Below are 72089 nucleotides of genomic sequence, written 5' to 3'. Positions count from 1 at the left end.
CATTAGATATGTTTTGAGATGAAAAAGAAGAGTTAGATGGTTTTGGTTCAATGATGATAATTTCTATTTTCAAGGAATTTGATTCGGTATATTATACTAAAATGTGATTTCATAACTAACATTTCAACTTCTATATAACTAGTTCTATAGCCTGATTTTCTTGCCTATGAAGAAAGACCATGTCAGACAATATCAACGAACAACAAAATAAGGAGACAATTGCTAGATTGTGGTCTAACTTGAAAAGAAAGGGTGATGGAAAATCTTATTGTCCGTGCAAAATTTGTAAGGGGTTAACAACTATAAGTCTTCTAATCAAAACAATGAAGAAACATTGTAGGCTGCATGGTCACATTGAAGGTGGACATGATTATCATCCATTGGTAAGTTTTTCATTATATCATTTTAACAATTTATATACATAATAAATCATGTGATGATGAGATCATGATCACAGTTTATTTATGTTTATCAATTTTATATAGGTCGAGCACCCCAGAGCACATGGTATGGATCAACACAACCTTGAGAATATGGTTTTTGAAGTGGACAAACATGGAGGTGTGAATATCGAAGCTGAAGATAATGATCCCATGGAAGATGATGATCATGAGCCAGAAAACACAATTGAAGATGATGGTACAAATACATTGATCCATGACTCATTTAGTACTCGTGTAGCTGATCATGATGATGAAGATGACCTTGATGTTGTTCATGATGTCCCTCTACTTGAGAAGGCATCTGAGGCCCTTTACGAAGGCTCAGAGGCAACTCATCTCTCTGTTGTATTGTTGTTGGTGAACTTGAAGGTTATGAATAGTTTATCCAACATAACAATGTCACGTATGTTAAGGTATGTCATATATGTCATAATAAACTGTGAATCATGCTATACCATTAATATTCTTTATATAAACAAATTATATTTCTTTGTTGTAGATTGATAGGTGATTTTTTGTTACCACCATCAAATATTCTACCTCGCTCATACCGAGAATTATCTACCATTATGAAAGATATTGGAATGGAGTATCAAGCAATAGATGCTTGTCCCAATGATCATATTATATATCACAAACAACATAAATTTTGAACTGAATGCCTTGAATTTCATATTAGTACATATCGAACAGATCAAATAACAAAAAGGGTTCCTCGCAAGGTTCTTTGCTATATTCCCATTATTCCACGTAGGCAACGATTATTCAAGTGCACTAGCTTGGCACAATTTATGGATTACCATGCACACAATAGAAGTCAAGATGACATTATTTGAATGCCTACGGATGGTTCAACATTTATGGACATAGAGGAAAAGTGGCCACACTTTAAAGAAGAACCTCATAATCTCAGGCTTTCATTGGCAGCGGACGGTGTCAATCCATTTGGAGAGATGAGATCTGTTTACTTAGTGTGGCCTATTTTTGTTATCAACAATAACATTCCTCCATGGATGTCAATAAAGAGGGAGCACATAATGTTGGCGATGATTGTTCTAGGTATTTTATCATTTAAATATAGTCATCTAAATTTAATTATAAATATTGCAGTAAAATGGTCATAATAATTATGTAATATTTTTGTTCTTTCGATTAGGTAAGTACCAAGTTAAAGATATGAATGTATATATCAAGCCTCTTATTGACGAGTTGTTGGAGTTATGGAATGGTGTCACTATGTATGACGTACTATGTATGACGTCTCTAGACCAATAGGACAAAGATAATTTCAATTCTATGCGATGCTTCTATGGACAATACACGATGCCCCGGGGCTCACACATTTTTCTGGTATGTCATAGTGTTTAAGTTGTGCATGAGCATTATAATTCAAAAAATTATCATATTTAATCCAATTATACATTATCTTGTAGGTTTTCAAACAAAGGGAAAATTTGCATGTCCTGCTTGTGGTCCAAAGATGAAATCTCATCATTCAAAAAGTTTAGGAAAGTAGGTGTTTGATGAGTATAGGCACTTTCTCCATAAAAATCATAAGTATCAAAATATTGAAAAACATCTTTTCAATGGGAAAGAAGAGAATACATAAAAGCCATGGAGAATGACACCTCACCTGTGGAAGTTGGAATATAATAGAATTAATCATCAAGGTAATGCCATTCCATCTATTGGTTTGTCATAAAACATCTTTTCTATTTAGTTTTGTTTACTGATGATGTGATTAATGAACATGAAGGTCATGAAGGCATAAATGACCACCTTCCCAAGGGACTAAAAAGTTATCCCTGACAATTTAGTAGGTTTCCCTACTACGAGTAGTTACAAATTGTTCATTTGTTTGATAGTATGCATATTGGAAAGAATATAATAGAGACAGTATGGAAAATAATGGATGGAAGGCATGACAAAGAAAAAATTGTCAAAATATGTAGTGACATTCAGGATTCCAATCATGCAATGATAAATGTCACTCAATCAAATAGCCATGGAGACCAGATTAATATAAGTGAGCTTCCTTGGTTATTAATAGACCAGTAAAGCAATGCTATTAAAGAAGTCATACGAAAAATTCGATTTCCCACAGGATTTGTTGTGACCATAAACAATCTCATATCAAAGAAAAGTGAATTTGGGCTAGGGATGAAAATGCATTATTGGCATACCTTCATTAAGGTAATTCATGTTCTTGTGTTTTTAGTATGTATTTAAGTACTGCGCGTATGTGTACTTTTCATTGTATTATGTTACAAAAAAATGAAAACATAATTTTATAATTGTTGCAGTATGTTCTACCTCTATCTCTCCCAAACGACTTTGACAATAATGTCAAGAAAGTCATATATGATCTTGGAAAATACATGATGTAAGTAGTGATATTTGTTCAGTTCGTTGTATAGATATTATATTTGATATTTGTTTTACTTGTTATGTAATATATTTTTTTGCATCGTAAATATCTTGTAGGTGGTTGTCATGTAAAGAAATCCATAAAGATGATATAAAATATTGGAAGAGAGAAATTCCTCATTTAATGTGTGAAATGCAAAAGTCTCTACCTCCATCTTTTTTCAATGCACAAGAACACTACCTCATACACCAAGTTGAGGAGATTGAATTGTGTGGACCTATACACACTTGGTCAATGTGGATGGTTGAGAGGCACTTGAAAGTTTTGAAGGCTTTGGTTTGACAAAGAGCACATCCTAAGGGTTCTATGGTGGAGGGATATATGGTATACTAGACTATGGTGTACATTTCTGAATATCTTCCTAAGTTTGCAGCAAAGATCCACGTGGATCACATTTTGGATCCCAACACCATTAAAAAATTTGAAGGGGAATACTTGATGGGGAAAGGTAGATTGAGGAAAGTGAGAGGTAATTATAAGATGTTATTGTAGTTAATTAATTCTTAATCTTCAAAATAAATCGATTGTAAGACATCTATTTATTTTTTGTACAGTTGGTCGAGAGTGGGATGCACTACATTTGTATATTGCAAACAATCTTAATTGGATGATGGTATGGATTGAACATTGTCAACGTTCTGGATGCACGTTAACAAGGGAAGGTGTGGCTTCATTGGTTAAAGAAGCTCATCATAATAGAGATTCCAATGTTATGCAAAGGGAAATTGATTTAGCATATGGTTTAAGAGATAAACAGGTACGTATACATTTATTAATCACCCATATGTTTATCAACTCACAATGAAATAAATTTTACATGTTTGACATATCGTAGGTTAAACACCACAACGCTATGTGCTGTAATGGTCATAAATTTCGCATAAAAAAGTTGGATGACATGAAGAAAACTTGTGATTCTAGCATCACTGTAGTCTTTGAGGTGACAAATATTTCATCGAGAAATGACATACATCCTCAACAGTCTCAAAATCGATACTATGGCATTTTGGATGATATACTTGAGTGTGACTTTAATTCCTTCAAATTAGTTTTTTTCATCATCAAATGGTACAGGCTATGATTGAATAAAAATGATCCTGATAGAACTGTTATTGAACATGATAATGGTTTTATAATTCTAAATACAAGGTCATTTGAACCAGTTGAGGATGAGCCCTATGTTCTTCCAAGCCAATGTGAGAAAGTATTTTACTCACAGGTTCCACATAAACCGGGTTGGTCATTTGTTGTTAGACATGATCTAAGAGGAAGGCTGATAAAGTATAATGTGATGGAAGAAGAAGATACCAAAGAAGAAGATACTGAAGAAGATACCAAAGAAGTAGAAGATGAAGTGGATGATGATCACGATCGACAATTTCTTAATGATGATGAAGAAGAACAAGAAGAAGAAGATGATAAAGAAGAAGAAGAAGATGATGATGATGATGATGATGATGAAGATGATGATGGTGATGGTGATGGTGATGGTGATGATGGTGATGGTGATGGTGATGGTGATGATGGTGATGATGATGGCGAAGACGTTGATGGTGATGATGATGATGATGATGATGATGATGATGATGACCTTGATGTTCATGATGATGAAGATTGAAATGTATGAGGTATGTGATTAGTATATTATCTATTTAATATTGACTTCTTGATAGAATTTTTTTTACATAATTAATTCATTATGTTTTGAATTATAATTCCATTACATAATTAATTCATGATGCACCTTTTAATATGGAGATGGAGATAGGGAGAGTGACTATTTATGTGACATTTTTTAAACTGTGTTTATTTATGTAAATTGGATTGTTTATTAGCTATGTGATGGATGTTGATTTAAAATACATATGTGATGGATCACATGTTTTTGATGATGCATGTGACATTTTTTGAACTTTGTGTTTATTTATAGAACATGGATTGTTTATTACCTATGTGATGGATGGTGATTTATGATACATATGTGATGGATTACATGTTTATGATGACACATATGTGATGCTAATTGTGATGCTCAATTACATATATGATGACACATCATGTGATGCTTCTGATGCTTATGATACATATGTATTTATTGTTTATCAACTTACAAATGTAGTAATGCTTATGATGCTCAATTGATGGTGTTGATTTCAGGTATAGTCCCCATGTGATGTTGTCACCCTTGGTGGTAATAGGTCATTGACTATAGACATCATCAACAATTTAGTTGAGGATCATGCATAGTCTACATAAAGTAAAGGTAAGGAATTAAAAAATTTACAATGATTTTGATGACAACATCTTTTTATTATTTAATATTCTTTTTGTCTACAAAGTTCATGTTGTTCATGTTGTGTACTATGTAATTTTTAGCTAACATAAGATAATTGAATTACATTGTACAGGACCCTGAACCCCTTTGACGAGGATCCTGCACAGTCTCATGGATGGATAGGTATAACTAGTCAATACACCCTATAGAAACAATTTATTTTTTAAAAATTACTTGGAAAATAAACTTTGTCATTTTTTCAAACCTCGACATTAGCAGCAAATCTAATACAGTTATCAACTCTTGAGGCCCCGGTTGGACTTATTCCAATTTTAATCCCAAAATCAACTTTAGGGCTAACTTCATCATAACATTACCCTCATTTGCAAAATTTCTCTCTCATTACCAATTAACTCTCTCATTTCATGGAGTGCAAGTACCCCCAAAAAGGTATTTGTTAGATCTATCTTTGTCGAGTGAGGGAAATGTAGGAATAGAAAATGAAAGTGACACATGTAGTAGGTGTACAATGGGGAGATCAACAAGAGGTCAAAAGATTAGAAGAAAATTCAATAAACGCATGAAATTTTTTCTTTCTCAAGGGGGGTCATGTTATTATGATGATGAGACCAAAGGCGACATTGAGGTACCACTGAGGTACAAACATCTACAGAAACAATGGGTGCCCAAGGAACTTCTTCCAAGAAACACCGATTTTTGTGTTAATGATGGGATATATCGCATAGCACCTTCTCCGTTACATGGTTTAGGCTTATTTTCCATGGATGGCATAAAGGTCTGTTACAATAGAGTTGCTGAATTGATGGAGTTTGTTGGACCTTGTTACAATTACAATAATTGGATGCAAATTGTTAAATATAAAAAAAGTATGTGTAGGTATGCATTGTCAGAAAATTATATACAATAGAAAGATAATGATCAAAGTAAATGAGTGGTTGTATACATTGATGGTCAGCCAAAAGAAATAGGGAATATTGTTGGTTTTATAAATAGTATGTGACTTGGGTCAACTAATAAACAACCCAATTGCATATTTGAGGCATGTGAGGAAAATCATGTATTTGTATGTGCGATAAAATAAATAAGTGTAGGCGAAGAGCTTCTAATCGATTATAGTTTGAATCGTATAGATACAAACAAAGTTAATATCATGGGGGTGGTACATACTATATACCATTTAAATTAACCAATCTCCAATTAATGAATCCAATATATCATTTTATTATGAAGTTTTTTTGCTAAGTCTATTGGTTTAATTTCACTAACATTTTTTATATTTGTTCTTTGTCACAGGGCGACATGGATCCATCACATATCATAGACAAGGATGTAGCTTGCAACACTTCTAATGAGCAGGTAAACCTCATTGTAATTGTACAAATTAGATAGAAGCAAACTGTTACATTATTATGTTCTTTTTTTTAGTGATTTATACTAATTTTCTAATTGTTAATGATATTCTTGACACAGATAGATGTTCAGGGAAAGGGAAAGGGAGTTGCAGTACCTAAGCACCTTTCTATGGATGTGGAATCATTAGGGTTAAGCGATGATGACCCTGAAGATTCCACACACCTTATGAAATTCTTTAAAATGCCTCTTAGAAAAATTAGAAAAGAGATTGTTGCTTTGGCAGCCGTGCATCCTATTACTGATGAGATATGAGAGAGGGTGGAATTATTGCTTCAGACAGTAGAAAACTTGCAAGTAAGCAGTAATGAAAGATTTAATTATAACAAAAGTTCAATAATGGTTTATATTTTATTATCTTCTATGTCATTAACTAAAATATGTACGTATTGTTTTTACAGCAGTTTATGCGCCCTCATGAAAGTCGTTCCCATGATCAGGGTGTTGCAGGATCTTCAGGTGATGATGATTTTATTATATTATCACTTGCTTGGCTTATCACTCTGAGTACACAAAACACATCATACCCGATACTGTCAATTTTCAAAATAAAGGTTCATCCTTGTTTACAATTCTTGCACTTTTCATATATTTAATGTTTGATATATTTAATTTATTATTCTTTAGGTGTTGTCAATGTTACTATGCAAATATCGTCACCACCTCATCAGAGGTTACCCTCACCTATATTGCCGACTGCAATGTTGGCAACACATAGCATGCAGACATCCTCTACTACACATCATATTGGCCCACCCACTATTGGTAGATCCCTCTTCTGCTCTATCTTTTGTCATGTGTTTATTTCCCTTCAAGCGTTCTTTCTTGAATTCTAATGCCATTTCATAGTGGATTCATTTTTTGTAGGAGGAGATGCACATGAGGACGTGCCAAAGGTGACTACTGCTGATAACATACCATCATTTCTTGGATCTTCTCATATTGCTAGTACGGGAACGTTGTAGGCCACATTGGTGTTGAGTGATGAAGGAATGATTCCCTTAAAGATACAAAAGGTTCCAAGTACTTTAAAATTATTATTACATATACTCTAATTGTAATTTACTTTATGATCACTTGTTTTGGATTAATGATCCCATGAATTTTTTGCAGGCAATGATATTTTCTATAAATATCTTATTTACATTGCATTGCATATATTTGGGCCCACCATACATAAAAGGTGGTACATCATATGTGAACTAACCCTAATCCATTATTTTGATTTCATATCATTTCTAGAATAGTTTTCCTTTGATCCATTTCTTGAAGTGTAATAAATATAGCTTCAGTTCATTTCTGAATCTAACAAGTTTGTTTTTGCTTTAAAAGGTGGAATGACCAAGAAAAATAGTTAAAAGATGAATTGACAAACCAAATGGTTGAGTGGTTTGGAAATGACACCTTTGCCAAAACCAAGCTCCTTGAAAAAGTTGGCACATATCTAAAGTATGTGAGGGACCAATACAGGACCAATTTAGAGAGGAACCTAAAGTACGAGCGTCCCCCAATGATTCCAGAGAGGGAGTGGAAGGACCTGATTTTGGATGCGAAGGGGAGAATTGAAAGGAAAAAAGGAAATACACCACTAGATGCCAGAAGAAGGTATGGGATACTGTTAGGGATCCCACAGATATTGAGAGCGGGGGGTGAATCAGTATCTGACTAGTTGATGGAATTTCTTAACTTAAAACATGCAGAACATAATATAACAGTGTACCAGTATGTAAGAAATAATGAAATAAATAGAATCAAGAACATCCACATGAAAAGCACACCATAACACAAGATTCTAACAAGGAAACCCGGTGTGGGAAAAACCTCGATGGGATTTGTGACCCACAATGTTCACTCACTAGCCAATAAGAGAATATTACTTACAATAGGGGCCTGCACATGCAGGAAGGCCAACTGCCTAGAGCTCACTGCTCAATGGGAAGTCTCACTGACTTACAATGAGGATTATACAAACCCAATATCTTGTACTACTTTACAATAGCATCTTCAATGCCAGATTTAGTATCGGTTCTTGCTCTATTCTTTACACATACCCTTTAACCTATATTTTGCATAATAGGTCTGCCTAATATTTTCCTTTTCTTTTGCTTACATCTCCTATATCAAATGTCTACAATGATATCTCTTATATATAAGAGTCATTTTACAATTCGCCAAGTTGGCTTACACATTTTTACAATAATAAACAAAATATAATATAACAAAATCCTGTCGGCCTCTGTGTCGGTATACTTCCTTTCTTCTATGTCGGTGTCAGTGTAGAGTATGATCTTCTGATGCTGGTATAATGCCTTTGCCGGTGCCATAAGATTGCAAGGTTTCCATCAATGACAAAACCTTTAATCACATACAATGTCTCATTGGAGTGTGCATATGCCAACAATCTCCCCCTTTGGCATTGATGGCAACACTCATGAGAAATTTAAAAAATGATCAAAAATGTGAAGTCCAAAAATGTTACCAAAAATATGTGAGCTCCCCCTGAGCATATGATTCCTGTGATTTGAATTTTTTCATACCACTACTCCCCCTTTGGCATCAATGACAAAGGTTGTCAAGATGTTAGTAGAGTTTGTAGTTTCAACCTTGTAACTGGGTGGTTACAATTTGAAAAAGATCTCCCAAAATCAAGTTTATACTGTCCATAAAATTTTTGCTATCCTTTATTGTTGTCTTTGTTCTCTTCACTGTACCGGTGAGATGCTGCAAATGCTCTGCCGATGTTTTCATTCCCTATATTAGTGCCTCGGATACTTCCTTCCGTAGTGATGCTAGATAGTCCAATCTTGGACTTAGTTTTGATCTCAAATGTTTTTCCTTATTCACTATTCTTTCTTTCTCTCTTTCCAATTTGAGTAATTCTTCCTCAAAATTTGTTATCTTCTCCTCAAAAACTGATAGTGTATCAGGTGAGTTGACAAAATTGTCTACGAGTTTATTGATCTCATCCTGTACCTTGCTCATTTTCTTGTCTATATCTACAATCAAAAAGTTTGTTTTATAGGTATCTTTGTATAGATTTTTGTACTCTTTCAACAAATTACATAATTTCAGTAGAAGTGTGTCAAAATCTCTGTTACACTTATTTATTTGCTCATCAAAGAATTTATATTTCCCACCTTCTACTTTATCCTTCAATGACTCTTCTTTTATTTTCTCAATGTCTTCTGAGATATATTTACATAGTGTATCAAGTTGTCCTAAATAATCTTTGTTGTCTATATTACAGTTGGGAGCAATTACCTTCAAAATTGGTATGGTATCATCAATTACTTTGTAAGCTTGTGAGCTACAGTCGGTTATTTTCTTGATAGAATCTAGTAGTACCTCAGTCACATTAGTTGATTTGAAGCTTGATGATGAATCAACAATCTGAGTACTGATGGAAGTAACCAAGCTTGTATTGACCTCAGGTAGGTCTGTTTGTATTTGCATTTCTTTAAGCAATGGTTTTTCTACTTCACTAGTTGTTAGTGGTACTGTTTCCTTATGTACTTGTTCCTATTGCTATTGTTCCTGTTTTGGAGCCTTTTGCTTTGTTTGTTCCTCTATTTGTTGCATTGCCTCAGTCTGAGTTTGAGTCTCTACCTTTTTCTCTTTGTCTTCTGCCAGTTTCTCCTGTGTGTTATCAGTTTCCTCAGCTACTAGAGGCTCACTAGCCATATCAGTCTTATCAGTTGTATCTTTGTCTACCACTATGTTGATCTTTTGAGTATCAACATCCACAATATATTAAACTTCAGGATTAGGATTATCATCCTCTACATCCATACTCTCAGCTACTGGTTGATCTTCAGTAGTTGTTTTTACCGGTGAAGTAATCAAAGGAGGTGGGGTTAAGTTGTCTCTAACCTTGATACTAGGTGGTCCACCAACTTTACCTTTCCCCTTGTCTCTATCTTTCTGATAAACTTTTATGGGTTTGGGGTTCCTGTACTCTTCTTATTTTTCTTTCTCAACTAGGAATATATCCCATCCATTTTTTGTCTCCTCTGTTACCTCATTAACTCTTCCTACCATTAAAGCAATGTGCCAGTGTGCAGTAGAAAATACTGTCCGGTTGGCTTGAGCAATTAGGTCATCAATTTCTTGGGAGGAGTTTATTGGATATACAGAAAGTAGATTTTCAACCTTTATTTTCTTATCTAGTTCTATTACTGCTTGTCTTCTTGCTTCTAGTCTTTTGAATAGTTCATCAGGAATTTCATTTACTACTTCCATCAAAAATTTCTTGTACATATCCATATGTAATATAACACTATTTTCAACTTTCTCTTTTTCATCAACTGTTAAGGTGTCATATATTTTCTCTATGTTCTTGAAGTTACCTTCCTCTATGATTTCATTTAGTAGTATATCAAGAGCAGCCAAGTTTTTGTTTGTCCTCTTCTTCTTCTTGGGTGTCAGTTTCTTCTTTGGTGTGGCCTTTCTTACCGGAGATCTCACTACTTGTTGTTTTTGCCTTGTCCTCCTGGGTGAGGGTGTGGTTGCCAGTGAGGGATCTCTTTTTCTTACATCTCTTTTGAAAGTTGCAGGCATGTCACTCCCTGAAGAAGTACCTACTAGTGATAGGTGAGTTTTAGGTTGTGGAGCTGCTAACTCATCCTCTGTTATACCGGTTTTCTTCAATACATCTTCTTTGATGGCTTTTGCTTGTCTGGAACCTTTCCTTACAACTGCCTCAACCTTTTTCACTCTTTTCTTTGATTGTATTTGGCTTTCAATTCTTTTTGCACTACCAAATACTTCTTCCTTAGGTTCTCTAGGGGCTTCCAGAAGTGCTTTAGCATACGTTTCAACTATGTGATCATCTATTTCATAGCTCATCTCAGTTACCCAAACTGTCCTTGGGATGACTTCTTCCATCCAAATTTCATCTTTCTTGATGACAAAGGATATTTCATCTTTGTATTTGTCTACAATCTTTTGCGATAACCTTATTCTTTTCTTCATTTTGGCCTTTAATTCTTGAAAGAAGTCATGAATATTGTTTTCCTTGTTCTCACCCATGTTATTTAATAGTTATGTTAATTGTTTGCCTACCGGTATATCATATCCATGTTCTTTGTAACCTATACTGGGAACCTATTTTGTTATATGTAGCATCAAACATACTAACAGATTTCCAAACCTAAAAGTTCCTTTCTTGTCCTTCTTGATATTTCCAAGGTTGTCAATTAATTCATCTTTTAACCACTCACATACATCAATTTTTGCATTGTTTGTGACCATATCATAAGCACTCTTAATGCATAAACTTGAAACTAAATTGAGTCTATTTCCATGAGTAGCTTTATATCCTAATATCATGCTGATGAATCTCACATTGATATCTGTTACATCATTAACTCTTAGGGACCTCTTGTCAAATGTTGCACTAGTTAGGTTTGTAACTAGGTCATTGGATACCTTCTCAGTTTTATCTAGTCTTTTTACCGGTGGTCGGTAACCCTATGACAACTTTTACAACTTCCTTGGTGATTTTGTGGACTACATCCAACCAGAAAAACTCACCATGTACCCTACTTAAGACTATCCTAATCACATCCTTGGGAAAATCAGGAATGCAAAGGATCTATGTAAATCCTAGGGTCTCAATGATTTTGTATTCATCTTTTACATTGCCAGTTTTATCACATATCACAATTTTAAACATGGTTTTAATTTCTACATCTCCTAGTTCCTAAATGTTGTAGTGGATGTACATTTTGGGGTCTTCAGCATAAACAACTCCCTTAGGATTTTGAGAAAAAGCACCTAAGGTATCATCTTTCTTTGCTACCTCGGGAACTAACTGAAATATGGGCCTAGGTCTTTTTATCACTTCAACAATAGTAGGGTTTGCTATATATTCAATTGTAAAGGTGGATGGCATGATTAAATACCTTTTACTACCTTAGGATGGATGATTGCTTGGAGTGTTCTTGCTTCTTGCTTGAAATGCCTTAGCTCAGAATCTTCACACTCTTCGTAAATTTGAAATCTCGATGAAATGAAATGGAGCCAAAACCTTAATTTTATAGTGTCTATTCACCATCTACCATATTGATTGCATGTCGGTTAAGTATTCACTTAACATTGTTTGCTGGTAATAAGTAATTTCCAACTTCTTATCTCTAACCAAGGGAATAATAGCACATGTGTCATTAGATTTCCAAACCCTCAAGGAAATTTTCTTCAATTTGATGAAGAATTTCCTGTCAGTGGAGCACTACTCTATCCTTCTGGTGAAGCATCACTCTATTTTGCCAATGAAGCATTGGTTTGTTCTACCGGTGGAGGAGTATTCCCAATAGTTAGATCAGTTTTTCTAATCTATTGTTTTGAGAATTCTTGCTTAACCTCTTCAAATTTTTCTTTACCTTTCAAGCTAGAACTGTTGTTGTCTACCGGTGTTCCTTTACTTCTATAGAATTTAGCAATATGCCCAATCTTGTTACATGCATAACAAGTTACATTATTCTTCTGAATAGCTTTTCCATAACCTATGTTGGTTTGTGTTCTGCATTGATTAGATAAATGTCCAAATCTTCATAACATCTCACATTCATTCTACAGTTTTCAGAATTGTGACCAACTTTGTTGCATTTAGAACATTGACTGGTGGGTGTGTTGATATTTTGATAATTTCTAGATCTACATTCATTTGCTCTATGACCATACTTATTGTAGTTAAAACATTTTCCATTGAATTTATAAGCATTAGGTTGTCTTACCGGTTTGCTGTGATCCTGAGTATTTGCAGTACTGGAGCTTTCACCAACTTCAAAGACAATTCCAGAAGTGTCACCTTTAGGTTTTTGATTCTTCAGAAAGGTGCCAAGTTCCTCTAAGGTTTTCTTGAATTTTTCTTTATGTTGATTTGTAGTTTCTTGTTCTCTTTCTAAGACTTCTTTTTGTCTCATCAATTCATTTGAGTCACTTTGAGTATGCATCAGATCTGTCTTCAACATGTCATTTTCATAGCTAAGTCTTGTGTTCTGATTTGCTACATCACTTAGTCTTCTAGTCAATTCTTCTTCATTCTTCTTCCTATCCTCAATCTCTTTGCAAAATCTCATAGTCATATCCTACATCTCATTCTTTGTTGTCATCATCTCTTGTTTCAACTTGCTTATCATATCATTAAGTGATTCCTTTTCATCATTCTCATTTTGCAATTTTTCACAAAGTTCTCTTATTTCTTGCAACAGTAAAATTTTCTTGAAGTGCCTGAATGATATCCTGAGCTGCCCTTAAATCATCTTCTAGTTTGATATTTTTCAATTTTTTTGCATCATAGTCTGTAAGAGCTCCTTCCAGTTGCTTCATCAGATTTTCCATCTTTACCGGTGTCAAGATCTTCCTCAAGCTATTAGGCTTTTGAAAATAGAGGACCAAGCTTTGATACCAATTGTTAGGGATCCCACAGATACTGAGAGGGGGGGTGAATTAGTATCTGACCGGTGAATGGAATTTCTTAACTTAAAACATGCAGAACATAATATAACAGTGTATTGATATGCAAGAAATAATGCAATAAATAGAATCAAGAACATCCACATGAAAAGCACACCATAACACAAGATTTTAATGAGGAAACCCAATGTGGGAAAAACCTCAGTGGGATTTGTGACCCACAATATTCACTCACTAGCCAATAAGAGAATATTACTTACAATAGGGGCCTGCACATACAGGAAGGCCAACTGCCTAGAGCTCACTACTCAATGGGAAGTCTCACTGACTTACAATGAGGATTATACAAATCCAATATCTTGTACTGCTTTACAATAGCATCTTCAATGCTAGATTCAGTACCAGTTCCTACTCTGTTCTTTACATATACCCTTTAACCTATATTTCACATAATAGGTCTACCTAATATTTTCCTTTTTTTTTGCTTACATCTCCTATATAAAATGTCTACAATGATCTCTCTTATATATAAGAGTCATTTTACAATATTCCAAGTCGGCTTACACATTTTTACAATAATAAACAAAATATAATATAACAAAATCCTGTTAGCCTTTGTGCCAGTATACTTCCTGTCTTTTGTGCTGGTGTCGGTGTCCTGAGTGCCGGTGTAAAGTATGATCTACTGATGCCAGTATAATGCCTTTGCTGGTGCCATAAGATTGCAAGGTTGCCATCAATGACAAAACCTTCAATCACATACAATGTCTCATTGGAGTGTGCATACGCCAACAGATACTATTAAGAATGTAATTATGTACTAATTAATTACTCTTTATATTTATATAATCTAACATATTTCAAACTTTTTATAGACTGAGTGACAAGTCAAAGGCAACCAAAGCAAGGCAAGAAAAGCACAGGCAACACAAACTCGGCTCTGGTGGTTACATGAAACTTGCTACATGAATTGTAAGTATCTCATGTAAACGAAATATTGCATCAAAATATTAATAAATTGCAAACGTTTTTTTTTATCAAACAATGCAAGAAAAATTCACGGTACCAAGCAAAAATGTAGGGCTCTGAATTCAATAGAGTGCCCATAGAAGATGACAAGAGAATTGCCTACTAGCAAGGCTATTCAGTCATGGCTGATCGGCTATGAGAATTGAGTGGGCATACACAACATTTGAGTGCATCTGTCACACAGGTAAATATGCTAAATGGAAATTGTTTCAAATTGAATACTTTACCAATAATCTAATTGATGTTGAGCTCCAACATAAAGTGACTATATTTGTTTTAAATAAGAAAGCAATGATAACAATGTACATGTCACTGGAATGTAGCCTACTAATCATGAAACACCACCTGCACATGAAGGTTTGGATGTGCATCCCAGTAGTGGAGGTATTCATTTGTTATTCAAATTTATTTATTTAGCTATTAATATAATTAAACATCTTAATTTGAAATTAGAGTAGTAATTAATCTAACATTTTTTGTTAATATTTTAGAGCATGTAGTCAGTGGTGAGCAAGTGGAGCATGATCTGTGTACATAACATCAAGAACGTGATGTTCCCCACTCAAGTAAAGAGGACCACTGTTATTGTTTTAAACAAATATAATTGCAATTGGCGTTCAACATTAATGTAACCTTTTAGTATTTCAACTCCAGATGATCTCGAGGGTGTTAAGCATGTTGAGGTTGAGGCTACACAAAATGATGTGGCCCCATCAGGTAAAGAGCACAACAATTATGTTCTCTAAATTAATAAAATACTTGTAACAATTATAATTTTATTTTTTGAGTTTAACCCATTTCTTTGTTATTGCAGAGGACCCCCCTTCGCTTCACTGTCCTCATCCTCAGTATAGGACTAGGCATACATTGAGATCATGAGCAGTTGGCAGAACATCTGCAGAGGGAGGAAATGATGAAGAAACCGATGTTCCACTTAGTATTTTCATAGCTTCAAAGAAAAAAATTAAAAAAAATGATTGTAATCTAATTTATTTGATAATGACTAATTTTTTTGTGTTAGTGAATGTAATTATGTGCTAATTAATGGTTATGGATGATATGTGTTAATTAATGTTGATGAATGTTGTGTGTTAATTAATGTTAATCAATGTTATGTGTTAATGAATGTTATGTGATATTAATGAATGAATGATATATTTTATTAGTGGTATAAAGAATGAATGAATGAATGTTATAAGATGTTAACGGAGAGTTTAGAGTGATGTTAGGCGGGGTGGAGTGGCCAAATAAGCTTCCACCTTCATGTGGTTGGCCTTGTTAAGTAGATAATATTAAACTATTCTTGAAACCAAGCGAAGCTCAACAAGATAACACACTTTTCAATATTTCATTATGTTGCACAGTTAATCTTATTGAATAATGTATATTGAATCTTAATTGTAGGGTCCAACAGAGCCAAAATGAACAACAACACCACAAGTTGCTGGGTATAATGAACTCCCATATTGTCTTGTCTGTACATGAACAATATGAGTTGCTTCTAGTGTTGATATCCAAGGCGGGACTGCAAAAGTTATGAATATGCCTCATCCTTGTAATTTTTATTATTACTTGTAAGTAATGAATATGCCTCATCCTTGTAAGTTTTTTTATTACTTGTAAGTCATGAATATTGCTCTTTAGCTGATTAAAATCATTTCAGTGAATGCAAATCTTGATTATTATAAAGTGATATCTACACTATCAATTCCAAATTGAAACCCTTTCAGTGCATGCATGTTGTTTGCCAAAACGCCATCTCAAAAGTATCAACAAACAATCATTGGAATTCACAAAATCAAGAAAGACAAACTAAAAATTAGCAGTAGAGCATTCAAGTAAACTGTTTGTCAAGAAGCATAGTTGAAAAGGTACAAAAGAAATTGGTTTCAAAAAAGGGGTAGACCATTACAAATTGGCAACTTGGCATCAACTTCTCCTCAACCCTCTTTCTTTGCACTCTCACTTTTTCACTTGGCACCTACAACTCTCACTCTCACATTGACAGTTATCAGCTTCTTGCTCTTTGTTTTTGTGACTTGAAACAAAAATAGGAGGCAGTTTTATAAAGTTGGTGGGGTTTGGGTGTGTTAGGTCCTGGAGACAACTGAGAGGGGGGGGGGGGGGGGGGTGAATAAGTTGTCTAATAAATTTAAACCCAAAACAACTTAACCAACTTAATGCTTAATACTGGTAAACCAATTCAATATGCTGGTAGAAATTTTTAACAGTTAATTGTTGTACCGGTAAGGATTAGTGCATGAAACATAAACACAAAGTCATCCACAACATATAACACTAATATTTGTATGTAGAAACCCTATAAGGGGAAAAACCACAATGGGAAACCTTACCCACAATCAGATGATACTACTGTAGATAGTAAGTGTACATAAATGGGGTCTGCACATGCAAAAAGGCCAACTGCCTAGAGTTCACTGCTCAATCATAAAATGGGAGTCACACTGACTACACTTGGATGGTTAGATCCAATAAGAATGTACTGCACAAAATAGCATCCTCATATGTTGATTTAGTACTGGTGTAATGCTAATATTCTTTCACAAAAACCTAGCTTCACCTTCAAATGATATCTACATGTATAGCTCTACTTAATCTCGCATATACCTTCACAAAAACCTTCTTCGCATTCCACATTTGATCTTACAAATAAGATCTTACATTTATACCATAACCTAAGACCAATTTTAGTAGGTTGGCTCTACAAGATATTACAATAAAAACATTTTACAAACAATATAATATCCGATGCAATAACCGATTGAACATGTCAGCTTAATGCATTTACAACACTAATTAATCATCTCCATAATGTGCCATGTTGATCTGGAAAAGATAAACCTGCCGATGTAACCCTAGACCTATTTGCTAGTAACAACAAATATGCAACTATGAATATACCAATGAACAAAACTCCAGGACAAGATGTCCAAACAATGTCTTCGACATAACCATGTGTTTTCCATATCATTCCAAGTGTCAGTTATCATTATATCTTGCCGATGTACCAGATATCGGTGACTGTGCATGAGTCACTTGCTTGTCGGTGAATGTTGTTGATTCTCCAAAGTGCTAGAGTTGATGAGAGTTTAGTAGGTGTTGACATCAATGAAAAAACCATACCAAAATACCAACAATATCTACCTTTTGCATTGATGGCAACACAAGATGGAAAAACCATCAAAGTGCCAAAATAGAAATACTAAGTACAAAAAACTAACAATCTCCAAAAAGATCATAAACAGAAATCAAAATATAGATACAGAGAGTAATAATCTCTCCTAAACAACAATCTCTCCCCCTCGGAGTAAAATGTGTTTTCCTTGTGTTTTTCAAAGTTTTTTCATACCAATCTCTCCCCCTTTGACATCAAATGCCAAAGTTACAATAAAAACCAAGTTCATATACAAAATACCAATCAATTCAATATACCAACTACTCCCCCTGAGAAGTAGCTTCTCATCAAAGACCGGAAAAAGATTTCTCTATTAATTCCGTCGGTTGATGACAATCATCAACCTATTAAGTCTCTATCGGTGGTGGTATGACTCCAAGTTGATCTCTAAGATATTCAAAAGTCTCCTTAGGTAAAGGATTAGTGAAAATATCTGCAATTTGCTCCTTAGTATTCACATAAACTAGTTTTAGCTCCTTTGCTTCAACATTTTCCCTTAGAAAATTTAGTTTGATAGAAACATGTTTGGTTTTAGAATGTAATACCGGATTCTTAGATATATCAATTGCTACAGTGTTATCACAATACATAGTAATAGGTTCCTTGACTTTTACCTTTATGTCTTTCAACATTTGCTCAAGCCATAGTACATATGTATAGTTAGTTGTTGCTGCAACATATTCTGATTCTGCTGTTGATAAAGATGTACAACATTGTTTCTTACTCAACCAAGAAACTAGTCTGTTTCCTAGAAATAATGCTCCGCCGGTGGTGCTTTTTCTATCATCCACATCTCCTACCCAATTTGCATCTGTGTATGCACATAATTCAAAGTTTTCATCTCTAGGATACCATAATCCAAGATTTATAGTGCCTTGTAAGTACTGGAAAATCCTTTTTACTGCTGATTCATGATTTTCTCTAGGATTACTTTGAAATCTTGAAACAATACATACTGCATTCATAATATCAGGTCTAGTTTGTGTCAAATACAGTAAACCTCCTATCATAAGATTGTATCTAGTTGGATCAACAGGTGTAGATTCATCCCTTTGTGATAATTTGTCATTTGTTGTCATAGGTGTTCTTACCGGTTAGAGTTCTCCATCCCAAATTTCTTTAGTAACTCTTTTAAGTATTTGGATTGACTCAAGAATATACCTTTATCAGTCTTACATAATCCTTACATAATCCATCTTCTCCGTCAAAGATTATATAATCAACAAATACTTCTATAATCAAGATGTCATCATTATTTACTTTATAATATAAATTGTTGTCTACATTTCATTTAGTAAAACCAATCTTTAAAAGATACTTATCCAATCTTGCATACCAAGCTCTTGGAGCTTGTTTTAGTCCATACAGAGCTTTTCTTAGCTTGCAAACCATATCATTGTCATCTGTCAAAGAAAATCCATTAGGCTGTTCAATGTATACTTCCTCTTCAAGATCTCCATTCAAAAATGCACATTTAATATCCATTTGATAAACTTTGTAGTTCTTATGTGCTGCAAAAGCCAAAAATAATCTAACTGCCTCAATTCTAGCTACCGGTGCAAAGGTTTCATTATAATGAACTCCTTCTTTCTAAGAATATCCCTTACACACTAGTCTTTCTTTATTTCTGACAACCTTACCATCTTTGTTAAGTTTGTTTCTAAATACCCATTTGGTTCCAATTACATTTTTATCTTTAGGCTAGGGAACTAATGTCCAAGTGTTGTTATTCTCAATTTGTTCTAATTCTTCTTACATAGCTTTAATCCAAAATTTATCTTCACATGCCTCATTAACAGATGATGGTTCAATTTGAGAAATAAGACACACCCCTTCATTTGCCAATCTTCCTCTTGTCATAAATCCTTTAAAATTGTTTCTAATTATCTGATCTTCAGAATGATTCAGTCTTACATACCGGGGTGTCTTGGTTTGCTGTTGTTCCTCAATTATTGTGGAATCCTCAGATGATACTAGGGTAACTAGATCTTCATTCTGTACTAGTGGATTCAGAGTAGGTTCATTTGTCAAAATTTCTGTTACTGGTTTAGAGTCTATATACCTTGAAGTTCCTCTGAATTGTTCATCAATCTTTACATTTGTACTTTCAACAATTTTCTGCAATCTTTTGTTAAAACATCTATATGCCTTGCTCTTAGATGAATAACCAAGAAATATTCCTTCATCACTTCTAGGATCAAATTTGCCAATATACTCATCTCTTCTGATATAACATTTATTTCCAAAAATTCTGAAATACTTAAGAGTAGGAGTATTACCAAACCATAGTTCATGACGAGTCTTACCAATTTCACCTTTGATGTGAACTGTGTTAAATGTATAAACCATTGTACTAACTGCTTCTCTCCAGTATACATGTGGTAGGTTTGCTTCTGATAACATACTTCTTGTTGCATCCAAGATAGTTTTGTTTTTCCTTTCAACAACTCCATTCTGTTGTGGTGTCTAAGGTGCTGATAGTTGTCTTTCGATTCCATTCACTTCACAGAATGTATTAAATTCCTTAGATGTAAATTCACATCCTTGATCTGATCTTAAACATTTGATTTTCTTACCGGTTTCATTTTCTACCATTACTTTGAACAGTTTGAACTTTCCAAGTGCTTTTGATTTTTCTTTGAGAAAAGTAACCCATTGCATTCTAGAATAGTCATCAATGATTAGCATGAAATATCTATCTCCTTGTAAGCTTTTAGTTCTAGCTGGACCACATAAATCAGTGTGAATCAAATCAAGAGCATTATTTGATTTTTCTGGAATACTTTTGAAACTAGCTCTAACTTGTTTTCCAAATTGACATTCCTTACATACTGTATTCTAAGATTTGACAATTTTAAGTAAATCTCTAACTGCCTTAGTATTACTAATCTTTATGGGTATGTGCAAGCTAATAAGTCACAAATTTGTGGAAGTCTGTGCGTTGGAAAACACACTTTGCAAAACGGGGGCCTGTTCTAAAAAATGGGGCCCATTAATGGTTCGGCCTCCCGAGCTAAAAGGTGATGGGGCACCAAAGCTAAATAAAATGGGCCTTCATTTTTTTACAAAACGGGCCCCCGTTTCTAAACAAAATGGGCCCCAGTTTTTAAAAAATGGGCCCCTGTTTTGAAAAAATGAGCGCTTGTTTTGAAATTCTATTTTAACCATTTTAGGCTTAGGTTTATGCCATGTCATGGCATAAAGGTCCTATTATGGTCCTATTATGTCATGTGATGGTATAAAAGGATCAATTATGGACACATTATGTCATGTCATGGCATAATAGGTCACATTATGCCATGATGGCATAATAGGACACATTATGACATGATGGCATAATATGTCCTATTATGCCATGACATTGCATAATGGGTTCATAGTTGGTCCTATTATATCATGTCATGGCATAATAGGACCTATTATGCCATCATGGCATAATAGGTCCTATTATGCCATGACATTGCATAATAGTCCACCTATTATGCCATCATGGCATAATAGGTCCATAATAGGACCTATTAAGCCACAACATGACATGATTTTCTCAAAAATTGCCAACTTCATCATCTAATTCATCTCCAACACTGAAACTATGCTAATTCAACATGTTTACTTAGTATGATAGAACCAATTATGGACCTATTATGCCATGATGGCATAATATGTCCTATTATGCCATGACATTGCATAATGGATCCATAGTTGGTCCTATTATGTCATGTAATGGCATAATAGGACCTATTATGCCATCATGACATAATAGGTCCTATTATGCCATGACATTGCATAATAGTCCACCTATTATGCCATCATGGCATAACAGGTCCATAATAGGACATATTAAGCCACAACATGACATGATTTTCTCAAAAATTGCCAACTTCATCATCTAATTCATCTCCAACACTGAAACTATGCTAATTCAACATGTTTACTTAGTATGATAGGACCAATTATGGACCTATTATGCCATGATGACATAATATGTCCTATTATGCCATGACAATGCATAATGGATTCATAGTTGGTCATATTATGTCATGTCATGGCATAATAGGACCTATTATGCCATCATGGCATAATAGGTCCTATTATACCATGACATTGTATAATAGTACACCTATTATGCCATAATAGGACCTACTAAGCCACAACATGACATGATTTTCTCAAAAATTTCCAACTTCATCATCTAATTCATCTTCAACACCGAAACTATTCTAATTCGACATGTTTACTTAGTATGATAGGACCAATTATGGACCTATTATGCCATGATGGCATAATAGGTCCTATTATGCCATGACATTGCATAATAGGTCCTATTATGCCATGAAATTGCATATAGGTCCATAGTTGGTCCTATTATTAGATTTTTAAAAACTTATAAATATCCTGTGTATCATTTAACATATCCACACCTAAAGGATTTGGTTTTGCATAAAAATTAAAAAAGAGAGAAAAGTAAACATAAGTTTTTTATTCATGGGTGAAAACCATTCTTATGACACCTTGGACAAGTACCTTGGCATCATGTATAATTTTTTTTTAAAGTACCCTACACTTGGAGTATACCACAATCCATTCAAATTCTGTTTATTCTCAACCATCCTTGTCATCATCCATATCATGTATCTCACATTTCTAATTTTTGACCTTGATTCAAGTCTTTTAATCATTTTGAGACATGTTTTAGGAAAATTCTAATATATAAAATCCTATTTATAGAGAACTGTTACAAAAAAATTGAGAAGATGAGTAACATATATCCACATCTCTACCAAAGTAGGGAGTATGAGTTGAACATGTGATGCCTACCTAGGTCTAGATATCTACCCAAGTAATCTTATCCTATCCTCTAGGTGCAAATATGCAATAGAATAGTTAGGTAAATGCAAGAAAATAATGATGCACCAACAAAATGAATGTACACACTGAGGTGACACATAACATAAAAGAGAAACCACTAGATATCACATGATTTAATATTTTATGTTTACTTCATATTCTATTACTTCATGTGTTTTATCTCCTATTTTTACATTAAATCTAATCTTTATTAGTAACTACTAATTTCCCATAATGATTGATGTCTTATACTTTAATCTTTGTTCTAGCTTATGATCTTCAAGAGTATTTGCTTCACATGTATGTTCATATAGTGTTTTTTTAATCTTATTAAAGCATTATCTTATGTTTGTATATTGGTTAATCTATCTTCTTAAAGTATTATCTTATGTTCATACATTGGCCTATTATTATAGAGAATATAATAGATTATCACTATTTGATCACACATTTTTGCATCTTAATATCATATGATTGTGCCTCACATGACGATCTTGTGATCATATCTTGGTTTATAGAGCGTAATGATCTTACATTTCAATATCTTATTTTAAGCACTTATCATCAATCCTTATATATTCTTACACTAGAAGGAGGATCATCTTATTTCTCACTTCTTTATTGATCTTATGTATGAACTATTTTATATTGATTTTAATAGTTGATACATTTTACAAGAAATGAATTTATTAAATTGAATATATAATAGATTTATGATGTTTCATTGAAAGTTTTTATTAAGTTTTGTGCGTAAATTTTATATTTAAAGATTCAATAGTATGTACATGTATATTTTTTTAAGTTCAATATTATATTATATATTTCATGTATATCTCATTCAACAACATAGAAATGTTACTATTTATAAATGTTTTTTTTAAATTTAGTAAAATAGATTCTTCTTTGACATAGAGTTGTATATAATTTGTGTATATCTTTATATATGCAGGAGTTCTTTGTTATCATGGATGTCTTTGACATAGATGAACTATTAGGTGAAAATCCCCCACCACAACCCCCTCCTCCTCCTCCTCCACCTCCACCACCACCACCACAACAACCCCCTAGATTGGATGAAATTCGTTTAAGAGAACGAATTAATGAAAACCTACAAGTGATTGAAAAAAACATTGCTGCTATCCAAAATGAGCAAATCACGCCACCCCATCTTGTAGAGTTTGCATAATCAATGCAAACTATTGTTGATTCTCAATTAGATCAATTTCATAGACGATGACAAGAGTTGCATGATTTTTATGCCGATGGCTTAACTTATAGGCAAATCACTGATTTGAAAATAACCAAAGCTCATTTATGTCCATATTTTACCAACCCAAAAACAAGAAAACCAATGCAACCTAACCAGAAAAGAATTTCAATTTGGTGGTGTGTGCATCCAGAAAAGGCTAGATACTTTTGGGATAGATGGTGGATGGTTTTTGATTATCCACCACATTGTAATTATGAGGTCCCTTTTTATTTTTTGAAGAAATTATATTGTGAGTTTGTAATGAACCAAAAACCAAATTATTTTGACATTAAGTCATTCCAGGGTGTTGGTCATGGAATGCCACAACATAGATTAGGGGCACAAAGTAATAATCCCCTACCAGATCCACCCATAGTTCCACTTGTTGCTCCATCAATTCCTACAGATGTCCAAAATACATCATTCATTTTGACATTAGATGCTTTGAATTCCCTCATAGGTAACCTGAGTGAGCAAGCTGCTCACATGGCATCTGCTCCTTGATGGATGCCACATATGTGTTCGAGTTGTCATGAGACGTGTGTAGGTCCTACTGCTATTGCAGGATCTACTTCAGTTCCAACTAAGCATGATGCAACAAATGATAGTATGATGACATCTTATATGGATTTTCTTTGCTCAGATGTTCATCTTGACCAGGTATAGATATATATACATGTACATGTCAATCTTTTTATACTTCATTAAATATAGGTATAAACTAAGTGCATCTCTTTTTTTTAAACAATCTAATACTTCATTAAATAAATTTTGTTTATGTAGATAAGGACTACACCTAATATTAGAGTCAATATTGCATCTACTGGAACACAACTCGGCACACCTTATGGGGTATAGTATAAATTTCTATCTAGACATTGTACTATCTTTTTAAGTTAATATGTTATCATCGTATACTATATAAATTTTCATGTTGATACATTGAATGCTTCTTTCTCCAGGATTCAGGTCATGAGGGACCCTCTACATCACATCAAGAAGAGGGTTTGACTATTGTGACACCATCTATGGTATGTATCTTATAATTCTTAAATTAAATATGAACTCTTACAATATTGTAACTTAACTTGAAATTATTTAGTACACATATATATGTTCACTAAATATGATTTCATTAAATGCATGTATGCAGGTGGACACTACCATTAGGATAGGTTATCCTCATAATTTTGATCAGAGCCAATTTGAACGCACATTGACATCCTTTGAGGTATTAATATGTAATACTTAATTTGATCTTATTTTGACTCTTAATTTAAGATTTAATTGGACACTTTGAATTTGACCTTGTATAGGAGTTAGCTAGCACTACATTTGGTGTTGATAGTGCACAAGATACTGCTAGAGGAGATATTGCTAGAGGATTTGATGAGCATATGGTAAGTTTGTAACTTAATTTATGAATTCTACTATATTTGATAAATGATTCTTTTAATAGTTAATTTCAAGTAATATTTTAATATTATTTTTTTATTGTACAACATGAGACAGGTGGATCTGGACCATGTCCTGGGGACAAGAGAGATACTACTAGAGGATTTGATGAGCATATGGTAAGTTTGTAACTTAATTTATGAATTCTACTATATTTGATAAATTATTCTTTTAATAGTTAATTTCAAGTAATATTTTAATATTATTTTTTTTCTTGTACAGCATGAGACAGGTGGATTTGGACCACGTCCTAGGGACAAGAGACCATGAGATGTTAATGATGATAGCACTTAGATTTTATTGTTTATTTGGCTTTGATATGTACTTTTTTATGGACTTTACACTTTTTTTTACACATGCACATACTTTATATATATGGATAGTTGCATAATAGGATTAGATCATATATATTTTGTGCATACTTTATATATTTTGTGCACATTAGATATTATGTGGAGTGAACATCATGTTACCATCTAGATATATATATATATATAGAATAGATATTATATGGATTATGTGGACTTGAAATTTTACTGTTTATTTGGCTTTGATATGTACTATTTTATGGGCTTTACATATTTGTTTACACATGCACACATACTTTATATATATGGATAGTTGCATAATAGGATTAGATCATATATATTTTGTGCATACTTTATATATTTTGTGCACATTAGATATTATGTGGAGTGAACATCATGTTACCATCTAGATATATATATTGATTATGTGGACTTGAAATTTTACTTTATTTCGCTCTGATATGTACTATTTTATGGCTTTACATATTTGTTTACACATGCACACATACTTTATATATATGGATAGTTTCATAATAGGATTAGATCATATATATTATGTGCATACTTTATGTGTATTGTGCCCATTAGATATTATGTGGACTTGAAATTATGTGCACATTAGATCATATATATTGACTTCAAATTATGTGGACTTGAAATTTTTGTGCATACTTTATATATTATGTGGACTTGAAATTTAATTTATGGAAGTTGTGCTTAAACAACTTTATAGGCATTATGTGGACTTGTAATTTTATTTTTGGAATTTCATTTAAATAGTTCTTGTGATTAGATAAACTAAAGGTGCATACATCATGAACTAAGTATCGAAACATATCTTATAATTATAACATATTCTAAATTAAAAATTATCATTTAAAAAATATAATGAATAGAACTTGATTAAAATATAATTATCTCATTCATAAATTTGACCAATAGTCTCTCATTTATGTATATTGTACACAAAATGTAATCAAGAAGACATATCTAAAATAAAATAAATAGTCTATTTAAATTATAATAATAAGTATTTATATCTCTCAAAATACAACATAAAGTATGCACAAACAATTGTAGTCATTGAGGCCAAGTCTACTCTGAGAGACCTAGAAAAAATAAATACATATGATTAATTTTTATAATCAGGATGCATTGAATTTAAAATACAAAAGGATTTGCCTTAAGGGTACCAAAATTTAACTTACTTGTAATTATTCAAAATGAAACATAAAGTATGCACAAATAACTTTGTTTTCATTGATGCCTTTACTTGTGGTAGACCTGAAACAAAATTTTACTAGATTAGATTATATAATTATGATGCGTGATATAAAATTCTATATATAATATGCATCATGACTTTTAAAAGGGAGGTGGATTAAGGGTTTAAATGATAACTTACTTGATATTCTTTCTGTTATACCATCTGCTTCCTCTCTCTTTTGCAAAGCATCTATAATTGTCTCGTGCTCTTCCATAGAGAGAGTCCATAATTGTTTATTAGCAGGCCTGCCACAATATCTATCCAATTTTATATTAGTTGCCACTACCAAATGTGAGTATGTATAGTCTTCTTCTCTAATTCATAATCTTCAAATGCGGGCAATCCATTCTTTCTTGTTAGATATTTGTGTAGCCAAGTGCCAACAACAACCACAGATCATGTTGGATAGTCATAACCATCATCATCTACTCAAGGAGTGGTTAGCTTATGTTTTGGCTCTACACATCGAGCCAACCAATACTCTGTCCCCTCTTCATTGTCCTCTGGTGCAACAACAGCATAGACATGTCCTGTGCACAAAACAATTTTATTTTTTAATATTTAATGAGAAATAAAAACAAAAATATACACTGTAAGATTTCATAAATTTATGTACTATTTAATAAATCAAAACAAATTTCAAAAATAATTTTACCTTGTTGTATAAGATCTGAAATGTGATCATAGTCATTTGATGCAAACATTTGATCCATATCTTCATCAGTTCTTTCATGCGGATCATTTGTATCTATGGGTGTCAATGATCTTTGTTGCCATTCTTCAACCCATTCTTTATTCTCACAAAATTCCCAATCTCCAGAAACACAAAACTGACAAAAGCAAGCAAGTTGCCTTGTGAATATAGTCCATGTGTTTGAATTAGAACTCTTAAACGAATGCCATTTAGCTGATCCAATGATGGTATTATAATCATGCCGAATAGGAATACTATCTTCCTCTATCAACCAGAAGAAACATCGAATTGCAAAGTTGTTGATCCTTTTGACAACTTTGAATTGCACCAATCTACAACTGCACGAGCATTTTTGAATTTCACTGCATCCTCGAATTTCAATTGTTCTCTAGCAAGAGCTCTTTTTATATAGGCACCAGCTCCATTGTGTTCCCCCTTACCATATCCCGCTTCAAAAAAACTCCATAAATGTTGGACATTGGTTATGTTGTGAACTTTGCATAGCCAATAAAAAATTCTTGCATTTTTGAATTGTCCAGTGCAGTTATCTTACCATATCATATGCTGTTTCATGTCAATTTCTCTTTCCTTAATATTATCATAAAATACCTCGAAGCAATGTTGAACAAACTCTTAAGAGTGTAATCGATTATCGCTAACATAGAAATGATACTCCCTCAAAAAAATTTGTTATCTTTTGTACTGTCATGGTCATGTCTATATATAATGTGTACAAATATGGCTACTTGCACTAAGTTGTAGTATTGTGATTGAGTTTCCTCTTGTGGTTTTAGAGTATAATTTTCTGCAAAATCCACAACTGATACTATTGATCCAATTGGAAATGTGTTCTTGCATATGCGAAACTGTCCATCAAGCCATCAGGCATGTTGGGAATGTTTCACATATTTTGGAACAATATGAGTTTTAAACTCACTAATAAATGCATTCACACTATTCTGTTATGTAATCAATTCTAAACATTTCCCCATCTTTCCATCCTTTAGAGGGTATTCTATATTTTTAAGTCTCCTAACATCAACCATTTTTTGTCCAAACTCAGATGAAACATGTTCATGCAAACATTCACCTATCGAAGAATAGTTCCCACATAAATTGCAAAGGCCATAAATGCATGAACTGGAAAGAAATAATTGTTCATTAGGTGGTTTACAAAATAAACTTCCAATAAAATCTTTTATAGTTTCAGGTGGAACATAAACACCACAATCCTGCACAAGATCATTACCATGCAACATACAATGTATATATCGAAAAACATCATAATAGTAACGAAACTGAACATGAGTTTTACAACAAGAAGATATTCTTTGTTTATTGATTTTAACATACTAGGGTTTGCATTTTTCAAATGATCTTTAACTAATTCGTAAATTCATTAACATAGATTCATCACTAAATTTTTTAAAGAATTTAGTTTGAGTAATGTCAAGAAGATGTTTTGGATGAGGATCACGAATTTTTGATCCCACCCTTAACTTTAAAACATCTCTAGCATTTGATGAAACTCTAGTGTTATCATGCCAAAATTTTGCAATTAATTGTTTAGTTTCATCATTTAATTTCATGTTCGACCTTTGAAGTCTACCACTAAAACTCCAACAATGGTTTAGTGGTTCAATTTCAATTGTGTCTCTTCTTTTGGCCGCTCTTGACAAGGTTCTACGATGTAAGTTCAAATAGCCACTTATATCACTTAACATTCTTTTACTAACAATCATTTTGTCAACTATAGCAGTCGTTATAACTCTACGTGCTACATTCTTATCTTTAGATCGACTTGTTTTTCCTATAGAATCGATGGCACTGGCAACAGTAGATACAACTTGCTTATATGATTCATCTTTTCTTTTTGGTTTTGCATAAATACCTATTTTTTTCATGACTTTACGCATTTTTAACATTTTTATTAATTGTAGCATTAATTGACATTGGAATCCTAACTTTTTATTATAGAAAAATTGTTTATATAATCTGTTCGCATGTGTTCTGATTTGTCTCCAAGAAACTAACCCATTAAGATTATCTAGCACATTGCTATCAATAGTAAACAAATTACATTCATTTTCTTTCAGAGAGGGTGGTGTAATATTTTCAATTTTTATTTCTTTTCGTATTGGTGTATGAAATTTATATCCAGCTTCATTTAAATTAGCAATTTGATTGGCATCATAGTCATCGGGATTTAAAAACATACCAAGATTCGCATCCACATCAACATTTGCATCAACAGTCATACCCGTGTGTGGTTCTACATTTCTTGCATCGATCATGATGTCTTCAATGGTCTCATCTACAACGGGCACTGAACTTGATGCTTCAGAAGTGTTATTCAATTATCGTTGTTGTGATCTTCGATCTCTTTGGTGTTTTGCCTCCTTCTCTCTTTGTGCTTGAATTTCATCCACTGTCATTGTCCTCTTTCTTTCTTTTGACATTGCTTAGAACCCATTTTTACAAACTCGTCTTCAAAAAATAATATCTTTTTACTGAGTTCTTCAAAAAATCATGTAAAAAATATTAAAAAGTACTTCCAAATGATGTAAAAAATCTTTGTCAGTACGGATTTCAATGATAGTGTGGTAAATCGATGCAATCTATCTTTTTTTTTATAGTAACAGTTATTTAGAAATGGGGGCCCGCTATTTAAATAACGGGGGCCCGTTATTAAATCCAACAGGCAAAAAATGGAATGGGCCCCCGTTTTAGAAACGGTCCCCCATTTATAAAATGGGGGCCCGTTATGTAAAATTTGAATTCACAACCCACCACTTGCCTCGGGATTAGGCTCAGGATAGGCCTGGGATGGCCACACCTGAGACATGAACCTGCAAATTCAAAGCTCCATGAATGAAAACACAAATATGATGAAATGAAATAGTTTACGTGCCTCTAATCAAAGAATTTTTATACGAAATTGAAACCCATTTCAGATTATACTATCTAGATTCTAAATATGTAAATTAATTTAAAAATTGATTATTTTAACTATTTTTCATTTAATTTATACTAAATCAGGTCCATAAATTTGAAATATTAACAAATTTTCTTCATTTAATAAATTTTTTATTTTAATGAATTTTGAAAAAAAAATTATATGTCATCAATCTACAAAAAATTCCTTTCAATTTTAAAAAAAAAATTCAAAAAATGCTAAGTTTACGTCAAATTATGTGGGTCGTACATGTCAAATTTTTAAAAAGATAATTACAGCCATTAAAAAATTAATTAAAAAATATATATTTGAAAAAATAAATAAAAAAATATGCTCATTAATCTTCAGTGTGTTACAAACCATTTCCCAAAACGGTTTGAGAAAATAATTTTAATTCTGTCAAAAAGTGTGGGTCGTACACATGCATGATATGGTCCTGAAACAGGCATTTTTAAAACATAGTTTTTAGAACTCCATTCAAAAAGTTATTTTTTATTATGTGGGTATTAAAATAAATTAAATATTTGAAAAGTAAACTCAGAGAGCTATCTTTTATATTACTAACTTTTTCAAAGATTCAATCTCTAAGTGTTTCAAAATTTAAGCTCAAATGAGACAAAATCTGAAAAACAGGGAAAACACTTCCACTTTTTGGCCAAAAAGTGGACTCATCTTCTTGCACTGACCCTTACCATGCAATCAAAGTTTACATGAAAGAGTCTCTTATGCCATAACCAACTTTCATCTATATGTGCAATTAAGCATGTCTTTTCATTGTTATTGAAATGAAAGATATTACCTCTAGTCTGATTACCGATTGCAATTTCCAAACCAGTTCTATTCATGATTTTGCATTTTCAATTTTTAAATTGTAACTGAAATCCTTTCTCAACTAATTGACCAACACTCAAAAGATTATTCTTTAATCCTTCAACATAGTAGACATTGTCAGTGTTATGCTTACCATCAAGAGATATTGTACCCTTACCTTTGATTGAACAAGCTTTGTCATCTCCAAATCTCACTAAGCCTCCATTGTATTCTTGAAAGTTCAAGAATTTACCTTTGTCTCTTGTCATATGATGTGACCATCTTGAATGAATGATCCATTCATCCTTTACTTCAACTTTAGCTACCAGGGCCTATACTACCGGTTGAGCTATAGGTGCCAGTTGATCTTCTGTTATAGCAACAAAAACCCATCCATTGTCTATTGGATCTTCATCAGAATCATCAATCACACCTTCATCAACAATGTAACAAGATTTGTCTTTATTATTCTTAAATCTGTATCTCTGATATTCAGGGTTAGGCTTGTATGTTCTTCTAGCTTCTTCTCTTAGTCTATCATTTCTATCAGGGCATCTTGAAGCCATATGACCAATCTTATTATAGTTAAAACATTTAAAGGGTGCCTTACCTTCATACTTACTTCTAGCTTGACCTTTGGGCTTTTTCCTTGCAAATAGTGCTTCAAGTTCTTCAAGTTCTTCATTATCTTTCCTACTTTCTTCAAGTTCTCTTACATAAAAGGCTTTCCAATCAGATTTGTCAAATGATGGAGCAGATGATGTTAATGCTTTAAACGCCAAATCTGTCATTATAGTAGCAACAGGACCAAATTCCTCAATTTCAAAAGCTAAAAGTTTCTCAGTCAATGTATCCCTAGTTACTGATGTATTAGGCATTGCTCTTAACTCATTTATAGCAATGACTTTCATTTTATATGTCGGTGGCAATCCTCTTAAAACTTTTGAAACAATTTCATCCTCACTTAAGGTTCCTCCACAACATTTAATACTCAAAACAATTTCATTTACTCTTTCCATTAAAGCAGAAATCCTTTCATCTTCTTCCATTTTTAGATGTTCATACCTGACTTGGAAGCTTTCAAGTTTTGCAATTTTGATTATGGAGTCTCCTTCATTCAGTGTTTCCAAATGATCCCAAATAGCTTTAGTAGTAGACCTATCTGATAGTCCCATGATTTGTTGATTTGATAATGCACTCAAAAGTGCTTCTCTTGCTTTTCAATCATTTTCCTCATCTTTAGTCAAGTTAGGTGGACTAGGTTGACCTTGTACAGCAATAGTATAGACATTCTTTGTAACTTCCCAGATGTCTTTTCCAATGCAATTCGGATGTGTCTCCATTTTGATCTTCCATATCCCATAGTTGGTTCCATCAAGTTTAGGACTGTCCTTCCTGAAATAATTAGTAGATATTGGATCTCCTCAAGTTGTTAAACTTCTGCAAAAGAGGACTAAGCTCTGATACCAATTGTTAAGTCCTGGAGACAACTGAGAGGTGGGGGGGGGGGGGTGAATCAATTGTCTAATAAATTTAAACCAAAAACAACTTAACCAACTTAATGCTTAATACCGGTAAACCAATTCAATATGTCGGTAGACAGTTTTAACAGTTAATTGCTATACCGGTAAGGATTAGTGCATGAAACATAAACACAAAGTCATCCACAACACATAAAACCAATATTTGTATGTGGAAACCCTGTAAGGGGAAAAACCATAGTGGGAAACCTTACCCACAATTAGATGATACTATTGCAGATAGTAAGTGTACATAAATGGGGTCTGCACATGTAGAAAGGCCAACCACCTAGAGCTCACTACTCAATCACAAAATGGGAGTCACACTAACTACAATTGGATGGTTAAATCCAATAAGAATGTACTGCACAAAATAGCATCTTCATATGCTAGATTCAGTACTGGTGTAATGTTGATATGCTTTCACAAAAACCTAGCTTCACCTTCAAATGATGTCTATGTGTATAGCTCTTCTTAATCTCACATATACCTTCACAAAAACCTTCTTCGCATTCCACATTTGATCTTACAAATAAGATATTACATTTATACCATAACCTAAGACCAATTTTAGTAGGTCATCTCTACAAGATATTACAATAAAAACATTTTACAAACAATATAATATCCGATGCAATAACTGATTGAACATGTCAGCTTAATCCATTTACAACAATAATTAATCATCTCCATAGTGTGCCATGTCGATCTCGAAAAGATAAACTTGTCGGTGTAACCCTATACCTATTTGCCAGTAACAAAAAATATGCAACTATGAATATACCAATGAACAAAACTCTAGGACAAGATGTCCAAACGATGTCTTCAACATAACCATGTGTTTTCCATATCATTCCAAGTGCCAGTGATCATTATATCTTGCTGGTGTACCAGATACTAGTGATTGTGCATGAGTCACTTGCTTGCTGGTGAATTTTGCTGATTCTCCAAAGTGCTAGAGTTGATAAGAGTTTAGTAGGTGTTGACATCAATGACAAAACCATACCAAAATACCAACAAGGTGGGGCCCATAGGTTATGACGGTTTGACCTTGGGCATGGAGTTTGAAAAAATGTTCTATTTTTTTTAAATCACTTATGGGTTGTTGGGATGGTCAGGAGGCTCTTGGGAGTCCCTCGAACATCTCAAGGATGTCCTAGAGATGTCTCAAAGATGATGGCATTGGATTGCACTATGGTGGCAGGGGGATGTCCCATCCAAGTCCCTGTATTCTGAAGGTGTCCCCATTTGAAAAACAAACAATTTGGGGGGAGGAAATGTCCTTGTGGAAATAGGAACCTAGTGAAGACATTAAGAGGGCATGAAGGCACAACCAAGGGCCATTGAGTAGAAGGCAAAGGAAAAATCTTGGAAACAAGAGGAGGAGCAGTTGGAGAAGAAGGTAGGGAAAATAGAAGTCCGACCAATAGATAAGCTGAACTCTGAGGGCAAACTACCAGAGATAGCAAGAAACTCTCCAACCAAAGCAAGGGAGAAAAAACCAACAATCTTTGCTTAGGGAGGAGCTCTAGACCCCAAATCTAAAGAAAGAAATAGAGCTAAATTAAGTGAATTGGATAAGAACAAAAATGTAAAGTGCACCCCTGATTTGCTAACCAAAATGCTCAAAATTAAATGAAAATCTTTAATGAATACACAAAACTATATACATATGCAATCGCACCATGGTTGAGATGGCCCAACTCCCTAGTCTCACTCTACGACTAAGCTCATGCCATATCTAAATCAAAGACATCTCAAATACATCGTTGGTGGCAAGCTAAAAAATGCCATTTTCATACATAAGAAAAACATACACAATTGGCCACAATCACCAAGAGAATGATAAAAAGTGTGTTTGAGATCATTGTCCTAATTGTGGTGTGGTCACAAAGAGATCACTGTAAATTTGTCAACCTTTCCTTCATTTTTGAGATGTCTTTGATTTAGATATGGCATGAGCTTAGTCATAGAGTGAGACTAGGGAGTTGGACCATCTCAACCATGGTATGCCTAATCATATTAGCTTGAAACCATGTGCCTCATATTAACCTCAAACCTATGCCCCTAATAGTAGGTGGTGGGGATAGAATATCATTCGATGTACATATCAATGACTGGATAATAATAAATATTTTTTGATAAAAATTATCATCGTCAGAATTACGATGAATACCAAGCTTTTGACCGATGATGTAATCGGCAGACATACAACATTCTCGTCAATCAAATGTTCTGGAGTCATCACACTTCCAACTCAAACCATACAAACATCCGACGAGGATGCTGTACGTGCGACGACACTTCATAGTCGGATGGTCATCGATGTCTCTGAATGGACCGCGACACAAGCGTCAGACAAACAACATCGTCGTTAGTGCGAGGTTCCAAATCTTCGTCGGCTTTGCGACAAAATCTACTGATTTTGACAACTTTTTTGATTGGAAGAGCGTTCATGCCCACCATTGGTAGTGTCTATGGGATTGTCGTATTTCCAATGGGCAGCGCATCATCGACCAATCCGACAATGAGTTTTCGATGGCTACTTTCGTCGACACTCCGACGAAAACTAGTCGCAAATCCGATAATCGGTCGTCGAACATCAGCTTTGAATGTACTAGTGCGGGTACTTCCTTGGTAATGTATAGCATTAAGAACACAAGCAAGTTACCAAATCTGAAAGTTCCCTTCTTATCACCTTTGATTTTCTTCAAGTTGTCTATCAGTTCATCTTTAAGCCATTCACATACATCAATTCTTGCACTGTCATTCACCATGTCATATGCACTTTTAATACATAAGCTAGAGACAAAGTTTAGTCTGATTGCATTTGTAGCCTTATAACCAAGAATCATGCTAACAAATCTAACATTTATATCTTTTATATCATTTACCCTTAGGGATCTTTTGTCAAATGTTGCATTAGTTAAGGTCATCACAATGTCATTTGAAACTTTCTTAGTTCTGTCAGGCCTGCTACCGGTGGAAGGTAAGCCTATTATTGCCCTAACTGCCTCTTTAGTAATCTTATAGATGGAATCCAACGAAAATAATTCACCATGGACTCTACTCAGGACTATCCTTATCACATCTTTAGGAAAATCAAAAATACTAAGAATGTCCACAAAGCCTAGGGTTTCCACTACCATGTGTTCCAATTTAATATTACCATTTGCATCACAGATTATAGTCGTATACATGTTCTTAATTTCATCATCTCCTAGTTCTTCAATATGACAATGTATATATATTCTAGGATCCTCTACATGAACTACTCCCTTAGGTATTTTAAAAAATTCTCGTAGGGTATCATCTTTCTTCGCAAGTTCGGGAATAAGTTTGAACATGGGTCTAGAGCACTTGATAACTTCAATCATAGTAGGGTTTGCAATGAATTCTGGTGCAAATGAAGAAGCCATAGTTATAAATACTTTAATCTTCCTTTAGGATGAATTGCTTCACTTTTCACTGTGGATGTCTTCGCTCAGGATTTTCATGCTCTCTGGAGATTTGAATGCTTGGTGAATGAAAAAGGAACCAAAACTCTTGCTTTATAATGTTATTTCTTTCAACTACCACATTTAATGCCTATTGGTTAAGTCAAAACTTAACTCATCTTCCGATAAAGAAGTAATCCAACTTCTCACCATCAACTGAGGGTTAATTAGCATGTTTTCAATTAGTTTCCATATCCCCAAATGAATATTTCTGTTAGATGAAGAATCTCCTACCGGTGGAGTGATACTATTTTCTACCAGTGAAGGAATAGCTTCACTAACATTCATGTCAAACTTTCTAATCCATTGTTTTGAGAATTCTTTCTTTACCTCTTCAACCTTTTCTTTATCTTTCCAACTGGGTCCTTTGTTATTTGCCGGTGATGCCTTACTTCTACAAAATTTTGCAATGTGTCTAATTTTGTTACAAGCATAACAAGTCACATTATTTTTTTGAATAGTTTTCCCATATCCTATGCAGGTATGTGTTCTGCATTGATGAGATATATGTCCAAATCTTCCATAAATATAACATCTTACATTCATTCTGCAATTTTCTAAATTATGACCAACTTTATTGCATTTTGAGCATTGACCGGTTGGTGCATTATTATTCTGATAGTTTCTAGATCTACACTAATTTGCTTGATGACCGTACTTGTTATAGTTGAAGCATTTTCCTTTGAATTTATAAGCATTAGGTTGTCTTACCAGTTTGCTGTGATCATGATTGTTTGTAGTACCAGAGCTTTCAGCAACTTCAAAGCCAAGACCATTTGTATCTCCATTAGGTTTTTGATTCTTTAGCATGTCATCAAGTTCTTCTAAAGTTTTCTTGAATTTCTCCTTGTGTTGATTTGTAGTAGCCAACTCATTTTCCAAGAAATATTTGTCTCATGAGTTCAGTTCTGTCATTTTGTATATGCATTAAATCTATCTTTAAGATATCATTTTCATGACTGAGTCTTATATTTTCATTTCCAGCATCATTTAGTCTTCTAACCAAATCATCTTCATTCTTCTTCTTTCTATCTTCAATGTCTTTAAAAATCTCATAGTCATATCTTGCATCTCATTCTTCATTGTACTATTTTCTTGTCTCAACTTGTTCACAAGGTCATTAAGAGTTTCTTTCTCATCATCATCACTCTGCATCTTCTCATAAAGTTATCTTCTTTTGTTCCTAGCAATAGTGATATTTTTTTGAAGTCCTTGAATGTTTTCCTGTGCAGCCTTCAGATCATCTTCAAGTTTGATATTCTTCACCTTTTCTGCATCATAGTCTGCAAGAGATGTTTCAAGTTTCTTCCTCAAGTTCTCCATCTCTACCAGTGTCAGAATCTTCCTCAAGCTATTAGGCCTTTGAAAATAGATGACCAAGCTCATATACTAATTTTTAGGATTCCCAAAGATACTGGGAGGGGGGGTGAATCAATATGTTGCCAGTTAATGGATTTTCTTAACTTATTAAATGAAAAGCATTCCAAAACTGTGTATCGGTAAACCAAAATTAATGCAGTAAATAAGAACAATAAGCACAACATAAAAAGGATACCATAACACAATATTTTTAATGAGGATATAACTATTTAAAGTGAAATCATCTTCATTGGGATACCACAGACCATAATCCACTATTCCCTTCAAAAATCTCAATATCCTCTTTATAATAGTAACATGACTTTCCTTAGGATGAGCCTGAAATCTAGCAACAAGGCATAGAATATTCATAATGTCAGGTCTAGTTTGAGTCAAATAAAGCAGTCCACCAATAATTGATCTATATAGGGTTTGGTTAGCCTTTCAAGATTCATCATGTTTTGACATCTTACATCCAGTCACCATAGGAGTTCCAACAAGTTTAGAATCATCTAACCCACACTTCTTCACCAATTCCTTCACATACTTAGATTGAGATATGAAAATACCTTTATCAGTGTGTATACTTTGCAAATCGAAAAAGAACTTTATCTCACCTATCATAGATATCTCAAACACTTTTTTCATATCATCAACAATATTCTTACTCAAATCATCATCTCCTCCAAAAATAATGTCATCAACAAATACTTCAACAATAAAAATATTAGCATTATAAATCTTGAAATACAAATTACTATCAGTAGTACCTTTACAAAATCCCATCAACAATACCTTTATAGAATCAAATACCTGTCAAGTCTAGCATACCAAGCTATAGGCACTTGTTTAAGTCCATACAATGCTTTCTTCAATCTTCAAACCATGTCTTCTTCATTTGTCAATGAAAATCCACCTAGTTGCTCAATGTAGACTTCCTCTTCCAACTCACCATTCAAAAAGGCTGACTTCAAATCCATCTGATCTACCTTGAATTTCTTATGAGAAACATATGCAAGAAATAGTCTAAAAACTTCAATTCTAGCTACTAAAGAAAAAGTCTCCTCAAAATCAATTTACCTTTCATTTGTGAATATCCCTTACACACTAGTCTTACTTTTTTTTTGACAACTTCTCTAGCTTCATTCAGCTTATTCTAGATTACCCATTTAGTACCAATTACATTCTTGTCCTTAGGTCTCGAAACAAGTTCCCATGTTTTGTTCTTTTCAATCTAATCTAACTCTTCTTCCATCACTTTTACCCAATTCTCATCTTTATAGGATTCAACAACATCTTTAATTTCTCATGTTTTGTTCTTTTCAATCCGATCTAACTCTTCTTCCATGGCTTTTACCCAATTTTCATCTTTATAGGCTTCAGCAACATCTTTAGGCTCAATTTTAGAGATCAAACATGTCCCTTCAGTAACAATTCTTCTCCTAGTCATCACACCTTTATTTTTATCACCAATAATCTGGTTCTCTAAATGATTTAGTCTTAGATACCTCAAGGTCTTCTGATTATTCTAATTTTCAGGCTATTGAACTTCTTCACCAGCAACAACATCAACATTCATGATCTCTACCTCTACTAGATCACTTTGCATCATGCTAGGACTCTTTAATTTCTATGTAGTAATATCCTAATCATCAGAGTCATATCCACATGTTGTGATTCATTTCCCATGATTCTCATCTACTTTCACATTTGCACTTTCAACTATCTTTATTAGTCTTCTGTTGTAACAGTGATAGTTTTTTCTCTTAGTAGAATATCTCAAAAAGATTCCTTCTTCACATCTTGCATCAAATTTACCCATATCCTCATCTCTTTTGATATAAAATTTTCTTCCAATGATTTTGAAATATGAAACTGTAGGAACATGACCAAACCATTGCTCATAAGCAGTCTTACCAAAATCACCTTTTATATGCACTCGATTGAATGTGTATACAACAGTGCTAACAGGTTCTCTCTAGTAGATATGTAGAACATTTCCTTCAATCATCATAGTTCTAGCAACATCCAAAATAGTTATATTGTTCCTTTCAACAACTCCATTCTATTGAGGGGTTCTCGAAGTAGATAATTATCTTCGGATTCCATGCTCTCCACAAAAAGAATTAAAATCACAAAAAATGAATTCTCCGCCTCTGTCCGACCTTAGGCACTTTAGCTTCAATCTTGTTTCTATCTCCACTTTAGCTTTGAATACTTTTAACTTCTCCAGTGCTTCAAATTTCTCCCTTAGAAAAGTGACCCATGTCATCCTAGAATAGTCATCAATCAGAAACATAAAGTATTTGTTTCCCTACAAGCTTCTCTCTCTATAAGGTTCACATAATTCAGTATGAACAAGATCTAATAATCCATTAAATGTATACAGTTTTCTCTTGAATGAAATTATTGTTATCTTTCTCAATTGACATTCCTTACATATCGAATTAGTAGGCTTCACAATCTTAGGTAGATCTCTAACAACTTGAGTAGAACTAATCTTAATCATGCAGTCAAAGTTAGCATGATGCATTCTCCTATGCCACAACAAACTCTCATCAATCTAAGCAATCAAACAAATTTTCTCACCAGCATTCAGATGAAAAATATTACCTTTAGTCTTAGTACCAGATACAATCTCTATACTAAATCTATTCAAGATCTTGCATTTCCCATTCTTAGATTGCAAATCATATCCCTTATTAACCATCTGTCCAACACTCAAAATATTATGCTTCAAACCTTAAACATATAAAACATCATCAATAATATGATTACCATCAAGAGAAATAGAACCTCTACCATGGATTGCACAAGCTTTATTGTCTCCAAATCTCACCAAACCTCTATCATACTTCTCCATATTCACAAATTTACCTTTATTTCATGTCATATGATGTGAACAACCATTGTCAATCACCCATTCATCTTTTTCATCAATCTTATCAACCAAATCTTTCTCTTTAATAGTAGATCTTATAGAATGAGTAGGTACCAAATCATCTTACTTGATAGCAATGAACACAAATTCATCTTCAGAATTTTGTTTCTTAGACTCCTCATCTGTTACACTTTCATCAGCAACATAATAACATTTTTTCTGATATCTATACTTTTGGTTAGGCTTGTAAGGCTTATCATGCATTAAAACTTTTTTCTGCTCTTTTAGGACATCTAGAAGAAAAATGACCAATCTTATTGCAAGAAAAATATTTCAAAGGTAACTTCCCTTCATACTTATCGGCTCCCTTAGGAAATCTTTTGGCAATAAGTTCTTCAATATCTTCTAGCTCTATTTCTTATTCTTTCATCTCTCTCATTTCTCTTTCATATTTGGACACCCTAGTTGAACTCTCTCCCAAATCATACCTTTCCTTCCTGGATATAGTAGCTTTAAATGCAGTCTCAGTCTTGCCATGTAATTCACCAAGTTTCCTCAATTCAAAATCAGCAATCTTACCAACCAACATATATCTTGTCATAGTTGTCACAATCTAGATCTCATCAATAGCAGCAACTTTATGTTTATAAGGAGGCAAATATCTCATCACTTTAGCCACAATCTCATCTTCTTCAAGAACTCCACCTGCAAATCTAATGTTCATCACAAGATCATTCACTTTAGCCATAAAGGATGTAATATTCTCATCTTCTCCCATTCTAAGCAACTCATACTTCCCTTTCAAGCTCTGTAATTTAGCAACTTTCATATGTTTATCTCCTTCATACATGGTTTTAAGATTCACCCAGATCTCATGTGTAGTTTGTAATCACATCACATTAGTCATCTCTACATCAGTTAGGGCACTAAAAAATGCTTCTTTAGCTCTAATATTACTTTGAACATCCTTGATCTCAACTGTAGTAACATGACCATTCAGAGGAATAATGTATGCATTCTTTGTAATCTCCTAATAGTATTCTCCAAGACAATTCAAGTGAACTTCCGTTCAGTTCTTCCATATAGAGTAGTTAGTTCCATCAAACCTCAGACTCTCCTTCTTGAAAATAACAGCTTCCATCCTAGATCTCCTGAAGTGGCCAAGCTCCTTTTAGAGGATCTAACTCTGATACCAATTGTTTCCAACAAAGTAGCAGGAAAATTGAGAGGGGGGGGCTGAATTAGTTTTCATCAAACTCAACCAAATTAACCTTATCTTTAGATCTGATCATGAACAACAATAACATAAACATTCGCCACATCAATAACACACATAACATAAATTTTTGATGTGGAAAACTTGGTTAAATGAAAAACCATGGTGGGAACCTACCCACAATAAGATGATACTCTATAATAGTATGTGTAAATATTAAAATGGGGAATGCACATGCATTCAGGCACATTGCCTAGCAGTCAGTGCTAAAAAAAAGGGGGGCTACAACCTTGGGAAGGATCATTACTTTATAAATATCAAACAAAAATCCAAATTACAATAACTAAAAGAATAACATCTTCAAATGTCTGATTACAGCTTCGATTAAGCACATTGTTTTCACAACAACTCTTCTTTGGTCTTCCACACTACCGAATGATAAATTTTCTTGCTCGCACAAATTATTATACTTCTTAGATCATAAACATAACTGCATACACACAACTTACATGATTACATCACTTATTAGTACAATTCATCAATCTTACCCTTAAGCTCAACTCAATGCATAAGACATAATTTTAAAATTACATCACAAGATACATAAATCCATAATCAAACCAATACAATATCAGCAAGGACATCGCAGGAAGCCAAATCAAATCCTCGAACAAGAAACACTTCCAAATAATTCATCAAGATCATCCACAACATGATACACCATATAATATGTCGCATTAAATGAAGAATATCACAGGACCAACCAAATATTCAATAATGCACACCATGATCAATGCAGACCACCAAAATGCATAGGACAATCAAAGAACATCAACAAGAAACATGAATTCCACCAGAATCATCACAACAACTCGGATAATAAGAATCATCATTAACACCATCACCAGAGTTCAAGAACACCATCTGACAAACTAAAAGATACACTTGTGAAGTTCCAAATCATGAAGCATCTGATCACATGACACACATGAATGTCCCAAACACTCTCCAAAATTTGTAACTCAAGATATCATCATTCCTGAGCAATACATATCAAATACGAGCTAGAGTTGTAGTAATTCTGCAACACTAAATATTGAAAAACCAGCCACCATAACGGATCATATAACTCAACCAAATCACCGCATAGAATCATGAAAATCATATTGAATCAACTAGAGATAGGCATCTCAAAACCCAATAAACTATATGAGCACATCTACAATAGATCACTGATATGAAGTAATAACAATACATGAATTCTCTACAACACAGGAATATGTTGACATCAATGAAAATAACACATCCCACCAACTCTGATATCCAACAAGATAAACTATATTATTAGTATGGGTAGCATGGGATTCATGAAAAATAATTTAATTTAGAGAAGAATGATGTTGAAGTTAAGGTGGGATCACTCTAACTATTTTCACAGTATTGAATCATTTAGTGTTTGTTTCATTGACACTTAAATTATTCACTTAATTATCAAAGAAGTCGGTCACCATTTTTGGAGGATGAGATTCAATGACACAATTTAAAGAATTGAATAGTGTTTTCAATGATCAAAGAAAATAACATACATGAAACCCAAGGGTGTGAAAGTGATGGAAATGGGTATGGGACATACTAGCCTAGTCTATGATCTTTGATCCCTTCCTTGGATCACCAGGTGTTCTAACCACAACCTAGGGTCTCTAGGACTTCCCTTGCTTGTGGAATCCCCTGACCTTGCCCAATCCACCCACCAAAAACTTGTAATATGTCTCCTAAGGTCTCACCTACTCATGAGATTCAAAAGAACCCTTATTTAAGCTAATAAGTGTTTTGCTTGTCCTACACCTTCTTAGGTCCTAGCAAGGATAGGATAGGTCTTAGACATGGTTTTCCATCCATTCATGTGCCCCCAAGAGGTTTAGACCTTCCTATTTGTTACCGATCTCACTATTTTGCTTCTTTCCTACAAAATAGGGCTACAAGGAATGAGCCCAATTAGGCCTCCATTACGGACTTCTAGGGATCTCTCTTGCAAACGATGACCCAACTTGTGAAACTCCCCAAAAGGACTACTATTAAATTGGAAAAAGCTCAAATATTTTCTAGGTTTTGGGCCTCCAAGTGTCCGTACACTTCCCTAGGTGAATTTTGGGGTTTTTAAGGGTTTTTAGAGAGGGTTTTTAGGCCTGCCAAGGTCACAGTGATGGTTTGGTGTTTTTACCACCTTCTCTAGATTGGTAGAAGCTCCTCCTTCTCACCAATGGTTCTCCACACACCCCTCTACAACTCCTCCAAAGGGTGCATCCTCCTCTGACCTTCCTTGCTCTCACGGACCTCTACAACCTTAACCCTTCCTAGTCGGGCACTGTCCAGTCTCGCCTAGGAGTGGGTCTTTGGATGGCTTCCCTGCATCTTCAAGGGCCCTACTTTCTCTGAGGTAATATATAGGATCTACACTCCTATTCCCCATGGTTTCATGGTGATTCCACAATGGGGATAGGAGTTGTCAACCCATTGACACAAAATAGTCCAAAACTGGACAATGAAAGAGTGTTTTAAAAAATATTTACAAAGGACTCAAAACCTGCACAACACACTAAAACAAGTTGCTCAAAATGGAAGGGTAAACACAAAAAAAATCTCTCAACATGGTTTAGTCTGCAAAACATTCCATTATCACCCTCTGATGCTCCATTTGTGTCAACTGGCAACAAAATTACATTCACAGTCAAGGTCTCTTTTCTTGGTCCATACAAAAACTAACATCCAACCCATCATTTTAGGGTTTGTAAAAATATATAGTATCCTTTCCTCTGTCTGTGTGCCAAAATTAGGGTTCTCCATGCTAAACTAAGGTTTTTTACCTATTAGATGGAAAAGTTGCTTGAGAACTTTGAAAAGTTGTCATGCAACTTTTTGCAACTTTTGAGCAACTTTTGCAATGTTGCTTTTCTTGACTCCTAGTCCTACATTGGGCTATCCTATGGACACCACCATGCTAAAGGGACCCCAAACTCATCAATGGCACACTTACCCTCTCCTCCATATGAGACCTCAACCAAGACTTGAGAACCTAGGACCTAAACTAGGACCTAAATAAGACCAATGAGCTCATGGCTTCTCAAAGAAGAAAAAAACCAACAAAACCAAAAGGAGGAAGACCTTAGTAGGGTGCTCTTGCACCATACTCCCCCTCTGCACAAAATTTAAGGAACTAGGGAAGAAATGAGAGCCGAGTCAATACCAAGTTTCTTGAAGCTGCCCTCTTCAACCCAAGTGGCTTTAGACTCAGGTTGACTTGCCCACTTCACCAAGTGTTCCATATAGACCTAGTGTCTAGTAGACTTTTTCACCCTTGACTCCAAGATCTCCTCTGCTATGGGTTGCTTCACTTCAGGTAAAGCATTCACATCCAAGTCTTGTAGTACCTTGGCTTGATTCTCAGTTTGTCTTGCTATTTCACCCTTGTATAGTATCAAATTAGCAACATTGAAGACTGGTGATATAGCCAAATCTAAAGGAAGATCCACCTTGTAGGTGTTTTCACCATATTTAGATATAATTCTACAATGTCCTACCCTCTTCATTTGCAGTTTAGTAGGCTTACCACTTTGCATTCTAGCTTTGCTCACATGGACCATCACATAGTCACCCACTTTGAATTGAACCTCTCTCCTTTTCTCATCCACTTTAGCTTTCAGTTTTTTTGTAGACTCTAGGATGGCTCTCTTGACCTGTTCTTTGACCTCCTTGATAATTTGAGTGAATTCCTCTGCTTGCCCACTCTTCATCTCCATGGAACCAAGTTCTCTTAGTTCACACACTCCCCTTGGATATCTGCCATAGACAACCTCAAAAGGACTCCTTTCAGTGGTCCTATTTACACTGTCATTATAGGCATACTCCACTTGTGGAGTGACTAGATCCCATGTCTACCCATACTCCTTGGTTAGACACCTCAACAAGTTGCCTAACACCATATTAATGACTTCAGTTTGACCATCAATTTGTGGATGGTAAGTTGAGCTAAATGATAAATTGGTCCCTAGTCTTTTCCATAAGGTTTGCCAAAAATGGCCCATGAACTTGATGTCCCTATCTGAAACAATACTTAGTGGGAGTCCATGAATCCTTATAATCTCCTTAAAGAAGAGATGTGCAACATTGCTAGCATCATGAGTAGTTTTACATGGAATGAAATGGCTTATCTTAGAAAACATGTCTACTACCACATAGATGCTATCCATACCTATCTTTGTCTTGGGGAGTCCTACTACAAAGTCCATGCTTACACACTCTCAAGGCCTATTTGGGACCGGTAATGGCTGATAGAGGCCTACATTACTTGACCCTCCTTTGGCTCTTTGACACACACCACACTGCTCCACATACCTTCTCACATCCCTTGGCAACCTAGGCCAATAGTAGTACCTCTATACTAGATCCAAGGATTTATTGATCCCAAAGTCTCCACTTAGACTACCATTGTGTTTCTCTTGTATGAGATTTTCTCTCATGGGTCCTCTAGGCACACATAACTAATTACCTTTGAACAAGCGACCACTTTGAAGAGTGTATTCTGCATACTCACCATGAAAATGATTCTCAAACTCCTTGCAAACCTTGCAGGTTGAGGAGAAGTCTTCATCTACTTCATAGAGGTCCTTGAAACCTTCTATTCCTATCCTTTGCAATTGTAACTCTTGGACAGTCAACAACTTCCTGCTTAAAGCATCTGCCACCTTGTTGAGTTGCCCCTTTTTATGCTTGATGGTAAAGGTAAAGGATTGGAGGTATTCCATCCATTTCAAATGTCTATTGCTAAGCTTCTCTTGAGTGTTAATGTAACTCAAAGCCTTGTTATATATGAACACCAAAAATTCCTTTGGGAGTAGGCAATGCCTCCACTTTTTGAGAGACTGAACTAGTGCATACAACTCTAGGTCATAGGTTGAGTACTTCTTCTTTGCTTCATTAAGCTTCTCACTGAAAAATGCAATAGGCCTTCCCTCTTGACTCAATACACCCCCTACTACAATGCCACTTGCATCACATTCTAATGTAAATAGCTTGTTAAAAGTAGGTAAGAGTAGGATGGGTTTTGTGGCTACTTCTTGCTTCAATAATTGGAATTTTTTATTAGCCTGTTCAGTCCACTTGAATTTGGTTTTTAGGCCTCCTTTTATGGTGTCAAGTACTGGTGCACATATGCCACTGAATTTCCTCACAAACTTTCTATAGAATTGGGCTAAACCATGGAAACTCCTAACTTCAGTCCCTGTTTTAGGGGCAGGCCAATTCAAGATTGCCTTCACTTTCCTTGGATCCATCTTCAAGGTTCCCTTAGACACCACAATTCCCAAGTAGACCAACTCTTTCTTCAAAAAGTCACACTTCTCTAAGTTGATTGCCAACTTCTCTTCATGCAACCTCTCTAAGACTAACCTCAGATGTTCTAGGTGCTCCTCTTTGGTTCTGTTATAGATGAGTATGTCATCTAAGTACACCACCACAAACCTGCCTATGAAGTCCTTTAACACCTCATTCATTAACCTCATGAAGGTGCTTGGGGAATTGGTGAGTCCAAATGGCATCACAAGCCATTCATACAACCCTTCTGTGGTCTTAAAAGTGATCTTCCACTCATCACCCTCCTTGATCCTAATCTGATGATAACCACTTTTAAGGTCCAACTTAGTAAAATACATGGCACCACCTAAACAGTCCATCAGATCCTCTATTCTAGGAATAGGAAATTTGTACCTTATGGTGATCCTATTGATTGCCCTTGAATCAGTGCAAAGTCTCCACTTGCCTCCCTTCTTTGATGTTAGCAGTATCAGGACTGCACATCGGCTGATGCTTTTCTTGATTAGTCCTTGATCCAACAACTCTTGCACTTGCCTTGCCACCTACTTGTTTTGATCAGGTGTGATCTTATATGCAGCTTTATTGGGTAGGGATGCACTGGGAACAAACTCTATTTGATGGCTTATTGACCTTCTTGGTGGAAGTGTTGCAGGTGCTCCATCACTCACTATGTCCTTATACTCTTGCAACATTTGCTTCACCTCCTTGGGTACCTCTGTCTGCAACTTGTCTTCCTCCTCCTTTGGCTTCACAAAGATGGCACACCTCACTATCTCCTCCTCATGTAGCATGTGTAAGAACTCTTTACCAGTATTCAATAAGACACTATGTGTTCTTGAGGTTCCCTCATCATTCTCTATCAGAGACTTAATCTTAAAGCTTCTAATGTCCTTCTTGAAGGAAATGAAGTTCTCTTCTCCATCATAGATCACCTTCCTATCAAATTGCCAATGTCTACCTAGTAGTAGATGACATGCATCCATGGGTAACACATCATAGAGGATCTTATCCTTGTATCCTCCAATAGAGAACTCTTCCCAAGTCTGTTCATTAACAAGCACACTCTATTCTTGATTCAACCATGTCACCTTATAAGGGCTAGTGTGGGGTATCCTTGTGAGTTTCAACTTCTTGGCTGCCTCATCTGATATGATGTTATTAGTTGACCCTGAATCAACTATCACCTTGCAAACTTTACCAAGGATCTTGCATCTCACCCTAAACAATGCTCTCCTATGCCTAGGTTCATCCTTAACCGGTTGTCTTATCAAGACTCTATTGAACATCAAATTTTCTCCAATCTTTGATTCAATATGGTCCACCTCAACTGTCTTCCTGCTTGATGTGTCTTCATGGGTATAAGCAACCCTTTTTCCACTGTTTGATGATGTAGGCTTGTTAGGGCATCTATAGCCCGAGTGTCCCAATTGACCACAATTGTAGCATTTCATGGTTGCAAAGTAGGAATTGGTCTTGCCAGTACCTCTGCCCCTATTTGGACCCCCTTGTACACCTCTTCCTCTAGAATGGCCTCCTCTGGGATTGGTTTCACTACTATGTTCAGTTAACTTGGACTCTCCTTGATTCCTTTGCTTATTTGCCTTTATTTGGAAACCACATCGGTGATTCATTTGATCTCTACATCTTCCTCTACCCCTGTTGTTGGAGTCTCCCTTCCTTTTGTTCCTCTCTTCTACCTTAGCAGCAAGCTGATGACACTTTTGGATAGTGGTAGGAGTCCATAGGCTTATCTCCTCTTGGATGTTCCACTTTAGACCACTTAGATACCTAGCCACCTTGATGGATTCTTCTTCTTGGACTTTGGATCTAAGACAAAGCTTTTAAAACTCCTCTATGTAAGAGGCCACATCAAGATCCTTTTGCTTTAATCCTTGTCTCTTCTTATGAAGTTGGACTTCATAGGCCTCTAGCAAGTAATTCTCTTTGATCTTACTCACCATGGCCTTCCAATTTGCAATAGGTAGTTTCCCCATGCTAATCCTCTCCTCTTGTAAGTATTTCCACCATGTCAAGGCTGCTCCCCTTAGTCTAGATTTGGCAACCTTAAGCTTTTGGGCTTCTATCACACCCTCACACTCAAAATGGTTCTCCATACCCTCAATCCATTCCATGACGGTGTCAATATCCATACTTCCACTGAAATGTGGCAATCCTTCAAAAGATTTTGTATTCAAAGCCTTGATGGCCTTTACAAAAGGTTCTTCATTGATCAAGGGGTTTGGTTCAGGTATAATGTCATCTATATCAATAGTTTTCTTTCCTTTATCCTTGGTGTCCTCACCTGAGAGTCCATATGCCCTCTGATCAACCACTTCTTGCAACTTGTCCCTTATCTCACTAATAGCTTCTTCAAGGAGTCTATTTTTCTCCTTCTGCTCTTCTACCTCACTAGCCAGCTCTACTTTAGAGACCATTATGTTCTCCCCTACTGATTCACAAGAATATAGAGACATGCACGGTCCAACAAATCTTTAACTGGCTCTGATACCGATCTAATGGGAATGGGTATGGGATAGACTAGCCTAGTCTATGCTCTTTGATCCTTTCCTTGGATCATCAGGTGTTCTAACCACACCCTAGGGTCTCTAGGCCTTCCCTTGCTTGTGGAATCCCTTGACCTTGCCCAATCCACCCACCAACAACTTGTAATACTTCTCCTAAGGTCTCACCTACTCATGAGATTCAAAAGAACCCTTATTTAGGCTACTAAGGGTTTGGCTTGTCTTAGACCTTCTTAGGTCCTAGCAAGGATAGGACAAGTCTTAGACATGGCTTTCCATCCATTCATGTGCCCCCAAGAGGTTTAGACCTTCATATTTGTTACCAATCTCACTATTTTGCTTCTTTCCTGCAAAATAGGGCTACAAGGAATGAGCCCAATTAGGCCTCCATTATGGACTTCTAGGGCTCTCTTGCAAATGATGACCCAACTTGTGAAACTCCCCAAAAGGACTGCTATTCAATTGGCAAAAGCTCAAATATTTTCCAAGTTTTTGGCCTCCAAGTGTCCGTACACTGCCCTAGGTGAATTTTGGGGTTTTTTAAGGGTTTTTTAAGAGGGTTTTTAGGCCTGCGAGGGTCACAGTGATGGTTTGGTGTTTTAACCACCTTGTATATATTGGTGGAATCTCCTCCTTCTCACCAATGGTGCTCCACTCACCCCTCTACAACTCTTTCAAAGGGTGCATCCTCCTCTGACCTTCCTTGCTCTCATGGGCCTCTGCAACCTTAACCCTTCCTAGTCGGGCACTGTCCAGTCTCGCCTAGGAGTGGGTCTTTGGATGGCTTCCCTGCATCTTCAAGGGCCCAAATTTCTCTGAGGTAATGTATAGGGTCTGCACTCCTATTCTCCATGGTTTCATGGTGATTCCACAATGGGGATAGGAGTTGTCAACCCATTGACACAAAACAGTCCAAAACTGGATAGTGAAAGAGTGTTTTACAAAATATTTACAAAGGAGTCAAAACCTGCACAACACACTAAAACTAATTGCTCAAAATGGAAGGGTAAACATAACATAAATCTCTCAACATAGTTTAGTCTGCAAAACAATCCATTATCACTCTCTGATGCTCCATTTGTGCCGATTGGCAACAAAATTACAGTCAAAGTCAAGGTCTCTTTTCTTGGTCTGTACAAAAACTAACATCCAACCCATCATTTTAGGGTTTGTAACAATATATAGTATCCTTTCCTTTGTATTTGTGCCAAAATTAGGGTTCTCCACGCTAAACTAAGGTTTTTGACCTATTAGGTGGAAAAGTTGCTTGACAGCTTTGAAAAGTTGTCATGCAACTTTTTGCAACTTTTGAGCAACTTTTGCAATGTTGCTTTTCTTGACTCCTAGGCCTACATTGGGCTATCCTATGGACACCACCATGCTAAAAGGACCCCAAAATCATCAATGGCACACTTACCCTCTCCTCCACAAGAAACCTCAACCAAGACTTGAGAACCTAGGACCTAAACTAGGACCTAAATAAGTCCAATGAGCTCATGGCTCTTATTACATTTACAATGGCTTCTCAAAGAAGAAAAACAACAAAAAAACCAAAAGGAGGAAGACCTTAGAAGGGTGCTCCTACACTAGAAAGTAAGACTTTTAGCATTAGGGTTTCTATTCCCAAAGACCTACTTGGCAATAATGGAAGGGAAGAAATCTAGCATATTTACCCAGCTCTATTCCTATCAAAGTATCATGGGAGATATCTTCACCAAACAATATCTCCCTAGGTGGAGTTCCCTTCAATCCAAATTCTAGCCACATGTATCCTAGTAAATCTCATCCAAAAACTTCTTTACAAATCATAAGGGTTCAAGGAAAGGTAGAAGACACTCCAAAAGAAAGATATTAAAAAATTAGGAAAATCAAAGGATGTGTTTGAAGAAATGGGTCTAAAACAAACTTCTCAAAATGGTTATTGTTGAAGATGCTTTGGTTCTCCCCAATATAGGAAGATTGGATTGCGCAGTAGTGTTTAATGTCACATTTCTAGTGGAATCCCTTGCAACCTAGATCACCAAACTTCAAAATCAGGCGCTAATAAGTAATTTCTAAAATTTCATTCCTAACATTTCAAAGTTATCCTCTTGAATTAACTCCTCTTGGATGAAAGTTCTATTAGAATCTCTGATACCGAGAGAAAACTGAGAGGGGGTGGTGAATCAGTTTCCACAAGTATAAGGAATTAATGCAAAGTATAAACCATATACTAGAGCATAATATAAATAGCACAGTGAAAGATAAAGCATGAAAGCATAGAGCACACAACACCAATATTTTTTACATGGAAAACCCAGTAAAGGGAAAAACCACGATGGGAAACCCTACCCACAATCAAATAATACTTCTGCAATAGTATGTGAAATAATTACAATGGGGATTGCACTTGCAATCAGTCCAACCGCCTAGAGCTCACTCCTCATGACAAAAAGAAGTCTCACTAACATAAAAATCAGACTAAAATCCAAAGAAAATGAACTATGAAAGTAGCATCTCCTAATGCTTGATATAGTTCTGGTTAAGCACATATGTCTTCCCTATAATACTAAAACATTCTAAAAACTTCACTGAATGATATATCTTGTTTCCACATAAACCTCTCTCTGATAATGCAAACATAACCATACCAAAATAATCCTCTCCAAATTACATGAATAAGTCACCTATAAATACAGATCATCAACCTTGATAACAAGGTCGGCTAAACCCTAAAACCATAAACCATAATTACAAAAATTACATCACATAATACCACCAAACCAATATTATTATTTACATTACATAGAATGGACCTAATTCAAATTACCAATCAATTATATCCACTGAAAATTCCGCTAAGGCCTATATCAATACATTTCACCAACCAATAGAAACCTTCAGTGCAATAACATAGAATAACCAACTAGATCCAAATAAGACCACCAAATCATCATGCCAGCCAATGTGAAGCCACAAAACAATTAGGAAATGATCAAGAAGGCTTTCAGTACATTAGGAACCATTTTTATAAGCCATACCAAAATTAGTTAACCAAATCAACAAATATCACCAACCGGTAATGCCAATCGATACAAGGAAATACCAACTGATAATCTAGAACATAAGCGATATCTTCTAGAGCACCAAATCATGAACCAAATGAATGTGATGAGCATATAACCAGCCTAAATAACCATCCAAAACCGAAACAACTTGTCTCATCATACTAGATCAGAATCACTAATAACCAAGTCTAATCAGGATAGATCCAATTAGGATAGCAGTAACCAACCAGAAAAGAACCATATCCAACCGGAGCACAGTGTTGACATCAATGAAAACACATAAGAAATTTAAGCATATTGCCAATAATCTCCCCCTTTGGCATTGATGGCAACATAGAATGTGAAAAACATCCAAGTGGAAAGGAATTCCAACAACCTCCCCAAAAAATCAAGAACCAACAAAATATCTCTCCCCATAAGATTTTCTGATTTTCACATGAATACTATCTCCCCCTTTGACATCAATGGCAAAGGGATGAAGCCAAACCAAATAGTTGACTACTCCCCATGAGCAGCAACATCATCCCATCAACCTAAATTAGAAGATGTTTATGATAATCTCACTGGATCAATTCATCCCTGCATCTCTAAGTCTCTTCTGGAGGGGTGGTGACCCCCAATGGATCTCTAAGATATTCAAAAGTATATTTAGACAATGGTTTCATTAGAATATCTGCAATATGTTCCTTAGTAGGCACATAAACCAATATTACTTCCTTTGCTTCAACCTTTTCCTTCAAGAAATTATACCTTATAGAAATTTGTTTTGAATTGGAATGAAATACCAAATTCTTTGACATATCAATAGAAGCATATTATCATAGTGAATAACAATAGGTGTATTATAACTTACCCTTATATCATTCAACATTTGCTTCATCCACAAAAAAGGAGTGTAGTTTGTTGCAACAACTACATATTCAACTTCAACAATAGATAATGAAGTGCATGATTGTTTCTTGCTAAGCCATGAAACCAACTTCTTCCCAAGAAAGAGTTCACCACCTATAGTTCTCTTTCAGTCATCTAAATCTCCTCCCCAATCTGAGTCTATATAGGCACATAATCTGAAATTATCATTCTTTGAATACCATAACTCATACTCTATTGTTCCTATGAAATACCTAAATATTCTTTTAACAACAATATCATGAATTCCTCTTGAATCAGACTAAAATCTAGAAGTAATGCAGACAAAATTCATTATATCTAGTCCGGTCTGAGTTAAGTATAGCAATCTACCAATCTTTGATTTGTATCTAGATGGGTTTACTCTCGGAGATTCATCTTCCTTAGACAATTTGCAACTAGTTATCATAGGAGTACCAACAAGTTTTGAGTTTCCAAGACCAAATTTCTTAAGCAATTCCATCACATACATAGTTTGACAAATGAAAATACCTTTATCAATCTGAGTAATTTGTAAACCTAAGAAAACTTTCATCTCTCTAGTCATAGACGTTTGAAATTCATATCATCAACAAATTTCATGCATAGATTTTCTTCTCCCCCACAAATGATATCATCAACAAAGACTTCAATAATTAGTATGTCATCATGCTCAATCTTATAATATAAGTTACTATCATCATTACCTTTGCTAAAACCAATCTTTGAATGATATTTATCTCATCTAGCATACCATGATCTAGGGGCTTGTTTCAATCCATACACAAATTTCTTCAATCTACAAACCATGTCCTTGTCCTTTGATTATGAAAATCCATCAGGATGCTCAATGTAGACATCTTCTTCAAGATCTCTATTCAAAAATTCACATTTAGCATCCATCTGATATACCTTGTAGTTCTTATGTGTAGCATAGGCAAGAAATGGTCTTACCACTTCAATCCTTGCAACCAGAGCATAACTTTTATTATAATCAATTCCTTCTCCCTGTGAATTTCCTTTGCAAACCAATCATGCCTTGTTTCTTACAACCTGACCTTCCTCATTTAATTTATTCCTAAAAACCCATTTGGTTCCAATAAAAAATTTATATTTAGGCCTAGGAACCAATTCCCATGTTTTATTCTTTTCTATCTGATTCAATTATTCTTTGATAGATCTCATCCAATTCTCATATTTACTTTCTTCAATAAATTATTCTGATTCAATTTCAGAAATTAAACATAACTCTTTAGCAGCTAACCTTCTTCTTATCGTCATACCTTTCCTCTTATCTGTAATGATTTGATCTTCAGAATGATTCAGCTTCACATACCTGGGAGTCTTAGGATTTTCTTGACTTTATGACTCTTTTTGCTCATCAACAGTCACTGTGGAATTTTTTGATGTTAGAGTCGCAACTGGATCAATGCTCTGAACTAATTCTTGCATAAATCATTCTGATCTAACAATTTCATCTTCCGGTTCATAGTCATATGATCTGATCTGATTATTACCTTGCTTATCCACTTTGACATTTATGATTTCCATTATCCTATTCAATCTTTTGTTATAACATCTATATGCTTTACTCTTAGTAGAATAACCTAGATATATTCCTTCATCACATCTAGGATCAAATTTACCTAGGGCATCATCTCTTCTAATATAGCATTTGCTTTCAAAATATTTGAAATATCTGATAGTAGGACTATGACCAAACCATAATTCATAAGGAGTCTTAGCGGATCACCTTTTATGTGTAATCTATTGAAAGTGTATGTTGCAGCATTGATAACTTCTCTCCAATAGATATCAGACAATTTGGCTTTAATCATCATTATCCTTGCAACATCTAAGATATTTTTGTTCTTCCTTTCCACTATTCCATTTTGTTGTGGAGTCCTATGTGCAGAAAATTGTCTTTTGATTCCATGATTCTCATAATATTTGTTGAACTCACCGGATGTAATTTCACTGCCTTGATCTAATCTTAAACATTTTATCTTCAATCTTGTTTTTGTCTCAACCATAATTTTGAATTTCTCAAGAGCTTCTGATTTTTCTTTAAAAAATGCAACCCACATCATTCTAGAGTAATCATCAATAAGCAACATAAAATATCTATCACCTTAAAAAATTTTCATTCTTGCCATTCCACACAGATCAGTTTGAATAAGATCAAGAATTTCATTAGATTGTTGGCAATTTGGCACTAAGTTGTCATTGATGTCAACCAGCATGATGAATACTCACATAAGGGTGAGTATAAAGAATGAAGGCCTATCGGTAGTCTCACACCACCGGAAGTGAAGATGTGTTACCAATATAGAATGCTCTACCGGTCTATAGAAGAAGAAAGCTTTATCAAAAAAGAGTTGTGTCGGTATGTGTTTTACAAACCAACTATGTGCTGGTGGGCCATGTCTTGATTGTTGAGATGGCATGTGAAGAAGAGGTGGCAAATGTATTGTGGCTGGTGAAGCCTCATCGACAGGGTTGATGAAATAGATAATCACAATTAATGGAGGAGCCACGAATCAAGAGATTGTATTTGACTGATTGTGGCTTGAGGAAGAAGGAATGATAGAGAAGATTAGAGAGTAGTTAGCGCTTGAATATATGCAAGGGAAATCCGATTTAGGAAGTCCTCAAAAAGAAAAATTCTGAAGTGCTTTATGTGTCAACTGATTTTGTGATAGAAGATCTGATTCGAGATTGCCATTTCAAGAATATGTGAATTGGATAATGGAAACCATGTGCAGGTGCATCCTTCTAGGATAGGTGATCAATCTGAGATAGGTAGGATTGGATCTCACGAAGATTGTGTTGAAAAGAGGAAACCCTAATCGCTCAAGTTTTTAAATTATGCTCTAGCGGGAAATCACTATATAAGAAATGAGAGCTCAAAACAAAAAATTGATGCTGCGAAAGAGGTAAAGGGTAGAGAGAGTAAGAAAAGAAAAGAATTGTGAGCCTTAGAAATAATTTTAAGCAAGTTGCAGTGTGCATTAGCAAGTATACCGGTGAGAGGATTCTACTAGTAGTTCTATAGTCTTGCAGTTGAGCCTAACCGGTAAAGTGTGGTAGAGCAGGAAACATCCTACTGTGATCCAGTGTGTTGAGAGATTGTGTATAAGAGGGAACGAAAGATCATAGAGGTTGAGAAGAAAAGACAGTAATTCCACAACCTATAGTGTGAGTTTCAGTATAGAAGAAAAGACTGTCAAATGGTTGAGTGTTATTTGATCAAAGAGTTGCATAATTCATTTGCAACAAGAAGCCTTAGTTGTATCCAAATAGTATATCAATATACATCGCCAAGTTGAAGCTTGGTGCAGGGGTTGGTGCTCCTTGGGTTGGTACCCTAAAAGATAGGGGTCGGTGCTCCTTGGGTTGGTGCCCTAAAAGATAGGGATCGGTGCTCCTTGGGTTGGTGCCCAAAATCTTTGTAAGTCAGTGTTTTACCTGTGAGGCTGGATTGGAGTAGTAGTCTCTAGCAACTTTTCTCACTAAGGTTTATCCCATATTAGGTTTTCCTCGTAAATCCAGTGTTGTGAGATACTTGTGTGTGAATGATCTCTTTGGATTTCTCTCTTGTATTACTGGTATGACTGTTTAGTGGTTAAGTGATTAACTGATATTTTGAAGTTAGATCAAAAGAAGAAAAGCCTTCTATGAATTATGAAAATAAAAACCCATTAAAGACACTCCAAGAGATGAATGTTGTCTGCTATCAGTGCAATGGATATGTTTATAAGAGTTTTGATTGTAGGAAGAATAATCCTACACCCTACAATAATTTTAAGGACGTTCCTTTTAATGAAAATGTAAAATTCTATAATTGTCAAGAATTTGGACACATAGCAAAGTTATGCAAAAATAAGAAGATCAAAGAAATGTAGGCAAATCCAGATCAAGGGTTGGTAATTGAACTTGAGCTCAATATAGTAATAGACAAGAATAAGGAGATCAAACTAGTTTGGGTTGAGAAAGAAAAGGAACAAGCAGAATCAAGTCTTTTAGTATAGATAGCCTTGCATGCTGAAAGAAAAAATCTATGGGTGGTAGATAGTGGTTGTTCAAACCATATGAATGGTGACCAAAATAAATTCATCAAACTTGAAGACTAGAATGGTGGATCAGTAAGGTTTGGAGACAATTCCTGCATCAAAATAAAGGGAAGAGGAACTCTAAGCATTGATGGAAAACTGAAGGCACGTGATGTATATTATGTGGAAGGCCTCAAGCATAATCTATTGAGTGTGAGTCAAATGTGTGACAAAGGTTACAAATTCACCTTTGACTCAACCAATTGCCAGATAAAGAAAGATAGTACCAGTAAAGTTGTGGCAGAAGGAAAGAGGGCTGATGGAAATGTTTATGATCTGAAGGAATGCTATGATTCCTAATGTATGTTAGGACAAGTAGATGAAAGTTGGTTGTGGCACGGAAGATTAGGTCACATAAATTTTGATAACTTAGTTGCACTAAGAAAAAAGGGGTGTGTGAGGAATATTCCACCCATCATCAAACCGGTAAACATATTTTTTGTGATGAATGTGTAAAACAAAGGAGCACAACACCTCACGACCACTTGAAATTGTGCATACAGATCTATGTGGTCCAACTCGAACAAGAGCACTTGCCAGTGAAAGATACTTTATGCTCTTCATTGATGACTAATCAAGGATGACATGGGTCACCTTTTTGCAAGATAAATCACAAGCATCTGAAAGATTCAAGAACTTTGAAAAGATTTATGGAAAAGGAAAGTGGGTATAGATTAAAATGCCTAAGATCAGACAGGGGTGGAGAGTTCACATCAAACGAATTTGAAGATTATTATGAAAAACATGGAATTAAAAGGCCATACTCTACTCCTAGAATACCACAGCAAAATGGTGTGGTAGAAAGGAAGAACAAGATAGTCAAGGAGATGGCCAGAACCATGTTAAATGAGGCCAGTCTGTCGGACACTTATTGGAAATAAGTTGTTCATACTGCTACATACACTTTGAACCGGATTCAATTAAGAACAAACAACAAAATGACACCTTATGAGTTATGGTATGACCAAAATCCATCAGTCAAACACTTCAAAGTATTTGGAAACAAGTGCTTTATCAAGAAAGATATGGATGGTATAGGAAGCTTTAACTCTAGGAGTGATGAAGGAATCTTTCTTGGTTACTCATTTAACAACAAATCCTACAAATGCTACAATAAAAGGCTAAGAAGAATCATTAAGAGTGTGCATGTAAAAGTTGATGAAGATATGCATAAAGGATGTCAACCATGGGTTAACCAGTATGATGTCTCCAATGATGAACATGATGAAGTTCAATCAAATATTGAACCAGAGGTAGCTTCCAAAAAGGTCCCCAACTAGTATGTATAGTTGAATCACCCAGAAGAGCAAATTTTAGGAAATGTGAGTGATGTTGTGCAGACTAAAAGAATACTTGCCCAGAATGATGAACAAGTCAACCTATGCCTCATGATTGAATTTGAACCCAAAATGTTCATTGAGGCCAACAAGAGACAAGAATGGATGGAGGCTATGGAAGAAGAACTGAACCAGATTGAGAAGAACAAGACTTGGGAATTAGTTCCTAGACCGGAAGAAAAGAATATCATTGGCACAAAATGGGTCTACCAGAACAAGATGAATGAAGAAGGTAAGATTGTTAGGCACAAGGCTAGACTGTTATGCAAAGGTTACTCTCAAGAAGAGGGTATTGACTTTCAAGAAACATTTGCACCGGTGGCTAGATTAGAAGCAATTATAATGTTTCTAGCTTACTCTGCCTACAAGGGCCATAAAGTATATCAAATGGATGTAAAATCTTCTTTTCTAAATGGAAATTTGCAAGAAGAAGTATACATGGAGCAACTGGAAGGGTTCTACTACATGATGATGAGACATTTGTGTGTCGGTTAAAAAAGGCTCTATATGGTCTAAAGCAAGTTCCGGGAGCATGGTACTCAAGATTAGATCAGTTTATGAAGGAGCAAGGATTCAAAAAGGGAAGTGCTAACAATAATTTGTACATAAAGAAAGATGGGAATCACATGATTATTGTGGTTGTGTATGTAGATGACATCATCTTTGGAGGCAACAAGGATATCCTCTACAAAGAGTTTACTGATCAAATACAGACAAAATTTGAGATGTCAATGCTTGGTGAATTGACTTACTTCCCTGGTTTGTAGATATTACAGCAAGATAAAGGAATCTTTATCTCTCAAATCAAGTATGCAAAGGAGACTTTGAAGAAATTTCAACTAGAAGATTGTAAACCGATAAGCACCCCCATGGCGACTAGCATCAAATTGAGAAAGAATGATGAATCACCGGTGGTGGGTCAAACTATGTACAGATCCATTATAGGAAGTCTATTTTATCTTACTACTTCAAGACCAGATATAGTTCAGGCACTGTGCATGGTGGCCAGATTCCAAGCTGCCCCAAAGTAGGCACACATGAATACTATTAGCAAAAATTTTAGATACCTACAAGGAACACTCAGCTATGTTTTGTGGTATCCTAAACAAGGATATTTTATCTTGGAAGCATACACTGATGTTGATTGGGAAGGATGCATTGATGATAGAAAGAGCACAAGTGGTGGTGCATTCTTTCTTGGTGACCAGTTGGTCTCTTGGCATAGCAAGAAGAAGGACTCAGTCTCTCTATCTACTGCTGAATCTAAGTACATTATTGTTTCTACATGTTGCTCTCAGGTGATTTGGATGAAGTAGACTCTCAAAGATATATAGGTGGACATCACTGTTCCTATTCTCATTTGGTGTGACAATTAGAGTGCAATCAACATAGCAAATAATCTTTTCATGCATTCCGGAACAAAGCACATTGCTATCAAATATCATTTTCTTAGAGAGAAGGTTGAATGACAAGAGGTAAGGATGGATTATGTTCCTACTGGTTTACAAGTAGCAGACATTTTCACCAAACCATTACTGGTAAGCACTTTTGAGTACCTTTGACACAAGTTGGGAGTTGTGTCATCTGCCCAAGCAGGTTTTATGTGGCTCAAGGGGAGTTTCATATGACTCAAAGGGGGAGTGCATAGTACCCTTTGTCATTGTGTCAAAGGGGGAGAAATGTACTGGTATGGAGTATCTCACTAGAAGTAAACATCAATGCCAAAGGGGGAGATTGTTGCCAATTTGGCACTAAGTTGTCATTGATGTCAACCGGCATGATGAATATTCACATAAGGGTGAGCATAAAGAATGAAGGCCTACCGGCAGTCTCACACCACTAGAAGTGAAGATGTGTTATTGGTATAAAATGCTCTACTAGTTTATAGAAGAAGAAATTTCTATTAGCAAAGAGTTGTACTGGTATGTGTTTTCTAGACCAACTGTGTGTTGGTGGGACATGTCTTGATCATTGTGACACCATGTGAAGTCGAGGTGGAAACCATGTTGTGGTTGGTGAAGCCTCATCGAACGGGTTGATGAAATAGATAATCATCATTAATGGAGGAGCCACAGATCATAGGATTGTATCTGACTGATTGCAACTTGAGGAAAAAGGAATGATAGAGGAAGATCAAAGAGTAGTTGGCACCTGAATTTATGCAAGAGAAATCCGATTCAAAAAGTCCTCGAAGAGAAAAATTTGGAAGCACTTTATGTGTTGACTGATTTCATGATAGAAGATCTGATTTCAAGATTGCCATTTCCAAGAAAATGTGCATTGGATAATGGAAACTGTGCAGGTGCATCCTTCAAGGATAGGTTATCGATCCAAGATAGGTAGGATTGGATCTCATGAAGATTGTGTCTAAAAGAGGAAACCCTAACCGCTCAAGTTTTTGAATCACATTTTGGCGGGAAATCACCATATAAGAAATGAGAGCTCAAAACAAAAAACTGATGCTGTGAAAGAGGTGAAGGGTAGAGAGAGTAAGTAAGCAAAAAAAAGAATTGTGAGTCTTAGAAAATTTTTTAAGAAAGTTGTAGTGTGTGTTAGCAAGTATACTGGTGAGAGGATTCTACCAGTAGTTTTATAGTGTTGCAATTGAGCCTAACCAGTAAGGCATGGCAAATCAGGCATCATTGTAGTGTGATCTAGTGTCTTGACAGATTGTGTCTAAGAGGGAAAGAAATATCACAGAGGTTGAGAAATAGAGACAGTAATTCCACAACCGATAGTGTAAGTTTTAGTGGAGAAGAAAAGATTGTCAACCGACAGAGTGTTATTTGATCAAAGAGTTGCAGAATTCATTTGCAACAAGAAGCCTTAATTGTATCCAAATAGTATTTCAATATAAATCTCCAAGTTGAAGCTTGGTGCAGGCATTGGTGCTCTTTGGTTTGGTTCCCTAAAAGACAGGAGGTGGTGCTCCTTGGGTTGGTGCCCAAAATCTTTGTAAGTCAATGTTTTACCTATGAGGTTGGATTGGAGCACTAGTCTCCAGCAACTTTTATCATCGAGGTTTTTCCCATATTGGGTTTTCCTCGTAAATCTGGTGTTGTGAGATACTTGTGTGTTAATGATCTCTTTGTCTTTCTCTCTTGTATTATCGGTAAGACTGTGTAGTGGTTAAGTAATTAACTGATATTTTGAAGTTAGATCAGAAGAAGAAAAGCTTAGGAACCACTTATTCACCCCCCTGTCAATGGTATTTTGTGTTTAACATAGATCTATCATCGATGCTTCTAAAAGAAGTTCAAACTTTCTTACCCATTTGACATTCTCTACATACCCGATTATGAGGTTTGATAATCCTGGGAAAATCTCTGACAACCTAAGTTGAACTAATCTTCTCTATGAAATCAAAATTTGCGTCACACTGATGGACTTGTAAAGCATAGAGAGGGGAGGGGGTGAATCAGTGACACTAAAAACAAAACTACTTTAAACACTGATTGGTAGAAATACTAAACAAGTTTGTTAAACAATATGCATGTAATCCACAATGATATAACAACATCCACAATAAGTAAAATATCCACCATAACACAAGCGTTTGTACGTGGAAACCCCAAATAGGTAAAAACCATGGTGAAATGGGACTCATAAGTTAACTATCTGCAGTAATAGATAACTAACTGGTTAAGGTCTACAAAGTGTTCTGCTAGGAGCAAATCCTGTTAAAGATCCCAAAGCTTAGTTAAAAGCTATACCTTGTAAAAGGTAGTACCCTGTAAGGAGTAACCTCAGTGGAGGATTTCTGAATCCAAACTAATGGATCACCTGGTTAGAGGATTTGTACAATGAAGATTGTTAGAGCTTACCTGATTAGGGGATTTAACTATTACAATGATTAGAAAACAATAGGTAGTGTGATCTAGTAGTAGCACAACTTGCTTGTATAGATCCTCTTCTGCACACTCAACACTTTTGTACCATCATACTCTACAATTTAATATTTCTACCTTCACACATAGCATATCTCCTTCTCTCATACAAAATAATTCATTATGATGTCAATATATAGACATTTAGATTTCATGTCAGCCTCTAGAAATCATATCACAATTACCTAGTTGAAGTGTATCTAGTCAAACAATCATAATGCATCACAAAAATACTGCCAAAAATTATTAGTAAGGATAACTCATCACAACTAGTGATAACTCATCACATAATCAATGAATACCAGTTGGAACAATCAATACCGGTTGGAGTTAAACATATAAACCATTTATCCTTTGATGCTCCTTTGATAATCTCCGCTAGATCTTCATGTTGATGTCAAGCTATGTATAATCACTGTTTGTCTCGATGCATATACTGGTTGTCACCATGTACCAGTTAGATATAAACCTCTAGTATACCGTTTGTAATATAAACAACTTTTAAGTCACACCGGTAGACAATATGAACATATGTGTGTGTATGTGTTTCATCAATGACAATATATGATGAAGTTAATCATTACAATCATCATCAAGCAAGCAATCACCCCCTTTGGCATTGATGGCAACACTTAGAAAATTTTACAGTAATACCGCTAAGTGTGCTTACAAAAAAAAAATTATACACACACATATATATATATACTCCCCCTTACTACATACATCGTACAAAATTTTCATAACATACATACATATATATATATATGTTTCTATAAAAATGTTTTACATATACAAAAACTAGAAAAACTGAATCAAGATTCATGCATTGCTAGCCTCATAAAAATAGCATTAAAGTTTCTCTTCAACTGAGATAAAGCATTTTCCCATGTCTCCAACAAGTTCTCAGTGAACTCAAGTGTAGACATAATTGGAGTATGGAACTCTTCCATTGAATCAAGTGTATAGGTTTCTAGAGTAGCCAAAATAGGTTCTGCATTCGTGTAGGCTCTTTGCAATATGTCCACTTGGGATGTGAGTAGACTCTTCAATTCCTTTAGTGAATAGAGTCTTTTTTCTTTTTCAAGATCATAGGTATCTAACTTGTTTTGCAAATCATCCACAGATTTGCTAAAAGCAAAAATAGAATCTTGAATTGGTACATATGCATTGCATATCTTCTCTATCTCTTGCTCTGTTTCAGTTTGCCTGTTATTGATATCAGAATAAAAGAATGAAACATTAGAAGTAGAAGAAATATATTTCCCTCTTGTTTCAATAACTTTTATTAATAAATCTTTATTAAGAGATGGAACAATTTTTCCTATATCACTCTTTCATAAGCTTCTCTCTACTCTTCTTCCTGTAAATCTTGTTAGCATAAGTTTGCATTGCTTCTTCTAGGAACTTTATTTGGTCAGATGAATCAACAACCAATTGAATAAGTTTACTAATAGGTGTTGTCAAATGCCCTATAGCAGTTTCCAGTAGTAGACTTGTCAGAATATCCACAACATTCTGAATGGTTTCAAGTTCCATTCTTTGTTCTTTAAGTCTCTTCCTATGTGTTCTAGATTGTATGATAGTTCCAATCTTCATCATTTTAGACACACTCATATTATTAACAATTATAAGCCCTGAGATGCCTAATGATTCATCATCATCTTCATCAGTCTGCTATAAAACTAATTATGTTACCGGTTCAGAAGATGTTACCTTAACAATCTCTTCTTTCTCCATTTCCTATTCAGAAATCTATGTATCAACTTTTTCGTCAGATTCCTTCTAAGTGTCCTGTGAAACCAGTGGGAGTTGACGTTTCACTAGTTGTTCCTTGACTGATGGAATATCCACTCCTGGTTGAGTTGTTGGTTTCTCAACTTTAGTGACCTGTGAACCTGAAATTTCTAGTGGCTGCATATCTACTGCAATAATTTCTCCAGATAGATCTATTGCATCATCAACAAGTATGACTCATTGGACAATAGTGTCATCCTTCTTCTTGATAGGATAGACAACATCAGCTTGCACAATTTCTTCCTCATCCATTTCAGGTCAATCAACAGTATCTTGCTCATCCTTAGAGGAATGTATAAGTTCTTCCATCTATTGGATATTACGAGCAATCTGATGAGTCTCAATCTCAACAGGTTGCACCTTTCCATTAATTAGCTTCAATCTTCTTGTTTTGTAATAAAAATGAACTTTGTACTTATCAACCAATTCATTCAGCTCATCCTTTGACAACTCAGAAAAATATTGTACAAATACACCATCTACGATATCTTTTTCTTTCTTTATTTCTTCCTCCCATTTATTCAAAAGAATAGTATACAAGGAATTAGAGATATCCTTTTCAAGATCATGAGGTAATCTATATATTATAATGGCACAAATAATTGATTACCTATTGAATAGTTTGATCCTTTTCATCTTTATTGAATGAATCAAAATGATCTTTGACATTATCAAATATGTTTCTTCCTAATGTCTTCATTTTTCTCTCAAAGGTAGTCTCGGGCTTTTAAGTTAAGATATCAAAAGTCATAGTTGTCTTTGGCACTTCTTTCACTTGCTTGGATGCTTTACAAGTTTCTTTCATTTTCTTGGGTTCCTCCTTTGTATCAGTACCTTCAGATTCTACTTGGAGAATTAATTTTTGACCTCTTTTCTTTGATACAGTCTCCTTCTTTGCATATACTTTAGGTACCAGTTCCTTTTTGGTTTGGACACTTCATGTCACTCTTGTACTTTTTATTACTGGAGGTTCTTTCTCAACCTTCTTCTTCTTCTTCTTACCTTTACCACTTATGGATGGAACACTACTAGTTTCAGCTGTTGTAGTTTGAACTTCAACTCCATCCAACCTTGCCTTGTTTTTGTCCACTGGAGATGCCAATAGGTTATTGGCATAACCAATCAATAAGTCATAGTTGACCTCATAATTCATGTCTTCCATTTCTTCTTCTCTATGCTCAATAGCCTTCATCAAACATAAATTAGTGGTAACTATGAAAATAATATCCTTAGTGAAGTGTTCTACCACATCCTCAGAAAATATTACACTCATACTCATTTTCTTCTGAAATTCATTAAAATATTTATCCATGGCAGTACAAAAGGCGTTCCTTACAACCTTGATGCTATTCTTAATCTAGGAAAATATTGGTAGATCCTTAGACCCTTCAAGATCACCAATTCTTGATAGGAAATTTTTGAAATAAAAGAACAAACCGATCAACAACTGTCCAAATTTAAACTTTTGACTACTATCCTTCTTGATAAACTGAAGATTCAACAATAATTGGCTCCTTATTACCTCACATAGGTCAAAATTATCATTTTCAGCTATCATCTTATAAGCAGTATGCACCGCTGCAAATGGAACACTATTCAATCTACTAGAATAAAATATCTGGTAGCTTATAACCATAGCTGTCAACTTTACCGCTGGGTCTTTGATATTATTGATAGAAAGAAAAAATACCCATCAGAGGTTGATCTGGTTAGAGTGTTTACTGTCTCTTTTGAAATGCTCCTCAACCTAGGTACTTCACCAATTGAGTAAAAACCATTTACAACTTGAATAGCTTCCTTGGTTATAGGATGAGTCCTTTTTAAATACATTTTTTCCCCATGAACACGAATCAAAATAATTTGGATATGTTCCTCTTCAAAATCTTCAATAAAATATGTTACATTATGAAAACCTTTCTCATAAACCCTAATATGTTCTGGTTGAATCTTTCTGTTTTCATCACAAAGATATTTCAACTGAGAATATATCGATAATGATCCTAAATCCTCAATCTTGCAATCAATGTAGCTAGACAAATCTCCTTTCACTGTGACACCACTAGGAACTTGTGATAAAGAATTATAAGACACAATTTGTTCCACCTTTACAACATCCATAGGTTCAGATGTAATCATCAATTTCTCTACTAGTTTAGAAGACAATGCCATCTCAGATAAACTAGATTTGAAGAAGGATTTTTTAAAGAAATACCTTATTTTATGTGTGCTACCGTGTTTACTGCTTGAATACTCAAGTGCACACTAGTTCAGTCTTCACCAACCTTGAAATCATCTTGATCACTCAAATCACAATGCAACTTTGACTAAAATCAACTAACAATCCTTTCTTAGCTCTGTAAACACTCAAATTTTTTTTCTCGAATGTATTAGGGTAAAAATAACAAAGTGGAACTCACTTTTATCCTTTTTACCTACTGAATTAAATGCTCCCCTATTAGGGTTACAAACCCTAATTACACTGGTTAATGATACATACAATTTTGACAGATGTAAAATCGGTTGATAACTGATTGACAAAAAGTTATCAAAATTTCATGCATTCAAATTTTCTTACCACTCATTCATCTCAAGGGGTCTAGAAGTGGATTTACCATTATGCTCCCCTTAGCTGTATTGAAAAGGGTTAGTTCACCGATGCAGGATTCTCCACACTGGGTGAAGGAATAGTTTCTTCTCCAGGTGAATCATCACTCTTCTTCTTCCATATTCAATTCATTTCTTCTCTGGTTTCTTCAATATTGACCTTCTTCTTTCCTTTCTAATCTTTAGAAGGGTTAACCAGTTTTCTCTTTCTGGATCTACAAAAATTTTCCATGTGTCCCAGTTTATGACAATGATAGCAGGCCATACCAGATGATCTCCAAGGTCCTGCATTACCTCTCCTAGTTCTTCTTCTGCAATTCATAGCCACATGACTAAAGTTGTTACAAATGGTGCAAATGACATTTGTTACCTTTTCTATCTCAAATGGACTTAACCTGTTATCATAGGGTCTTTGCTAGTTTATGCTACCCCAATTATCATAGTTTCTAATCTAGTCTCCATTTGGTCTTGGATGCATATGTTGTATAGGATTATTTGCTCCATATCTGCATTCAATTGATCTATGTCCATACATTTTGCATGTGAAGCAATGACCTTCAAATTTATTGGATACATATCTAGCATTTGTATTGTAGCTTGCATTTCCATTAGCTTTGTTTCTACAATCATTTTCAATGTGACAAGGTTTATGGCAAACAAAACAAGCAAGTTTAAAGACCTTCTTACTAGTAGGCTTTTTGGCCTTCGGAGTAAATTTGTTCTTATGAGTGTTTCTCTTGGTACCAGAGGATTCTCCTTTTTTAGATGTTTGAAACCAAGTCCAAAGGTATCAGCATTCATCCTTTGTGATTGAATTTGTTCTATAAAGGTAGAACTTCTGTTGAATTTTTCCAATTTCCGATTTGCTTTAGTGAGTTGTTTGTTGAGATCTTCATTATGTTTTGATAGGTTCTCTCTCACAGATGATGTTAATTCAAGATCTAGCTGTAATTTCTCTTTTTCTTCTCTCTCTACATTCAAATTCTCATGAAAAGTAGCATTCTCTCACTTGATCTTCAAAATCTCATGATCTCTTTCCTTGATGAGATCTTCAGCAAATCTCCTAGCTTCTAGTCCCTCACTCATGCAGATAGTAAGACCTTCTATCTCTCTCCTCAGATTTAGCTTTTTAGTATTTAGTTTTCCATCTTCCCCAACTAAAGCATCAATATTAGCCTCATCTAAAGAAATATTATAAGATATTTCTAATAGTTGTTCAGTTAGCTCTCTCCTTTTGACTTGAGAAGATTTCAGTTTGACCCTTAGGGTTTCAAGCTCATTTCTACTAGCCTCAAGCTCTCTAGGCATCTCACAGTAGCTCATATCCCCCATGGTAGCTTTAGGGTTTTCTTCCAAGCAATTAGGCTTTAAAGAAGTTAGGCTCTGTTACCAATTGATGGACTTATAAAGCACTGAGAGGGAGGGTGAATCAATGACACCAAAAAAACTACTTTAAACATTGATTGGTAGAAATACTTAACAAGTTTGTTAAACAATATTCATGTAATCCAGAATGATATAAAAACATCCACAATAAGTAAAACATCCACCATAACAATAGTGTTTATATGTGGAAAACCCAAATAGGTAAAAACCATGGTGAGATGGGACTCATAAGTTAACTATCTATTGTAATATATAACTGACCGATTAAGGTCTACAAAGTGCTCTACTAGGACAAAATCCTATTAAATATCCTAAAGCTTAGTTAAAATCTATACCCTGTAAAAGGTAGTACCCTATAAGGAGTCACCTTAGTGGAGGATTTATGAATCCAAGCTAATGGATCACTTGGTTAGATGATTTGTACAATAAAGCTTGTTAGAGCTTACTTGGTTAGGGGATTTGACTGTTGCAATGATTAGAAAACAATAGGTAGTGTGATCTAGTAGTAGCACAACTTTCTTGTATAGATCCTCTTTTGTGCACTCAACACTTCTTTGCCATCACACTCTACAAATTAATACTTTTTCCTTCACACATAACATATCTCCTTCGCTCATACAAAATAATTCATTGTGATGTCAATATATAGACATTTAGATTTCATGTCAGCCTCTTGAAATTATATCACAATTACCTAGGTGTAGTGTATCTGGTCAAACAATCATAAGACATAACAAAAATAGTGCCAAAAATTGTCGGTAAGGATAACTCATCACGACTAGTGATAACTCATCAGATAATCAATGAATACCGATTGGAACAATCAATGCCAGTTGGAGTTAAAGATATAAACCGTTTCTACTTTGATGCTCCTTTGATAATCTCCACTGGATCTTCATGTTGACGCCAAGTTATAAATAATCATTGGTTGTCTCCATGCATATACCGATTGTCACCACGTACTAGTTAGATATAAACCTCTAGTATACTAGTTGTAATATAAACAACTTTTAAGTCATACTGGTAAACAATATGAACATATGTGTGTGTATGTATTTCACCAATGATAACATATAATGAAGTTAATCATTACAATAATCATCAAGCCAAAAGACACATCCTCTTATTACATAGCCAACTTTCATCAATATGAGCAATCAAGCAAGCCTTCTCACTAGAGTTCAAATGAAATATGTTTCCTTCAATCTGAGTTCAAGATGCAATTTCCAGACCAGATCTATTCATAATATTGCACTTTTCATCTTTGAATTGAAAATGAAACCCTCTATCCACCATCTGACCTACACTCAAAAGATTATGCTTCAAACGTTGAACATAATAAACATTTCAGTATTAGTCTTACCATACAAGGATATTGTTCCTTTGTCTTTGATCATGCATGCCTTGTTGTCTCCACATATGACTAGTCCACCATCACATTATTGCAAAGACATAAATTTCCTCTTGTCACCAGCCATATGATGTGAGAAACCACTGTCTATAAACCATTCATCATTCTCTTCAATTTTAGCAACTAGAGCCTTCTCCTCAGAATGATTTGCATCAATGAAAGGTTTTGGAGAATCATCCTTGATAGCAATAAAGACCCAATCTTTACCGGAGCTTCAATTACTGGATCCACTCACAAGTTCATCACCATCACCAACATAGTAACATGATTTATCCTTATTCCTTTTTAATCTAGGTCTTCTATGATATCCTAGACAGATTAGGTTTATAAATCCTCATAAATCTTTCTTGATTCCTAGCAGCTCTTTCAGGACATCTAGAAGAAAAATGACCAATCTTATTGCATAAAAATATTTAAAAGGAACTTTTCCTTCATACTTACTTCCAATCGGTCCTTTAGGGATTCTTTTGGAAATTAGGGCTTCCAACTCTTCAAGTTCTATGTCTTCTCTCTCAATGTCTTCCAAATATTCAACATATAACTCCTTCCAGTTTGTCTTCTGCTTACCAGAGGTAGATTCTCTAAATGTAGTCTCAGTTTTAGTAGCACTCTGATCTCCAAGTTCCTCAAGTTCAAAAGCAATCAATTTCCCAAGTAATGTATCTTTGGTAACAGGATTATTTGACATTGTTCAAAGTTCATTTATTGTAGTAGCCTTCATTTTGTAAGCCGAAGGTAAACCTCTCAGAATCTTTGACACAACCTCATCCTCATTATCAGTTTCACCACAACATTTGATTCCCATGAAAATCTCTTTCACTCTATCCATGAAAGAATTTATCTTCTCATCTTCTTACATCTTCAAATTTTGATATCTCACCCAGTAACCTTCAAGTTTTGCAATCTTTACTACTTGGTCACAATCATAAAGAGTTTCAAGCTTCAACCCGATCTGCTCAGCATTTTCTAGTTCTATGACATTCAATAGATTCTCAGCTAATAGGGCACTTAACAATGCTTGTTTTACTCTAACATCATTATTAGCTTTATTTTGCTCATCTGAAGGTGCCGAAGTTCCAAAATTAGGATCATGAGGTGTATACCCTTTCTCTATTATCTCACAAACTTTATCTCCAAGACATCTCAAATGAATATTCATTCGCTCCTTCCATATATTATAATTTGTACCATCAAATTTGGAAATTTCCTTTCGGTAGGGATTAAATGTACAAGTTGATGCCATCAGGTCTCTTCAAGCTATTAAGCTTCCACAAAGTGGACCTTTCTCTGATACCAATTGTTATAATTTTTGATACCAAGAGAAAACTGAGAGGGGGGGTGAATCAATTTTCCACAAGTATAAGATATTAATGCATATTATAAACCATTTACCAAAGAATAATATAAATAGCACATTGAAAGATAAAAAATGAAAGAACATAACATACAACAC

Source organism: Cryptomeria japonica, chromosome 4 (genome assembly GCF_030272615.1).
Source record: "Cryptomeria japonica chromosome 4, Sugi_1.0, whole genome shotgun sequence".
Classification (NCBI taxonomy): Eukaryota; Viridiplantae; Streptophyta; class Pinopsida; order Cupressales; family Cupressaceae; genus Cryptomeria; species Cryptomeria japonica.
The sequence above is the reverse complement of the archived record's forward strand: the minus strand, read 5'-3'. Positions refer to the sequence as shown.